Source organism: Nipponia nippon, unplaced genomic scaffold (genome assembly GCF_047370975.1).
Source record: "Nipponia nippon isolate SJK-2023a ecotype South Korea unplaced genomic scaffold, ASM4737097v1 scaffold_34, whole genome shotgun sequence".
Taxonomy (NCBI): Eukaryota; Metazoa; Chordata; class Aves; order Pelecaniformes; family Threskiornithidae; genus Nipponia; species Nipponia nippon.
In genome coordinates this window covers 3,529,897-3,593,471 of record NW_028262352.1, presented here as the reverse complement: position 1 = coordinate 3,593,471, position 63,575 = coordinate 3,529,897, and the positions used below count along the sequence as shown (strand labels likewise).

Below are 63,575 nucleotides of genomic sequence, written 5' to 3'. Positions count from 1 at the left end.
TGTTTTGGATTTGTGACCAAAACAATGTTGATAAGGCATCCATACTTTAGTTACTGCTGAACAGGGCTTACACAGCATCAAGGCATTTCTGCCTCTCACACTGCCCCGCCAGTGAGTAGGCTGGGGGTGCACAAGAAGTTGGGAGGAGACACAGCCAGGACAGTTGACTCCAACTGACCAAAGGGATGTTCCATACCATATAACATTGTGTTCAGCAATAAAAACTGTGAGGAAGAAGGAGGAAGGGGGGACATTCGTAGTTATATCATTTGTCTTCCCAAGTAACCATTACGCATGATGAAGCCCTGCTTTCCTGGAAATACCTAAACATCTGCCTGCTGATGAGAATTAGTGAAAGAATTCCTTATTTTGCTTTGCTTATACGTGCAGCTTTTGCTCCTATTAAACTTTTTCTCAACCCATGAGTTCTCTCACTTTTATTCTTCCAGTTCTCTCCCCCATCCCCCTGGCAGGGAGTGAGCGAGCAACTGTGTGGTGTTTAGCTGCCTACTGGGCTTAAACCACAGCAGTCACCTGGAGCCAGTTACTCAGGATCACATCCAGATGGCTTTTTAATATCTTCAAGGAGGGAGACTCCACAACCCCACTGGGCAACCTGTTCCAGTGCTCAGTCACCCTCATAGTGAAAAAAGTGTTTCCTCATGTTCAGATGGAACCTCCTGTGGGCTTGTGTCCATTGCCTCTTTTCCTGTTACTGGGCACCACTGAAAAGAGCCTGGCTCCCTCTTCTATGGACCCTCCCTTCAGGTAGTTGTACACATTGATGAGATCCCCCCCGAGCCTTCTCTTCTCCAAGCTAAACAATCCTAGCTCTCTAATCCTTTCCTCATAGGAAAGATGCTCCAGTCCCTTAATCACCTTCGTGGCCCTTTGTTGGACTCTCTCCAGTATGTCCACATCTCTCTTCTTGTACTGAGGAGCCCAGAACTAGACACAGGACTCCAGGTGTGGCCTCACCAGGGCTGAGTAGAGGGGAAGGATCACCTCCCTCCACCTGCTGGCAATACTTTGTCTAATGCAGCCCAGGATACCTTTTGCCCTCTCTGTGGCAAGGGCACGTTGCTGGCTCATGTTCAACCTGGTGTCCACCAGGACCCCCAGGTCCTTTTCTGCCAAGCTGCTTTCCAGCTGGGTGGCCCTCAGCATGTACTGGTGCCTGGGGTTGTTCCTCCCCAGGGGCAGGACTTTGCCTTTCCCCTTGTTGAACTTCATGAGGTTCCTGTCAGCCCATTTCTCCAGGTCCCTCTGGATGACAGTATGACTCTCTGGCGTATCGGCCACTCCTCCCATTTTGTGTAATCAGCAAGCTTGCTGATTTTCAGGTCATTAATGAAGGTGCTGAACAGGACTGGACCCAGTACAGACCCCTGGGGTACACTGCTAGTCACTGGTGTCCGACTAGACTTTGTGCCACTGATCACCACTCTCTGGGCCCAGCCATTCAGCCAGGTTTCAATCCACCTCAGTGTCTGCTTTTTCCAGCCCATACAGCTTCTTTAAGAGGATCTTATGGGAGACAGTGTCAAAGGCTTTAATGAATTCAAGGTAGACAATATCCACTGCTCTCCTCTCTTCTACCAGGCCAGTCATGTCATCACAGAAGGTTATCAAGTTGGTCAAGTATGACTTCCCCTTGGTAAAGCCATGCTGACTACTCCTGATGACTTCCTTGTCCTCCATGTGTCTGGAAATGGTTTCCAGGATCAGCTGCTCCATCACCTTCCCAGGGATGGAAGTGCATCTGACAGGCCTGTAGTTCCCTGGGTCCTCCTCCTTGCCCTTCTTGAAGATAGCAGTGACATTTGTTTTCCTGCAGTCTTTGGGCACTTCTCACAGTCACCATGTGTTGAGAATTGTTAGGATTAATAGCCTTGCTTAGCACTAGAAGCTAAGGTAGTTGAAGCCTTAGGCCGCAAGAGTTGACTGAGAGTAAACTTTTTGATAAAGCTAATGTTGCAAACACAAAAATAGCTGAAACTGGCAGATGCAAGCAGAATGAAGAAGAAAAGGACCAAGGAAACAATTCCAAGAGAATAAGGTAACTTCAGAAGCAGCCCAGCAACCAAGAAAACCAATAAGAAATCAAGAGACCACCTACCAGAATTAAGTGATTGGACTTGGGGATCGGGTGGTACAGGTATAATTGGGGTGCACGATCTGCAGTAGGGGTCCCTCCTGGGAGGCACTCAGCTTGAACTGTTCTGCATGTCAGGTAAATAAACCACTTGTTTACTCAGCGTGATATTCTGCAGAAAGTGAAAATTTTCCACTGAGCAAAACTACAAACCACCTGTGCTCTGGGAAAGGAATTTGGGAGGGAGCTAAAGGATATAAGAGTATTTGTTTAATTAACAGACCATGGAAAACTAACAGCTATATTCTTGAAGAAGAGCTCCTGGACTGATAAAAGGGAACATCTTGGCACCAAAGACTGGATGGTGGCCAGAAAAACATGAAGTCTGATAAAACTGCAGTAACTGGGTGAAAGATAAATGTGGCGAGGGGAGATCGCGACCACCGACTCAATTCAGGTCCGAAAAGACTTGCCCTCCCCCACCTGAAAGGAGCATGCGTGCTAATTTGCATAGCAAGCGAGGCTAATTTTAATATAGTAAACCAATAGTGTACGAAATTTTAATCACTAACCAATAAGTGTAAAATTAGGCAGGATTATACTAATCATGTAGTAAAATAAATATTCTGTAGTTTTGTACGAAGGCGTGCTAGCTTTGTGGAACTGCCACCTAGCACCCATCTCTGCTCAGACATGAAATAAAATACCTCTGCTCTGTGTGTTAATTGGCGTCTGCACACCGGGCGAACGACCCCGCTTTTGGGACAAGCAGATTGGTGACTCATCTTCTTTGAGGAGGAACCTAGGGCCAAGCCCTGTTGAGGTGGCATCCACATAATTCCTAACATGGACTAGGTGGCGGCTGCGTAATTCCTGCAACACCATGATCGATCACAGATTGAGAGTGGCCTCGCACTCTCTCAGCACTAGCTACTTCATAGTAGTATGGGGCTATGTTTTGGATTTGTGCTGGAAACAGTGTTGATAATACAGGGATGTTCCAGTTATTGCTGAGTAGTGCTTATACAGAGTCAAGGCCTTTTCTGCTTCTCGCACCACCCCACCAGCGAGTAGGCTGGGGGTGCACAATAAGTTGGGAGGGGACACAGCCGGGACAGCTGACCCCAACTGACCAAAGGGATATTCCATACCATATGACGTCATGCTCAGCAATAGAAAGCTGGGGGAAGAAGAATGAAGGGGGGGACATTCCGATTTATGGCGTTTGTCTTCCCAAGTAACCATTACATGTGATGGAACCCTGCTTTCCTGGAGATGGCTGAACACCTGCCTGCCGATGGGAAGGAGTGAATGAATTCCTTGTTTTGCTTTGCTTGCGTGCGGGGCTTTTGCTTTACCTATTAAACTGTCTTTATCTCAACCCATGAGTTTTCTCACTTTTACTCTTCTGATTCTCTCCTCCATCCTACCACGGGGGAGTGAGTGAGTGGCTGTGTGGTGCTTAGTTGCTGGCTGGGGTTAAATCACAACACTGTCCTTGCTTCCACCCTCTGTATGCTTCCTTTTTGTGCTTGACTTTGGCCAGCAGCTCCTTGTTCATCCATGCAGGCCTTCTGGCACTTTTTCCTGACTTCCTGTTCTTTGGGATGGAGCTCTCCTGAGCTTGGAGGAGGTGGTCCTTTAATATTAACCAGCTTTCTTGGGCCCCTCTTCCTTCTATGGCCTTATCCCATGGGACTCTTCCAAGCAGATCTTTGAAAAGGCCAGAGTCTTCTCTCTCTTAAAGTCCAGGGTTGTGAGCTTGCTTTTTACCCTGCTCCCTGCCCTCAGGATCCTGAACTCCATCTCATGTTCACTGCAGCCAAGGCTGCCTTTGACCTGTCCTGGTTTCAGCTGGGTTAGAGTTAATTTTCTTCCTAGTAGCTGGTATAGTGCTGTGTTTTGGATTTAGGATGAGAATAATGATGATAACACAACGATGTTTTAGTTGTTGCTAAGCAGTGCTTACAGTAGTCAAGGACTTTTCAGCTTCCCATGTTCTGCCAGGTGCACAAGAAGCTGGGAGGGGGCACAGCCAGGACAGCTGACCCAAACTGGCCAAAGGGCTATTCCATACCATATGATGTCATGCTCAGTATATAAACTGGGGGGAGTTGGCCAGGGGGCAGCGATCACTGCTTGGGAGACGTTCTGGGCATCAGTTGGCGGGTGGTGAGCAATTGTAGAGTGTATCACTTGCTGTGTATATTATTATTGTATTATTATATTATTATTATTACTATTATTATTGCTACTATTCTATTTTATTTGACTTCAATTATTAAACTGTTCTTATCTCAACCCACGAGTTTTCTCCCTTTTACCCTTCTGATTCTCTCCCCCATCCCACTAGGGAGGGGGGATTGAGCGAGTGGCTGTGTGGTGCTTAGTTGCCGGCTAGGGTTAAACCATGACACCTTCACATCCCCAACAAGCCCCTCCTTGTTGGTGAGTATGAGGTCCAGCAGAGCACCTCTCCTCATTGGCTCTCCTATCTCTTGCATCAGGAAATTGTCATCAACACACTCCAGGAACCTCCGCCTTGCTGTGTTGTTCTTCCAGCAGATATCAGCATGGCTCGAGTCCCTCATGAGGGCCAGGGCCTGCAAACGTGAGGCTGCCCCTAGCTGTCTATAGAGGGCCTCATCCACTCATTCCTCCTGGTCAGGTGGCCTATAGCAGACACCCACTACAGTGTCACCCTTACCCACCTTCTCTATAATCCTTACCCAGAAGCTCTCGTTTGGCTCCTCATCCATCCCCAGGCAGAGCTCCAAGCACTCCAGCTGCTCTCTCACATAAAGGGCAACTCACCCTCCTCATCTTCCCAGCCTGTCCTTCCTGAAGAGCCTGTATCCCTCCATTGCAACACTCCAGTCACAGGAGCCATCTCACCATGTCTCCATGATCCCAACAAGACTGTAGCCCTGCAGCTGCACACAGTTCTCTAACTCCTCATGTTTATTCCCCATGCTGTGTGCATTAGTGTACAGGCACTTCAGAGAGGCACCCCAGCATGTTGAGTTCCTGGAGAGTGTTTGGGGGATTTCTCCATAATGGTGCTACTATAGGCACTTCCTTGCTTACATGCAAGCTTAAGCTCTGTTTTGCTGATTTTGTGTTTCCTTTCATTCACATCATCCCAGCCCTTTGCTCAGTAATCCTGTCTGTCACTCCCTCACAGGACTGGTGGTTACTCTTTCCCTCCCTTGTCATTCATATTTTAAAGCCCTCCTTACCAAGTCAGCCATCCTGCTGGCATCCTTTGCTCCGCTCAGTGAGGTTGCATCCTATCTCTCCCAAGCATACCTTGATCCTCAGACAGGGTCCCATTGTTACATGTGGGATTCAGAAAAATGTTAATCACCAAGGACTGCTTCAAGAAGACAGCTACCAAGGACAGAGTAGAGCTAGGAAGAAAGTTAATCACCAACAACTGGCAGAAACCAAGGACAGAGGAGAGGCCTGTAAGATAAGAAGGAATGCCTGAATGAAATAGGGAGCTCAGAACAAAGATAATGGGGAGTCTGAACATAAAGCAAGAACATCCCTGGACATTGAGGAGTGTCAGCTGTGTTCTTAACAAAAGAAAACAGCCAAATCAGCATGATTGGGTGGAAAAAATCAACGAGGTCAACAAGCGGACAGCTCGAATTTGAGGATAACTACCACCGAGAACCCCCCAAAAGAATTCCCAGAATTAAACAGCGCATGCTCTGGTGGGAGGGGAAATATGTTAATGATTTCTGGGAAATAATTGTAATATTAATGACTTTTCTCAGAAAATTAATGAATATGTATGTTTAAGTTTGATAAATACCTTGCTGGCGTGACCTATGGCATGCACGCTAGGTGGAGCTATCCCCCGTGCATCCAGCGCTGCAATAAAGAATGCCTACTTTCTAAACGCCAAATTGGCGTTAGAAAGTTTTTGGGCCAGTTTGCAGTAACAGTTTTGGTGACCCAGGTGGGACTGTGCTTCTGAACCTCGACGGATCCACGGGATCGCAGGACCTCTAGCCAGCACCGAGAGATTCTCGGGGAGAACCTCCAGTCCCTGGACCAAAGAGCTCTAAGAAGGATCCTTGGGAAGGTAAAAGGCTTCCTTTAATTTTGGAGGTTGCAACCGAGTAAAGGAGATTGCCTGCCTGTCAGACGGGGTGAAAGCCTCACAGGGTCGGGCCAAGGAGGGACCTGCAGGTGGAGGAAAATCCTGCTAGACGACAAAAGTCTGTGGGGCACCTGAGTTTCAGGTAGATGATATTTTGTGCACAAACACAGATTGAGAACTCTGGGGATGCCCAGGATTAAATTTGGGTTTTAATTGGCTGTGGTAAGACTGAATTAATGAATTAATATTTTGTGAAAAGTTTGGTTTAATCTCACTAAATTTTGGATTAAGTCATTGCCCTTGTGTCTCTGTGTTAAGTTATTGTTTTGTGCTTTTGTGTCACTCCCTTGTGGTTTTGTGATGGGTAATAAACCCTCAGCAGAAGGGGGATTCTGAAAAAATCTCCCCTGGGATGTATATTGAAACATTGGAAGGATGTAGGTGGCAGCCGGGGGGGGGGGGGGGGGTACAGCTACCAAGAGGGATTTAATTAAGTATTGTAATCAATGGTAGCCACTATGTAAGCTGGATGATGGAGAAAAGTGGCCGAAAAATGGAACTTTAAGTTATAACACCTTGTTGCAATTGATGTTGTTTCTTTGGAGGGAAGGAAAATGGGATGAAGTGTTATATGCTGATATGTTTTTAACTTTGCATGATCATCCTGAGTGGCAGAAGGATTGCGGAATAGTTCCGGGGGATCCTATGGTACTGACTTTGGAGAAGGAGAATAAGAAAGTTGGAAAGGGGTTGAGAAGGTGTTGTTCATCATGTAGTATTGGGCAGAGATGTTTGAAATATGAAGAGGAAAAGGAGGAAGATTTGGATTTATTAGTGGCGCCGCGGAGGAGAGTGGAACAGAGGGAAGAATTGTTGAGGGAGAATGAAAACCGAGAAGGGGCTGGAGTGGGTGTAGGTATGGTACAAAGGAGTAAGGGAAATGAAGGATTTAGTCCGATAGCAGGGAGGACAAGGGGAGGCTAGAGATTTGGAAAAGTTACTTGATGTGGCTTGGACAGTATATAATAACAGAGAAAAAGAGAAGATCAGACGGGAAAAGAGGTATGCTCAAGTTGCTAGCTGCTTTGACCAGGCTTCCTCAGTCGGGAGAAGGTCGAATCGGATGCAGGGGCAGAGGAAGAGGAGCCTATCTTGCCTGCCATGGAACAAGGTTAGCAGAAAACCAATGTGCCATATGTAAACAGTTTGGGCATTGGAAAAAGGAGTGTCTGCAGAAATCAGGTCGGGAAGTGCTGACCAAAGCAGTGAATGTGATGAATTTGGATCAGGAATGAAGGAGACCGGGGGATTCCTTCCCAGCAGAACCCCTGATTAAAGCTGAGCTGGGGAATGAAGAAATAGAATTTCTGGTAGATACGGGAGTAACTTATTCAGTGTTAAATACACCTCTGGGAAATTTAAGCCCGGATGCTGTAACTGTTGTTGGTGCAACTGGGAAACAGGAAACTCGGCTTTTCTTTCAATCATCTTTGACTTTTAAATTGGGAAAAAGATTGATGATACATCAGTTTTTATATATGCCAGAATGTCCAAGACCCCTCATGGGAAGAGACTTGTTAAGCAAATTGGAAGCACAAATCTCTTTCCAGTATGGAGAAATTAAATTCTCAGTTCCAGAATCTAAAGCCATAGAGGCAAGAATTTTTATGTTACAGGATCCTGCATCCAATGAGGGGTAAATTTCAACGGAGATAGAGAATGCGGTAATTCCTATGGTGTGGGCGGCAGATGTTCCAGGAAGATCCAAATCAGCAGAACCAGTAAAAATCACTTTAAAACCAGGGGCCAGGCTGGTAAGATTAAAACAGTATCCACTCAAACTTGAAGCCAGACAAGGATTAGAACCTTTAATACAAAAATTTTTAAATTACAGATTGCTAGCGGAGTGTGAATCAGAATATAATACTCCAATACTACCAGTAAAGAAACCTAATGGCAAAGAATATAGATTAGTTCAGGACTTGCAGGCTATTAATCAAATTGTGCAAGATATCCATCCTGTAGTGGCTAACCCTTAAACTTTATTGACAACACTTAGAGAAAAATATAAATGGTTTACTGTGACAGATTTGAAAGATGCCTTTTTCTGCATACCTGTGGAGGCTGATAGTTAAACCATTTTTGCATTTGAATAGGAGAATCCAACTACAGACAAAAAACACAATTAACTTGGACTGTATTACCTCAGGGTTTCAAAAACAGTCCTACTATTTTTGGAAACCAATTAGCTAAAGAATTGGAACAATGGAGAAAAGAAAATATGGAAGGAGCCCTACTCCAATATGTGGATGATCTTTTAGCCACAGAGACTGAAGAAGAATGTATTCAATTAACAATCAGCATATTGAACTTCTTAGGCCTTAATGGATACCGGGTTTCGAGGGATAAAGTACAAATCGTTAAGAAAACTGTATTTTATCTTGGATTTGAGATTTCACAGGGACAGAGACAACTGGGAAATCATCAAAAAGAAGCTATATGCCAGACACCAGAGCCACGAACCGTGCGGGAATTACGAACATTTCTGGGAATGGCCGGATGGTGTCACTTGTGGATTGCCAACTATGGAATACTGGTAGGATCTCTATATGAAGCTTTAAAATTATCTGGAGGACAATTTCTTGAATGGACCCCCGAGTGTCAAACTGCCTTCAGGAATTTGAAAAAGGCCCTTATGTCCACTCCTGCTTTGGGACTGCCAGATTTAATGAAACCTTTTGAGTTATTTGTACATGAAAAGCAACACCTGGCCTTGGGGGTACTGGCTCAACAATTAGGGAACTGGAAACAGCCAGTGGGATATTTTTCTAAGCAACTGGAAACGTAAGCCAAGGCTGGCCAGGATGCTTGAGAGCTGTGGCTGCAACCGTTTTATTGATTCAAGAAGCAAGGAAATTAACCCTGGGGCAATGAATAACTGTTTATGTGCCTCATATGGTTATTGCCGTATTAGAACAAAAGGGGGGACATTGGCTCTCCCCCAGCAGAATGCTTAAGTACCAGGTGGTTCTTTTAGAACAAGATGACATAGAATTGAAGACTACCATGGCAGTGAATCTGGCTACCTTTTTGAATGCTGAAAATCCAGAAGAATCACTGGTACATGATTGTATACAAACAATAGAGTAAGTATACTCTAGCCAACCTGACCTTAAAAGTGAACCCTTGATTAACCCAGATTTAGAAGTGTTTACAGACGGAAGCAGTTACGTTATAGACGGACAGCGAAAAGCCGGATACACAGTAGTGACACTTACTCAGGTATTGGAGGCCAAGGCTTTACCTGTGAGTACATCTGCTCAGAAGGGAGAATTGATAGCCCTGACACGAGCCCTGGATTTGTCTCAAGGGAAGAAGGTAAATATCTGGACAGACTCTAAATATGCTTTTGGAGTGATCCATGCTCACGGAGCAATTTGGAAAGAAAGAGAATTATTATCCGCACAAGGTATGCCTATTAAACACTCAGAAGAGATCTTACAACTTTTAAAGAGTGTTCAGAAACCAGCTGAAGTAGCAGTAATGCATTGTAAAGCTCACCAAAGTGGACGATCCCCTGTTATTGATGGTAATAGATTAGCAGATAAAGCAGCCAAGGAGGCTGTGGAACAAGGCATCTTTGTAGTAATGCCCAAAAAGAAAATATCACTACCGGATGAAGGACCTAAATATGGATCAGCAGACAAGCAGTTAGCTGATCTTTTAAAAGCTGTTCCTAATGAAAAAGGGTGGATGATAACCCCAAATTATCAGGTTGTAGTAACTCCAGACATAATGACTGAAATAATGAAAAGGGAGCATCAGCAGACCCACTGGGGAATAGAGTCCCTAGTACAAGGATTACAGAAAGTTGCTGTAAGTGTTGGAATGATAAAAATAGCTAAATCAATTGTTGATAAAAGTGTTCGATTTGTCAAAGAAATAACCCTAGCATTATTAGAAAACCTCTCCTGGGATCTTTACCCCAGGGAAATACACCAGGAGATTACTGGCAAATTGATTTCTCAGAGTTGCCAAAACAAGCAGGCTAGCGATATCTATTAGTAATGGTTGATACTTTTTCTGGGTGGCCCGAAGTGTTTCCCTGTCACACCAACCAAGCTAAAGAAGTGACAAAAAAACTCTGTTAAAAGAAATAATTACAAGGTTTGGGGTTCCTTTAGGAATGTCATCAGATAGAGGCCCAAACTTTTACAGTGGAAGTTGTTAAGCAATTAAGTAAGGTATTAGACATTAAATGGGATTACCATATACCTTGGAGGCCTCAATCTAGTGGTAAAGTAGAAAGGATGAATCAGACATTGAAAACACAACTTAGCAAAATCTGTCAGGAAACTTCGTTGAAATGGCCTCAAGCATTACCTATAACTTTACTTTGCATTCGAGTCCAGCCTAGGTCAACGGATCATTTAAGTCCATATGAAATTTTGTTCGGTAGACCATAACAGAGTCCTAAATTTCCAAAAACCCTACATATACGAGGGAAAATTGATTTAAATCAATATGTAATTTCTTTAGGAAAAACTATTAATGCATTGCAGAAATATATTGTGATGTCACGACCTCTCAGACTGGATGCTCTGGTACACTCCATTCAACCAGGTGACTGGATCTATGTAAAGAACTGGGATTCCCAGCCTCTGACTGAGCGATGGGAAGGACCTTATCAGGTATTGTTAACAACTTACACAGCTGTTAAGATTGCAGAAAAGGAGCCTTGGATACATTATTCAAGGATCAAAAGTGCACCGTCTCCAAATTGGACTGTGCAGGAGGCAGGACCTTTGAAATTAAAACTCAGAAGAACTCAATGAATTGTTTCTGGACTGAGGTTATAGCCTTTGCAGAAGTAGATTGCCCTCAGGGCGGACTAACGATAGTACTGCTTTGTTTCTTTTTCCTTATTTTCCTTTGTTGAAATATGTATCTGAGATGTATAATTTTTTCATTTGTGGTGTGGTATTATAAGCTCACGGACTCTGTTGAGCCAGGGGAACCAAGAAGGGTCACTTAATTTGTGGAACTATAATCTCCATTTGGAAATGGTTGAGAAAACTATGAAGGTGGCTAATTCAAAAGAAAAACCTCATTTAGGTTCGAGGAGACATGGAATTGGCTGACTTCCTGGTTCCCCAATTTGAGCTCGTGGTTAAGAAAATTGTTGCTGTTATTGGTCATCATTTTGTTAGCTTTTGTCTGTATATATGTAACTATACAGTGTTCTGTACAATGTTGTCTAACCCTGATAAAAAGATTATCTTTGGAGTGAGGCTTGTCAATCATTGGAGATTTGTCTGTCATTGATGAAGATATTAAACAGCACTGGCCCCAGAACGGACCCTTGAGGGACACCACTCGTCATTGTTCTCCATCTGGACATCGAGCCATTGACCACTACCCTCTGGATGCGACCATCCAGCCAATTCCTTATGCACCGACCAGTCCACCCATCAAATCCATATCCTTCCTATTTAGAGTGGAGGATACTGTGGGGGACCATGTCAAAGGCCTTACAGAAGTCCAGACAGATGACATCCATAGCTCTTCCCTCATCCACTGATGTAGTTACTCCATCATAGAAGGCTGCTAGGTTGGTCAGGCAGGACTTGCCCTTGGTGAAGGCATGCTGGTTGTCTCGAATCACCTCCCTGTCCTCCATGTGCCTTAGCATAGCTTCTAGGAGGATCTGTTCCATGATCTTCCCAGGCACAGAGGTGAGGCTGACTGGTCGGTAGTTCCCAGGGTCCTCCTTTTTACCCTTTCTAAAAATGGGTGTGATGTTTCCCTTTTTCCAGTCCCCAGGGACTTCACCTGACTGCCATGACTTTTCAAATATCATGGAGAGTGGCTTGGCAACTACATCAGCCAATTCCCTCAGGACTCTGGGATGCATCTCATCAAGTCCCATAGACTTATGTATGTTCAGGTTCCTCAGGAAAAATTTTCTCGGAAAATTAATGAATATGTATGTTTAAGTTTGATAAATACCTTGCTGGTGTGACCTATGGCATGCACGCTAGATGGAGATATCCCCCGTGCATCCAGCACTGCAATAAAGAATACTTTCTAAATGCCAAATTGGTGTTAGAAAGTTTTTGGAACAGTTTGAGGTAACACCATGGTCATAGAAACCAAAACCCCACTGCCAATGTTAGCTGTGCAACTAATTTTTGACATGCAGTATCAGTGCCCTCCTCCTCACACCCTTTCCCCTTGCCAGGAGGTTTGAGGAGAACACCACCTGGGCCCCTGTACTCCTGACTATTGCCCCCAGAACTCTGTAGTATTTTTTAATACTCTCCAGGTTTCTCCTGGCAGTATCATCAGTGCCCACAGGGAAGAACAGCAAGGTGTAACAGTCAGAAGGTCAAACAAGCTTTGGCAGTTTCTCCACAACATCCTGGATCCTGGCCCCAGCAGGCAGCAGACACCCTGGGTCAAGTGCAGCTGATCATGCTCATTAGAAGCTGTTAGAGTTTCCTCAAGCTCACACACCTGTGGCTTCCCTTACCTGGCAGCAGTAGGCCCCTCAAGTTTCTCAGAGGGTTCCCAGGCATTCCCCAATGATCCTGGACCCTTTCCCCAGAAGGTTCAGAAGCTCCCAAAGCAGAACCCAGAGACTGCTGTGCCCAAGTTCTTAATAATTGCCTCTAGAGCCATGTAGTCACATTTGATGCTTTCCAGGTCATCCCTGGCAGTATCATTGGGGCCTATGTGGAAGAGCAGCAGGAGGTAATATGGCTAGACAAGCCTTGGCAGCCTCTACGCAATATCCCAAATGCAAGTCCCCAGCAAGCAGCAAACCTCCCTAGATGACAGGTTGGGTCAGCAGATAGGGACCTCTGCCCCAGCAGCAGGGAGTCTTCTGCTACTGTCACTTGCCACTTACCCTGTGTGGCTCAGACTCAGCTGGCATAGGTGCTCCATTTGACAGTGCTCCCAGCTTCTCATCCACTACCAATGTGGTGAACCTATTCTGTAGTTGCAAGTCTTCAGGTGGAAGAGCCTTCCTTCTGGTGCCAGAAGTCACCAGCTTCCAGCCTTAACCATCATGGGAGTTTCCACTTTCCAACCCGATAGGCACAGACTCTATCTGTCCCTCTGCTACAGTTAGAGATTCAGACTCTTGAAGCTAGAGTGTCTCAGAGAAGATCTTTTTCATCCTCTTTGATGCTGCATAGTCTGCTGACCTCATCCCACAGCTCCTTTACCTAGCAGCACAGCTCCTCAGCAACTACACACCTCTTGCAGGCTGGAAGACCATGTGCTCCAGCCTCAGTGAGAGACCCTAGGCACTCCCTGCAGCCTGTGACTTGCAGAATTGTGTTCTCCTTCTGAAGCTCTGGCTGTGTCAAAACCTACAGTGCTGCAGGGACGTGCTCCAGTAGCTGCTGAGGACCATGCCCTGTGGCACATCACCACCATAGCTGAGAATGTGTATGCTGGTATGAGCAAAGTTACTGGCTGCTGCTTTACAAAAAACTGCTGTATCTGTTCACTACAGTCTGGACCTATCCCTCACATAAACTTCTAACAATTGTCTGAGCCCCAGTGATGCACTGTGGCCTGCGGTGTCAGCTACTAGAGCGAGTGGGAGTCTCAGTGCTAGTTATTGGAATGGGTGAGGGTCTTAGCTGCCAGCTACTGGGGTGGGAACAGTGTGTGTCCCAACAAGCAGCTACTGTGAGGGACTGTCATGAGTAAGACAAGTGAGGGGCTCAGCGCCAGCCACTGGAGCAGAACTGCAGGTCACAGCCCGTGTGCCTGGTGCTGGCTTCTGGGGAGTGTCTGTATCTTCCCCAAACCTGGTGAGTGTGGGGGTGTGCATGTGTAATTTTCTAGCAAACTTCAAGCTGGACTAGCCAGCGAGTAGGCGGCCCTGGATCTGGGCAGGGCTATCAGGCAGGCAGAGGGTCCGTGTTGGTATTTGGAGGGACTAGTGAGTGTGGAGTGCCTGTGAGATGAGTGTATGAGTGTGCATGTGTTTGCTAGTGAGCATCAAGCTGGACTATCCAGCAAGTAGGGGGCCCGTGAATCAGGTAAGAGGGCCTGGGATCTGGGCAGTGGTACCAGATGGACAAAGGGGGCTGTGCTGGTACTCAGGGTATCTGTGAATGTGCATGTCCTTGTGAATCTAGAGAGTGTCATGTTCACTAGTGAACTTCTATCTCTGTCAGCCAAAGAGGAGGAGGAAGGGGACTTGGCTGTCTATGTTTATGTTTTATGTGAGTTCTATATGCAGGTGCTGTTGAAGGTAGCACCTTGTCTGTGGCAGTCTGTGTGACCAGCCATGTTAGTGTCCTGTATGTGTCTGTGTGTGTGTCTCTGGGATATGTGGTCAGCTTCACTACTGGTTGAACCTGCAAATGGGAAAGTGGCAGCTGCATCCCTCAGCCTGGTGCAGAGACCCCAGGTCCCCGAGCACACCAGGCTGGGCTCCAGTGGCCAGGCAAGGGAAAGTCCTGGGCCCGTAGCTGCTGGATGTGACAGCTGCTCTTAACATCCCTTAACAGGCTATGGGACCAAGGGAGTTCCGGTTGACTCTGGGTGTGAGAGTGCCTGTGTATCTCTAAGGGTGAGAGCACGGGGGGGGGTCAGCTATTGGAAGCGGGAAAGTCCTGGCCAGCTCTGTGTGTGTGTGTATGTGTGATAGTCTGTACCAGCAACTGGAGTGGGGCTGCGGCCTTGGGGGCTCATATGTCCAGGTGCCAGCAACTGGGGAGACTGGGATCCAGGGGCCAGCTACTGGGCAGACTGAGTGTCTGAGCCCAGTTGCTGGAAGGATCCACCTTGTACATATATATATATTCTTACTAGTGGACTTTCATCCTGCTCATCCAGAGAGGGGAGCAGGATGAGGCTGTTGGTGCTGTCTGTGTTCATGTGAGTGCTCTGAGTGTCTGTCTGTGATCTCTGTGGCCAACCATGTATATATGTAGTGTATATGTGTGCTCTGTGTGTGTGTGTGTCTGCTAGGAATGCATCTTCAGCCTTGCTACTGGTTGGACTTGGGGACATGGAGCAGCAGCAGCCTCACTTCTCTCAGGCTGTTGGATCCAGCATGACTGATATATTTTCCCATAACAGTAACAACCCTTCTTCCCACAAATATAGGGTCATTTACATTTGGGCTAAGCAGGGGGGGGGGATTGGGTCTGAGAGCTGAGTATGGTTGGAGACCAGAACACTTCATGTCCTACTGGCAGCAAAGAACATATTGATTCAGAGAAGAGGTGCACTGCTTTGAGGCAGACAGCTACACTGAGATGCTCAGTTATGGATGTCAAGGAGAAGCTTCTTGGTTGAGGTTAGAGCATATGCAGCTGTGGCTGGAGGAAGCAAGCCTAAATGAAGCCTGAAGTAGCAGAAGGAAATGGTACTGAGTTCTGAGACAGAGGGTGGACCATTGCTGAGGGACATAAGTGAGTGGTACTCTTACTGTTCAGGTGCTGGAGTGTGTGATCCTGCCCCCCACCCCCATTTCCAGAAGGGCCAGGAGGGTTTTTCCATAGGGTATAGCAGTAGATGTATTGGGTTTACATGGCAAGGTTGAGGGGGGAAGGCTGCAGGGGTGACTTCTGTGAGAAGAGACCAGGGGCTGCCCCTGTGCCAGACAGAGCCAGTTCCAAACAGCTCCAAAATGGACCCACTGCTGGACAAAGCTGAGCCAATCAGTGAAGCTAGTGGCACCTCTGTGATAACATATTTAAGAAAGGGTAAAAAACCCTGCGCAGCAGGTGTGAGAGAGAGAGGAGTGTGGAAAAAAGAGTGAGAAACAATCCTGCAGACACCAAGGTAAGTGAAGGAGGGGGAGGAGGTGCTCCAGTCACTGGAGCAGAGATTCCCCTGCAACCCATGGAGAGGACCATGGTGAAGCAGGTATTCCCTGCAGCCTGTGGAGAGGACCACATCGAAGCAGATATCCACACTGCAGCCTGTGGAGGACCCCACACTGGAGCAGGTGGATGTGCCCTGAAGGAAGCTGCAGCCTGTGGAGAGCCCATGTTGGAGCAGGCTCCTGGCAGGAACTGCAGCCCATGGAGAGGAGCCCACACAGGAGCAGGTTTTCTGGCAGGAACTGTGACTCATGCTGGAGTGGTCTTTTCCTGAAGGACTGTACCCTGTGGAAAGGACCCATGCTGGAGCAGTTCATGAAGAACTGTAACCCATGGGAAGGACTAATGCTGGAGAAAGGGAAAATTGTGAGGAGGAAGGAGCGGCAGATATGAAGTGTTATGAACTGACCACAACCCCCATTCCCCATCTCCCTTGCACTGACCAAGGGAAGGGGAGGAGGTAGAAGAGTTAGGAATGAACGAGTGAAGTTGAGCCTGGGAAAAAGGGAGTAGGGGAGGGGAAGGTGTTTTAGGTTTTGTCTTTGTTTCTCACCATCCTACTTTATTTTTAATTGGCAAAAAATTAATTAATTTTCCTCAAGTCGTGTCTGTTTTGCCCATGATGGTAACTGGTAAGAGACCTTCCTGTCTTTATCTCGACTGATTAACTTCTTAATCTTGTTTTCTTTCCCTGTCCTGTTGAGGAAGGGGAATGAGAAAGCAGATGGACGGATATCTGGCAGCAAGCCAAGGTCAACCCACCACAGTAGGTTATAGCCTTTTTCTCCCAGATGTGAATCCTCACTTGTCAGCATCTAATTAAATGTGTATTTTCACAGTGAAATAATGATAGACGGGGAACTGAGGGGAGGCCACCTGAAATCTTTTGGGAAAGGAGCAATTAGAAATGGAACAAGGGCTTTGTGCTCTCTGCCTGGCAGAGCCAGCCTTGCTTTGCATCAGTGGGTTCCTGAGGGCAGGAGGGGGAAGAAGAGAAAAACATTCACATCAGACACCTGCTTCTGGGGTCAAAACAGCAGTGACCACAATGAGGAAGCCTCCTCTGTGCTATTAAATCTGTTCTAAGAGGCAGGATGCACACAAATTTGTTAAATTTGTTCTGCAAAGGTTGAGGAAGAAGAGACAACCAAGAGAGAGAGGTGTCCAGGCTGTTAGTTCCACCTTGGTTAGTTGGCACTTGTGATTGAATGCATCCTTGAGTGGAAAGTGGATCCTTGTTTGGGAAACTGCAAAAAACATGTAGGACAGCAGTAAAGTGGCAGAAAACAAAAAGGACAGCTATACAGGGGCCTGCTTTCAGTGGGCCTTTGTGTAACAGTAGGCTACTTTAAGGTCTTGCACCTGGGAAAACATAATCCAGGAGTGCAGCTCAGACTGGGATCCACCTGGCTAGAGAGCAGCTCTGTGGAAAGGGACCTGGGGGTCCTGGTGGACAGGAAGCTCAATATGAGTGAACAAGTGTGCTGCTGCAGCCAAGAAGGCCAATAGGATGCTGGGTTGCATCAGAAAGGGCATCGCCAGCAGAGATAAAGAAGTCATTATCCCACTCTACTCGGTGTTTGTCAGGCCACACCTGGAATACTGTGTACAGTTCTGGTCCCCGTTATACAAAAAAGATGTGGACAGGCTGGAGGGGGTCCAGAGAAGGGCCACCAAGATGATCAAGGGTCTGGGAAGCCAGACCAGGACTAAATGAACTCAATGGACATTTTGTGGACATTTTGTGGACATTTGTGGACATTTTGTGGACATTTTATGGACATTTTATAGGGATATTCCATAGACTAAGGGAATGATATCTGTGTATATATCAAAGGATGGGAAGGGGGATGGTGGTTAATGAGGATGTATTGGATAGTGTGGGACCTGAGCATGATGTAAATGGTATGGAATAAGGGGTGGATACTGTCCTGGTTTCAGCTGGGATAGAGTTAATTTTCTTCACAGTAGCTAGTATGGGGCTATGTTTTGGATTTGTGCTGAAAACAGTGTCCATAACGCACAGATGTTTTAGTTATTGCTGAGCAGTGCTTACATAGAGTCAAGGCCTTTTCTGCTTCTCACACCAGTGAGATTCCAGCTGCACTGCACAAGGTGGATACTCCACTGGGGTTATGCTTTCCAAATTTATCATTTCCAGAAAATGACAGTGAGTCACATTTGCCCCATATCTCATTTTAAGAAACTGAAAGGATTAACTGGTAAGCTGTTGAGAAAGGCTTGTCATGAATTACCCGGAAAGCACCTTAGCTACATGTAGACACTGGAACAAGCTCACGTGGCTGTTCTCAAACAGCAGCCCATGAGCAAGAGTAGTCCCTACAACATCCAGGGTAAGTGGTTTGTAGGACTCTATCGATTTTAGAAAGTTCCACAGTTATCCGGGAAGGATTTTGAGGATTGAGACTAGTTCAGTGTTTTAAAGAGCTGGTTTGATGCCTATGGTCACTCATTTGCACAACTAAGTTTTAGTTCAGTTCTTCCTTATCCTCAGTACACACTCTCAGGCTGTCTGGGAAAATATTTCGGAAGTCAGTAAGAAAGTATTTGTCTACCAGACATTAAAAAAAAGCTGCACTGTGAAAGAGGGAGGTTATAACTGAAGAGAGGAATGTCCTTAACCTCCTGAGATCATGCCACCCAGTCAGCACCCGGATTTAAATCTCCATCACTTTCCCCCAAAGAGTATAACAGAGAAGAAAGAAATGGAAAGAACGGCACCCGCTCCAACAACTCTTATTTAATCTTTAAGTGCAAACACTGGCGTGCTTACCTCTACTGTGTTGCCACAGGGCAAAACTAAGATAATATGTCATCTTTGCTGTAGATTTCTTACTCATTTTAAAGTTTCTGAATTTCTAATGCAAATTTTTGGGGAATGGTTCAAGACCCTGTTGTTGGTGTTTTACCCCAAAGTGTTTATGCTACTCTGAGGTTTGTGCAGTTTTCTTGCTGGGAGTTTCTTTAGTGGGTCATCCCTGTCCCCAAGCATGCTAAACAAGAACCCTAAAGAAATTGCCATTGCCATCTATAACCTCCTTAGAGCTGAGAGTCAAAACTGCAAGGCCCACCCAAGCTCCCAAGCATTTAGAGGCACATTCACTGTTAGGCTCCAATAGTTTTAAACCACTCTTAACCAGCACAGAATAGCAAGAGAATGTTGACCCTACAGTATATTAACTAGTGCTTCTGCTCTTCATCCTGCAAGTCAGTTTACCATTTAACTGCAATTTTTGGTTTTAAATCTACAGATAAAATCGTAGAGAGGAATGCTCCCATCCATACACACTTTCTCTGTCCTGTATTCAGGAATGTGGATTCAGAAGGCTGCAGAGCAGAGAAACATCCTTCCCCCTCCATCCACCTGGACAATGAAGATGAGAACTGAAACAGGGGAGGAAGAGGAGTCCTGGAGCTGTGGAGGCTGCCAGCTGCAGCCTGAGGGAGCGGGTGGAGAGGCATTAGGGTTAGAGAAAAGCAGTGAGTGGGAGTCGCCAAAGGAGAGGTGGCATAGAGAAGGGATGGAAAAGGGGTGGAGGGGAAAGACAATGAGTTACTCTTTATAACTATATAAAGATTAAGACAAAATGCAAAGCACCATCATCTAGCTCTTTACCTATAAGTACAGCAATGCAGGAATGATACTATTGCATTATAGATCATAGCTGAAGTGTAGCAACAAACTTGTTTTTGAGATAGGCTTTATCCAAGGCCCCTCATGCAGCCTGACGAAAACAGGCTGCTGAGAAGATGGCATGGTTGCAGCTAATAACCTATTTCATTTTCTTTTCAGTTGTGCCCATAAAGCAGCATAGCTCAAGACTGTGTGGAAGACTGAGTCTCTTGTTCTGCCTGAGAGCAATCAGAGGCAGCAAGCCCTATGGAAAATTACCAGCAGTGAGACTGGTCTTCTAGCTCTAGAGAGAACAAAACCCCTGCCTATTAAAAACAAAAAGCAAACAAACAAAAAACCTACACTGAGCAAAGGATGGTGGTTTAGACACTGCCTCACTTGCCACAGATATTTCAGTATTCAGCGCTCTCTTGATTGTTTTGCAATTCTGTGACTATAAGTACACAGGAACACTCAGATCCAATCAGACTGAGAGTCCATATAGCACAATAGTATCACTCTGAGTAGCACACTCCGGGTGCATCAGCAGATTAGTAAGAGATGCACTGAAGTAGGAAGAGCTGGTATGATTTTGGCCACTCTAATTGTCTCCTCCTGCCCTCCTGGTTTGGGTTATTTTAACCCCTGAAAATTGAGCTTTTAGATTTCTTCCAAAACTTTATATCATTAAAAGGATATATGCATTAGCCACAAAAGTAAAATTCTGGGATTTCTTTTTTTGTCGTTTTTTTTTTTTTTTTTTTTTTTTTAAAAAAAGGAAGTGTATCCAAAGAGCTACAATTGGCATTTGTAACTTGGACTATTAAGAATCAGGGCCTCAGGCCTGCCTGACCTTGCATATAACAGGTTGATGTTAGGAAACAGCTTCCATTTGACAGCCTCCCTGAGCTTAGGTGCTGATCAGTTAGCACCTGCCATTTGAACACTGGCAAGCGGTGCAATTGTCAGATGCACCAGAGGGACTACATCAAAGTAAATAAAACTGAAGGGGGGGGAGCGCTGCAAAAGCATCAAAGGGCCCTTGCTTGATTTAACTTAGGAGACAGGCAGTGCCTAGGAACAAACCTTGTGATGTAATGAACTACTACCTTAGTGTACTTTAATATTTAGAAGCCCTGCAAGGATAGGTTCATGTCTGTCCCACTCCTGGAAGGGCTGTAGTGACAGCGGAAGGGAACATCTCTGAGATGTAAGAAAGTAGAACACTATGCTGCAGATTAACATTCAACACCAGCTTTTACTCCACAGCCTCTGTACAATACAACGTAATCAGTCTAAATCATCTTCTCACTTGGGATTTCTGATTCTGAAGGTGCCCACGATGAGACGCTCACAATGAGACATTCACAGCAAAACATTCACAGCCAGAAGAACCAAAAGTTCAGATATACAGCACAACTACATCTGCTCCTATAGCTGTCCTGGTTTCAGCTGATATAGAGTTAATTTTCTTCCTAGTAGCTGGTATAGTGCTGTGTTTTGGATTTAGTATAATGTTGATAACACACTGATGGTTTAGTTCTTACTAAGCAGTGCTTACACTAGTCAGTCAAGGACTTTTCAGCTTCCCCTGCTCTGCCAGGTGCACAAGAAGCTGGGAGGGGGCACAGCCAGGACAGCTGACCCAGACTGGCCAAAGGGCTATGCCATACCATATGACATCATGCTCAGCATATAAAGCTGGGGGAAGAAGAAGGAAGGGGGGGACGTTTGGAGTGATGGTGTTTGTCTTCCCAAGTAACCGTTATGCATGATGGAGCCCTGCTTTCCTGGAGATGGCTGCACACCTGCCTGCCAATGGGAAGTAGTGAATGAATTCCATGTTTTGCTTTGCTTGTGTGCGCGGCTTTTGCTTTACCTATTAAACTGTCTTTATCTCAACCCATGAGTTTTCTCACTTTTACTCATCTGATTCTCTCCCCCATCCCACCGGGGGGGGGGGGGGGGGGAGTGAGCGAGCAGCTGTGTGTGTGGTGCTTAGTTGCAGGCTGGGGTTAAACCACGACAATAGCACACATTAGTATCACTGATTTTTCCATGTAACTAGGCTCTGTAGCTCAAATTTGATACCTAAAATTAAAAGCAAAGCCCTCAAGCATCTATTAAAGCATTAAAATACTGTCATTACCTAGTTATTCTACCTCCCCTCTGTATTAAACTTGGAAAGCACTAATACTATGGCAAGGGTACTACAGAGTCCCCCAGAAGGAAATCCATATTTATTTTATTCAGCAGAGGTCTGACTAGTATGTATAAAATACAGCCTGCAGCCATGTACAACATGGAATAAAAAGCATTAAATACCTCCCCATACACTGAGGAAGGCAGGGATCCTATTTAGGATTCACAGTAACACCCCCCCAAAATAAAACCCCAACCCAAAACCCGACCCAATCCAAAACAGGTGATATAGTCATATATGGAAAGTGCACAAGCCTGAATTATAGTGCGCTCACAGCTTCCATGTTTTTTTTTTGGGGGGGGGGGTATTTGGGGGGGCGGGGCTGTCACCTTATCTTCATCCTTCTTGACCTTTCAGTCTTAATTTCACATTTTAAATCAGGGGAAAAAGAAATCAATCAGCCTACCTTTTCTTTAGTGTCAGCAAACCTATGCGCCTCTTGAAGAACTAGTCAAGACACCTCTTGAAGAAGTAGCCAGCTTTTGTTTGACAATAGCATCCTCCCGACATTCTTCTCAGGGTTGGCATTCAATTATCCTTCCTAACTCAGAAGAATTTGTCAGAAAGTCAGGGTTGTCTTACTAGAAAAGTAGTTTGCAAATAGAACTTTTGAAGTGTTTTTTAGCATGTGACAATGTTTTTTATTTATTGAGTAACTCTCCTTTGGGACTATTATGAAATGTGTAGTTATGGCCAGAAGAATGATCAATGTGACAAAAATTAGAGTTGCCTTATTCAACAATTTGTTCCAGATGTGACTTCAGAACAGTTTAAGTGGCAAAATGAATTTTTTAATCATCAGTTGTTCTGCTGAAACAAAAAAAAGCCAAGATACATACAACTGGAATCCAGTCCAAGTGCTGTCAACTCCAAGCAGATTCACTTACAAAGAGCCTGAATTCTGATATCACTATAGAAGGATTGGACATTTTTTTTTCTTCCACCTTTTGTTTCTTTATGAAAGGTCACTTTGAGTTGTGACTGCACTAGCAGGTAGGAAAGTTGTTCAAAAGAGTAGCTTTTTTTCCCCCCTCGGAGAGGATTCTTCTTTCTTTGCACTTCAAAGTGGTGATAAAGCTGAAAGAAACATATAAAAAAACCGAAACATCTTAAAACAAGAGCCCAGAACAACTGTACTAGGAATGTCAACAAACTATACTTAGGTTTTCAAACAAAATAAAAATGTTTCAATTTAAACCAGATCTTTTTAATTTCTTGTAGAAATAATGAAAAAAATATGAATATAAAACAATTGTAATTTTCCTTCATATATATATATCAAGTAGTACTCATAGCCAAGTATTGTACATGAAATAGATTTCCTTATAAACTCTTCATAGAATCCTAGAATATCTCCAGTTGAAAGGGACCCATAAGGATCACCAAGTCCAACTCCCTGCTACTCGCAGGACTACATAAAACTAAACCATATGACTAAGAGCATCGTCCAGACGCTCCTTGAACTCTGACAGGCTTGGTGCCATGACCACTTCCCTGGGGAGCCTGTTCCAGTGACCGACCACCCTCTCAGTGAAGAACCTTTTCCTAATGTCCAATCTGAACTTCCCCTGACGCAGCTTCATTCCATTTCCTCATGTCCTATCGCTGGTCACCAGAGAGAGGAGATCAGCACCTCCTCCTCCGCTGCCCCTCTTGAGGAAGTTGTAGACTGCAATGAGGTCACCCCTCAGCCTTCTCTTCTCCAAGCTGAACAGGCCAAGTGACCTCAGCTGTTCCTAAGTCTTGCCCTTGAGACCTTTCACCCACTTGACTTCTGACACTTTGGGATTGCCTGATCCTGCATTCTTAAGAGATGGGTCTTAAAAAGTGACCAGCATTCATAGACCCCAATACCTTCAAAAGCAGATTCCCGGGGACCTTACTAACTAGCTCCTTCAGCAGCCCAAAGTCTGCTCTCCCCATATCCAGGGTCAAAGTTTTGCTGGCAGTTTTTCTCCTATCGCCAACTATTTGAAACTCAACTACTTCATGGTCACTGTGACCAAGACAGCTACCAATCACCACTTTGCCCATGAAACCCTCTCTGTTTACAAACAACAAATCTAGGAGGGCACTTTTCCTAGCCGGCTCCCTTAGTACTTGCACCAAGAAGTTATCATCTTCAACGTGCTTCAGGAATTTCCTGGACCTGTTTGTGTCTGCTGTATGATATTCCCAGCTGACGTCTGGGAAGTTAAAATCCCCCATAAGGACAAGGGCAGCTGATCTAGAGATATCCCTTAATTCCCTATAGAATAATTCATTGGTGTCATCATCCTGGCTGAGTGGTCGATAGTAGAATCCCACAATTTCTGCTTTATTTGCTTTCCCTTTAATCCTTACCCAGAGGCTCTCAACCGTGTCATCGCCAACTGCAAGTGCCATACAATCCAACCCCCTCTTACATACAGCACCACCCCCCACCTCACCTGCCCTGCTGTCGTGGTTTAACCCCAGCCAGCAACTAAGCACCACGCAGCCGCTCGCTCACTCCCTGCCAGTGGGATGGGGGAGAGAATCAGAAGGGTAAAAGGGAGAAAACTCGTGGGTTGAGATGAGAACAGTTTAATAATTGAAGTAAAATAAAATAGAACAGTTAAATAGGCAAAGCAAAAACCGTGCACGCAAACAAAGCAAAACAAGGAATTCATTCACTACTTCCCATTGGCAGGCAGGTGTTCAGCCATCCCCAGGAAAGCAGGGCTCCATCACATGTAATGGTTACTTGGGAAGACAAACGCCATCACGCCCAATGTCCCCCCCTTCCTTCTTCTTCCCCCAGCTTATATACTGAGCATGACGTCACATAGTATGGAATAGCCCTTTGGCCAGTCTGGGTCAGCACCCCCCCCCTTCCCCCCCCCCCCCCGCCCCGGCTGTGCCCCTTCCCAGCTTCTTGTGCACCCAGCAGAGCAGGGGAAGCTGAAAAGTCCTTGACCAGTGTGAGCGCCACTTAGCACCTATTTAGCAACACTAAGCACTACTTAGCAAGAACCAAAGCATCAGTGTATCATCGACATTGTTCTCATCCTAAACCCAAAACACAGCCCCATACCGGCTACCAAGACTTAACTCTAAAGTTAACTCTAAAAAAAACTCTATCCCAGCTGAAACCAGGACACCTGCCTATCCCTCCTGAAGAGCCTATAACCATCCATCAGGGCTCACCAGTCACAGGACTCATCCCACCAGGATTCGCTTATGCCAATGATGTCATAGCTCTGGGACTGAGCCAAAGCTTCTAGCTCCTCTTGTTTATTCTTCATGCTGCGCACATTAGCGTAGAGACATGATTGAATAAGGCAATGCTCTTTTACAGTGTGGCAAAATCTATGGAATTTAAGTTATAATTGTGATATAGGGAGGAAATTCAAGTTTGCCCTATAGTTGCAATTATGGTACAGCTGAATATCAGAGCTGTGCTTGTGTGTATACGTGGTGGGCCTAGTCATTAATTCCTGGGTGGTCCAGGAACTCCCCAGCTTGTCTGTGCCTAGATAAGACAATGGATTGATTTGAGACAAGGTGATTGTGAATCTGCATAGAAGTTCAGTCAACAAATCAACTAATAGCTACAGGATCACTCTCTGGGTGGGTGGGATTCTGGACAGCCCAGGTGGTTCCCCCAGGCAGCTCCTGCTGTGCATAGGACAAATGATAGGCACTACTTCTATGCTTCAGTGTGTTGATTAACACCCTAGGTGGAGAATTTGGCAGTCTGAGTGATTCCCCCCAGTTAGTTCCTGCTGTAGAGAAAGGAATTGACTGAACTGTACGTAAATAAGATAATTTTAAATAGCCATTTGTATTGGGGTTGACATGGCAAGGTTTTGGTGGTGGGGTCTGCAGAGGTAGCCTCTGTGCCAGATATAGCCAGTTCCAGCCAGCTCAGCAATGGACTGTAGTGATCCTGACTGAAAGACCATGGTACATTGAGGAGTTAGTGATCCACATAACAGTTAACCCAAGTACACCCAGACCTGTGCTGTGCTGCACTACACGTACATGGCCTTCAGGCCTGTGTTGTGCTGCACATAGTCCTTCGCCACAGGATAAACTCAGCCACCTCATTGCAACACAGGAGCCTGCAGGCAGCTCCCACTCAGTACCATCGATTATGTCACATGCATGACCTTGCCTTTATCTAACAGTGCAGCAAGAAGTTCTCGTGAACATAATTTCTGTTTGACTGTAGATATGATATAGAGCTGTTTCCTTGTAAGAAAATCCCATAATAGCTTGAAAGACCAAAAGGGAAGAATCTCTGCTATGGACAGTGACTGCATGGTATGCTGCATGTTGGTTGGAGTCCTGTTCAATGCTACACTGCTCAGGGCTCCCAACATGTAAAGGGGCATACGATTATCTATGCTATTCTCTCCTTACAGTGTTAAACCTAATAAATAGTATTTTAAATTATACCTTACAGAATCTTACGGGGATTGTAATGGACCAGCATGTCCTGGTGCAAAACATGGACTCACCGCAGGCCAAAGGAAAGCCAGTCAGAGAAGCTGATGATGCCTCTGTGAAAACAAATTTAAGAAAGGGTAAAAAACGCTGCACAGGCAGTGAGGAGTGAGGAAAAAAAAAGTGAGAGAAACAATCCTGAAGACACCAAGGTCAGAGAAGAAGGAGGGGGAGGAGGTGCTTCAGGCACTGTAGCAGATATTTCCCTGCAGCCCATGGAGAGGGCCATGCTGGAGCAGATATCCACACTGCAGCCCATGGAGGACCCCATGCCAGAGCAGGTGGATATGCTCTGAAGGAAGATGCAGCCCATGGAGAGCCCACATAGGAGCAGGCTCTCCTGACAGGAACTGTGGCCTGTGAAGAAGACCCACACTGGAGATTTTCTTGAAAGACTGCAGCCCATGGGATGGACCTACACTGGGGCAGGGGAAAAGTGTGAGGAGGAAGGAGCAGCAGAGATGAAGTGTTATGAACTGATGGCAACCCCCCATTTCCCATCCCCCCTGTGCTGCTGGGAGTGGTGGCAGGGAGGAGGCAGAGGAGTCAGGATTCGGAATGAAGGAGTGAAGTTGAGCCTGGGAAAAAAAGGGGGGGTGGGGGGAAGGTGTTTTAGTTTTTGGCTTTGTTTCTCACCATCCTATTTTTAATTGGCAATAAATTGAATTAAGTAATGCTATGTGGCATGAGCTCAACCTCAGTTCCTGCTTTGCAAATTTGTCCTCATGCTTTGTCTTTCAGCAGGGCTTTCAGTTGAAGTGTTTGACTTATGCAACCCAATGAAAAACTGCAAATATCTTGTCACCAGCATTCCCAGCTCCTGTTTAAGTTTCATTGTAACTGGTGGACTACTTAAAGCTCCAACTTAAAGAAGTATGTGATTATTTGGGGGAGGATGTTAAAAAAACAAACAACCTATATGCTTCTGGAGAAAACTTTGGAATATGATATGGCTTTAAACACTGAAATCTGAAAGCATAAGAATTGTCCAGAATGTAAATCTTATTTATTAATCTCATTATTTTGAAAAATTCAACTCATCTTTACAGTCTGGGGAATGTTGGTACTGTTAGGAATTGGACATCCATTTTCTGGACTTAAAATGTGAGCGTGTCTTGGAGATGATGTGAGCTGTTTCTGAAGTCTAGACCTGTGGATGGGGGAGTATTTGGGTCCTAGAGAATCTAGGAAGTTGGTGGGTTGCATGTGTGAGTTTAATGTTGGGAGATTGTTCTGGTGCCTTTTTGTGCTGTGAATAGAGGACTAGAGAGTCCTGTGTGTGGAGGTTGTTGGTGGAGAAAACCTGTTGGTGGGTTGTGCAGGGTTTATTCCTGTGTAAATAAGGGTGTTGGTGGGCTGTGGCAGTGAGATCTTTCCTTCTATATCGCAATATTGTATATTGCACCCTCAGTAAGTTTGCAGACGACACCGAGTTGGGCGGAAGTGTTGATCTGCCTGAAGGTAAGAAGGTCCTACAGAGGGACCTGGACAGGCTGGATCGATGGGCCCAGGCCAACTGCATGAGGTTCAACAAGGCTAAGTGCCTGGTCCTGCACTTGGGTCACAACAACCCCAGGCAATGCTACAGGCTTGGGGAAGAGTGGCTGGAGAGCTGCCTGTCAGAAAAAGGACCTGGGGGTGTTGGTTGACAGCTGGCTGAACACCAGCCAGCAGTGTGCCCAGGTGGCCAAGAGGGCCAATGGCATCCTGGCCTGTATGAGGAATAGTGTGGCCAGCAGGACCAGGGAGGTGATAGTGCCCCTGTACTCGGCCCTGGTGAGGCCGCACCTCGAGTACTGTGTTGACTTTTTGGCCCCTCACTCCAAGAAAGACACTGAGGTGCTGGAGAGTGTCCAAAGAAGGGCAATGAAGTTGGTGAAGGGTCTAGAGCACAAGTCTTACGAGGAGCAGCTGAGGGAGCTGGGGTTGTTTAGCCTGGAGAAGAGGAGGCTGAGGGGAAACCTTATTGCTCTCTACAACTACCTGAAAGGAGGTTGTGGCAAGGTGGGGGGTCGGTCTCTTCTCCCAAGTAACAAGCGACAGGACAAGAGGAAATGGGCTCAAGTTGTGCCAGGGGAGATTTAGATTGGATATTAGGAAAAATTTCTTCACAGAGAGAGTGGTTAGGCATTGGAACATACTGCCCAGGGAGGTGGTACAATCACAGCCCCTGGAAGCATTCAAAAAACATGTGGATGTGGTGCTTAGGGACATGGTTTAGAGGTGGACCAGGCAGTTAGGTTAACAGGTTGGACTTGATGATCTCAGAGGTCCTTTCCAACTGTAGCATTCGTTACATATCAAGGTTATACCGGCGGATCTCCAGCCGACCCGGGCTGGGGAAGAAACAGTCAGCACACACAGTGTGGGTGTTCAGCTTCAATGTTTATTGCGCAGTAGTTTACCTTTATACCCCCAGCAGTAGGCGTGTCATGTTATAAGGGGCGGAGACAAGGGAGGGTTGACCCTTAACTCTTTCCGTACAGCGCGTGATCTTCCGGTCGCCAGCCCTTATCTTTACTACATTTCCCCCTCCCTTAGCTCCAGTAGCTCTGGATCTCGCTGGGAAAGCTGCGCGTAAAATAATCGATATGTGGTAAGACTTCTTAATATACGACTCCTAGAATGCATAATTAAGCGTAACAGACAGGGTAATAGCACAACAAGGTCAAGAACAAGTAACAAGACTATGAGCCCGGTTATTAAAAGTTTGGGCGTTATTAACATTCCAGTTTTGTAAGCCTGGGATAGTGGAGCTCTGGTTTGACTTGTGGCAGCAACTGTCCTCCTTATCGCTAGTGAAGTAGGGGGTGAACAATAGACAGGTAGAGGCTTGTCCAATAGCCGGCATATACAGAGACGCATCCGTTATGTTCATGGATTTTGCCCAATCCAGCCAGTAGTTCGTCACGGCTCCCTCATTGCTCCCCCACACCATCAGGATGCATAGGGAAATGGTAACCTGTCAAGATAAGACTCAATAAATTGATTAATGTTTATACGGTCGAATATTTCGACTGGGTACCCATTCTAGCGTCCCTTTCTCGGTTTGCACACACACATACCCACGTCCCAGGCAACGGAGGGAATACGGGCCATTCCATTGACAGGTTTGCAGGTCCCGTACTTGAACCAAAGGGTAAGGCCCTTCGTTCTCATCGAGCCGGAAATGTGCCTGGGTTGCAGTCTGGGTTTTATAGGTGTTCCCTCAAATGGTATGATTTAAGGTAATTAGTGCCGTCGTCAACAGACACTGTGCCCGAAATAAGGGAGGGCGAACCCCTGTTCCTGGGCTTATCTTTTCCCCCTCCCTAAGTCGGTCGAGTAACCCTTTTAATGTGCGATGCGCGCGTTCCACAATGCTTTGGCCCGTACTGTTGTAGGGAATGCCATGACTCAACTGAATATCCCAGCGCGCGCAAAAGTCCTTTGTCTTCTTGCTGACATATGCCGCTCCATTATCTGTTTTAATTTTTTGTGGGATGCCAAGTTGCGCCATACAGTCCTGCCAATGTAAAATAACTGAGAGAGCATTTTGTTTAGCATGCATAGTCGCTAAAATAACTCCACTGCAGGTATCAACTGTGACATGCAGATACTTACGTGGATTAAAGGGTTCATAAATCATAACATCAGACTGCCATATTTGGTTGGGCTGCAACCCTCGAGGGTTTACCCCTGCCTCCCAGAGGGGACCTTTGGAACACACAGGATAAGCAACAATCACAGAGCGAGCATCTTGCAAAGTAATACCAGTTCGCTTTCCCACTGCCCCAGGGGTAAGGGGTCCCTCTGGTAGCTCAGGTATCACTGGCAGTGCCGGGGGAGCCCTACCACCCCCCCTACATGTCATCAGCCGTGACACCGGTTCTCCTTGTTCCTCAGATCTTTTTCTGCGCTCTGCTCTCTGTGTGTCCAGCACCCGTCGATCACTGGGATGCAACGGGGCGTCCTCAGAAGGTGATGGTGTCTTGCCCTCCTTTTCTCCTTCCCGCCATCTTCCTTCACGTAGTTCGCAATACCGCTGGGATCCCACATTGGCCCCCGGGACCCAATCCAGCAACCTATCAATCAGCTCCCTTTCCACACATTGTTGCAACTCGCCCCAGGGGTACTGAGGAGGTGTCGGATCTGCCGGTGCAGAAGGTGCCGAAGGTTCCGTGGGTGGCTGCTCTAGACTCCCCACTCGTAACGGGAACACCTTTCCCGACTCCTTTGTTCCCGCTGCGCCATAGCCTCCCTGCGCCTCCCCTTCCTCCGTTGGCTCAGTCCCCAGTAACGACGGCCCCGTCTGTGCCCCACAGGCCACCCCTTCAACTCGAGTTCACACTGGAGTTCCAGCCTGTCCAGTACAGCAGTACAGAAAAACAGCAGAGATGCCCTGGCCATCTGCCAGCCCAGGCACATGGCCATTGCTGTTATCAAAACGTTCCCAGGCACAGCGGAGTAAGATGATAAGCAGTTCAGCAGTACAGCAAGCAGAGAAAGCAAAAAGCAGCCACTAACGAGCATTAGACTCTAATATACAGTAAGGCAAGCAAGCCCCGTGGCAAGCACAGAAACCTGCCGATTAATAGCTAAACAGCAATACCTGCTATAACTTCGATCTAGCACGTTCCAATTAAATCTGTCGTTGTCTCGAACCCTTTGTACCCTATATTGGGCGCCAAAAAAAACTGTCGTGGTTTAACCTCAGCTAGCAACTAAGCACCACGCAGCCGCTTGCTCACTCCCCCCCGGTGGGATGGGGGAGAGAATCGGAAGAGTAAAAGTGAGAAAACTCATGGGTTGAGATAAAGACAGTTTAACGGGTAAAGCAAAAGCCGCGTGCGCAAGCAAAGCAAAGCAAGGAATTCATTCACTACTTCCCATAGGCAAGCAGGTGTTCAGCCATCCCCAGGAAAGCAGGGCTCCATCATGTGTAACGGTTACTTGGGAAGACAAACGCCATCACTCCAAACGTCCCCCCCTTCCTTCTTCTTCCCCCAGCTTTATATTGCTGAGCATGATGGTATGGCATAGCCCTTTGGCCAGTCTGGGTCAGCCCCCCCGGCTGTGCTCCCTCCCAGCCAGCCTGTGTCCCCTCCGAGACTAAACCCGTTGGCTTTTCGTTGCCAGGAACTTCATGCCCCATCAGCGCGCTACGTGCGGCAAGCCAGCACCGCTTTGCCACAAACCCCTTCTTGAGCACCCTTTCTACTGTTCCCCAGGCACGAAGCTGGTCACTGGCTCCTCCAACATTGCTTATGATCACTTCTGTCAGCTCATTGCATATTTTCCCCCAATTTGGGGTGTCCAAAAACTTCTGTGGGAGCGCCAAGCACTCCCCGGCATAGCATCCATTGGATGCGGTCGCCCGTGGGCCTTTTCCTTATCGCCCCATCCTCGCCCACCTCCGTCGCTACCGACTTTAGTACCTTTACGAGTTCTGCGAGCTCCATCGCTGCTGCCTGCAGCCGATCACGTCGGGGTCACCACTATGTAGCGTTCGTTACATATCAAGGTTATACCAGCGGATCTCCAGCCGACCCGGGCTGGGGAAGGAACAGTCAGCACACACAGTGTAGGTGTTCAGCTTCAATGTTTACTGCGCTGGGGAAGGAACAGTCAGCACACGCAGTGTAGGTGTTCAGCTTCAATGTTTACTGCGCAGTAGTTTACCTTTATACCCCCAGCAGTAGGCGTGTCATGTTATAAGGGGCGGAGACAAGGGAGGGTCGACCCTTAACTCTTTCTGTACATCGCGTGATCTTCCGGTCGCCAGCCCTTATCTTTACTACAAAGGGGTAAAAAATGCTGCACAGCAGCTGTGAGGGAGAGGAGTGAGAAAAATGTGAGAGAAATAACCCTGCAGACACCAAGGCCAGAGAAGAAGGAGGGGGAGGAGGTGCTCCAGGTGCTGGAGTAGAGATTACCCTGCAGCCTGTGGAGGACCCCACACTGGAGCCGGCTCCTGGCAGGAACTGTGGCCCATGGGGGTCCCCCACTGGAGCATGAGTAGAAAGGAGTGGCAGAGATGAAGCGTTATGAACTGACTGCAACCCCCATTCTCCATCCCCCTGCGCTGCTCAGGACAGCGGGGGGGGGGGGGGGGGAGGAGGTAGAACTGGGAAAAAGGGGGGATGGGAGAAAAGTGGTTTTAGTTTTGTTCTTATTTCTCACTATCCTACTCTGTTATTAACTGGCAATAAATTAAATTAATTTCCCCAAGTCAAGTCTGTTTTGCCTGTGATGGTAATTGCTGAGTAATCTCCCTGTCCTTATCTCAACCCACGAGCTTTTTCCATCGTATTTTCTCCCCCTGTCCTGTTGAGGAGGGGGAGTGAGAGAGCAGCTTCATGGGCACCTGGCAGCTAGCCACGGTCAACCCACCACAGTACTTTGTAGGGTTTTTTAATAATTGTTTTCTCTTTTCCTCTCTAAACAAAACATCTCAACTCAAATGGGAATCGCCTCATGCTTGGCTTAGAACTTCCTATTTCAAATGTTACTTTAAAGAGAATGATAACTTAAGAGTATTTTGAATGATAAATCAATATGCACTTTGCAGATAAAAAAAGCACGTTGGGAAGCACATCAGATTGTTTCCAAGGTCTAGATCAGTCAGTATCTCTAGTCTAATCAAACTGTCATCTTCATAATGTACCATTTTGCTGCTAGCTTCTTCTTGTCTTTCTAAATAGTTACAAGTATATCTGGCATTGCTTCTTCTAATATAGCATTTTAAGGCATTTCACTGTTATGGCTTAGCTGTCTTTAAAAATGCTGATGTATCCCAATTCTTTGACCCTTCTGTGAGCAAAGGACAACATGTAGCTTGAGTTGTGTATGGCTCAAGCCCACAAGATGCAGGCTAAACTGAAATCTGATGGTGAGAACCCATGAACCTTCAAAATTTCATTGCCTGTCAGAGATTCATCTTGTGCTGGAACTTGTATGTCAGGACCTCTGCATGTGTAGTGAATATGTTCTCTTGTTTTAACAGCTGCATGTTGACAGTATGGGTCAGGCCTTCTGGAGAAACCTCTTATTGTGGCTTGCATCTTATTTTGAAGTTGAAGTGACTGGAAAAAGTTGCCTCTGTACCTCTACTTCCTGCTAATAGATTCCAGTGTCCTTTAAACAACTACTGAGTTTTCTGGTGTGCTTCTTGCAAGTTCTGTAAAACTGTCACCAGGTTTATTTGCTGCTTAGGTGTAATTAGGGAATTCTACTAGATGTATATTTTTCTGTAGTAAAGATAAGGGCTGGCGACCGGAAGATCACGTGCTGTACGGAAAGAGTTAAGGGTCGACCCTCCCTTGTCTCCGCCCCTTATAACATGACACACCTACTGCTGGGGGTATAAAGCCCGGGTCGGCTGGAGATCTGGCGGGATAACCTTGATGTGTAGTGTTTGCTACATTTTTCCTTTACCAAAAAATATCTGATTTTTATTTCCCATTCATTACATGGATGTTTGTCTAGATGTGTGTATTATCTTTGCTATCCTCTGTTTCTCTGACAAAAATGGCTTTAATTAGGCTACCTATTTTGTAGCATATTTTTTTTCTTTATTCTGTAGTTATTTTGCATCTTATTATATTTTGTCCTACCTGAGTTCTTACTGGTTGATGCCTCGTTTGGCATTGCTTGACTACACTATAGTGGGGGGGAAAATATCCAATGTTCTCCAGAGGAGAAATTATTTCTTTATTTCAGTTTTTACCATATCTTTAGCTTCTCATCATGGTTAATGCTTGGATTCACTCCTTGGTAATCCATGCACACCCATAGTTTTGGCTGAATAACTAGAGTTATATTTAAATTTTGTGCCTGGGTGTTTGCCGTTTTAGGTATACTTTTAGCCTTCCTAACTATTTTTACCTATTAAAAATTATGCTTTCCATTGCCTTCAGAAGGGTTCACTTCCTATTTGGCTAGTGGTTCAAACAACAGTTTAAGCCATCTCCTAAATATTTCTGAAGAATGGCCATAAATAGCTGTTCTCCTGTGCTATAGAAATGTGTGTAGTTCATACAGTTTTTTAAATTGGAGATCTCATTTGCTATATTGAAACTGCTAAATATGTGGCTGCTCTTCAGTTGCATGGAAACCTAGCTATAAAATAAGGTTTAGAAAAGAAGTAATCGAGTTCCCTGGTATAGGTTCTGATCTGCCTGATATACTGTGTAAACAAATCATGTTTTCATTCTTCTGTGACAGCTAGTTACTAGGTTAATGAAATGTCAAACACCATAAAACAAATTTGGGTTCTGTATCTTTTACTACTTATCCCTAAGACCTAGAAGTCTTCAGTTACTCTTATATATCACACAGTGTAGATTTTACAGTGCTTGAGAGAAAATGCACTTCAATAGTTTATAATGGAATAATTTTTCAATGCTGATATCTTTCACATTAGTTTGAAAGTTTAGCTTCTGATATACTCTTTATATGTTTATATGTTCTTTATGCTTAGTTTACCACTTAGTCTATTTACCTTAATCCTTTTCTATGTTTAACAAACTTGGGGTTCAGGCTACCATCTTGTCATATTCCTGTCTGAAGCTTTGCATACTGTGAAAAATGTTTCACTATTCAAATTCTGAAATGTATTCCAAAACAAACAGTTAAAAAAAGTATTTGTGAGCCATGCCTACTCAGTCAGTTTACTGGAGAGCAAGGTTATCTGGTAACAGAGTGTAATCTGCGGTATGGGAACCAAATGTAACAGACTGTAAACCAGTTTAATCTCCTGTTTTAATTAAATCTAATGCTGTCATGCTACCAGTGCAATTTTTATTTCAATATATATGTATAAGCAGGAGGTTTCTTTATCATATTTAAAACTGCCCACATAAGGGTTTTTTGGGGGATCAGAATGTATCTGCTTCCTGGGTAACTTGTCCTCTCTTGTATTTTTTTATTTTTGTATTGGGTTTGCACAGCGAGGTTTTGGTAGCGGGGGGGGGCTACAGGGGTGGCTTCTGTGAGAAAATGCTGGAAGCTGCCCCTATGTCCGATGGAGCCAATGCCAGCCAGCTCCAAGACGGACCCGCTGCTGGCCAAGGCTGAGCCAATCAGCAATGGTGGTAGCACCTCTGCGATAACATATTTAAGAAAGGGGGGGGGGGGGGGGGGGAAATGCACAACTGCAGCCAGAGAGAGGAGTGAGAATATGTGAGAGGAACAACTATGCAGACACCAAGGTCAGTGAAGAAGGAGGGGGAGGAGGTGTTCCAGGCACCAGAGCAGAGATTCCCCTGCAGCCCCTGCAGAAGACCATGGTGAGGCAGGCTGTCCCCCTGCAGCCCATGGAGGTTAACGGTGGAGCAGATATCCACCTGCAGCCTGTGGAGGACCCCACGCTGGAGCAGGTGATATGCCCAAAGGAGGCTCTGACCCTGTGGGAAGCCCATGCTGGAGCAGGCTCCTGGCAGGACCTGTGGACCCATGAGAGAGGAGCCCATGCTGGAGCAGGTTTGCTGGCAGGACTTGTGATCCCGTGGGGGACCCACGCTGGAGCAGTCTGTTCCTGAAGGACTGCGCCCCGTGGAAGGGGCCCACACTGGAGCAGTTTGTGAAGACCTGTAGCCCGTGGGAAGGACCCACATTGGAGAAGTTCATGGAGAACTGTCTCCCGTGGGAGGGACCACATGCTGGAGCAGGGGAAGAGTGTGAGGAGGAAGGAGTGGCAGAAACAACGTGTGATTAACTGACCGCAATCCCCATTCCCCGTCCCCCTGCGCTGCTCTGGGGGAGGAGGCAGAGAAATTGGGAGTAAAGTTAAGCCCTGGAAGAAGGGAGGGGTAGGGAGAAGGTGTGTTAAGATTTGATTTTATTTCTCATTATCCTACTCTGATTTGATTGGTAATAATTTAAACTAATTTCCCGAAGTCGAGTCTGTTTTGCCCGTGACGGTAATTGGTGAGTGATCTCTCCATGTCCTCATCTCGACCCATGAGCCTTTTGTTATGTTTTCTCTCCTCTGTCCAGCTGAGGAGGGGGAGTGATAGAGTGGCTTTGGTGGGCACCTGGCATCCAGCCAGGGTCAACCCACCACAATTTTAAACAAAAGGAATGAAAAATGTTGTATATATTCTGAGGATAAACAGGACATAAATCTAAGTATTCAGTTGCAATTAGGGGGAGGGAAAGTTTAGGAAACTTGAATCTTAATCCTTGGCTGTATATTTATGAGAATTATATGTTTGAGAGGTAAAGGTTACTTAGTTTCCTAGCACAGTCTGAAGTGACTTTTTAATTTTTTTTTAAATTTTTGTTACTCTTCTTTTTGAGATTCCATAGGCAGAAAGATAATATGTATTTAAAAGATACCAGTATATTTGTTATTTAAAGCATGCATTTTGTAGTCTGATTCTGTTTACTCTAGAGGTGATGGGCAATGTTGCAAAAAAAAAAAAAAGCGCTATTTAATTTTTAAATTCTGAATGCCTTTCTTTTAATGGTGGTTGTAGCATCCTTTAATTTGAAAGTGGGGTGGGAAAACTCTGTATTTCACATTTCTTAGTACAACAGGGTGTAGCTCTACTGATGGGACAAGAAGTTTAGTTTGTAATGTTTTCTTTATTAATTTGATTTTTAATGTTTAAGAAACCTGGTTTATTTTACTTTTCAGCTCCCTTTTTCAGATACGGATTCAAAATCATGCTCTAACCGTAAGGAGATGTGAGGCTGACACTTAGTGTGGTTAACCCAAATTTGTCAAATCAGACCTATTCCTTTTGATTTTGCACTTTGCCAATTACAGGAGGATCATCTCTCTTCACTTTCAGATGTCTTAATTACTAGCTTGACTGAAATTACTTAGATGAGTAAAATAGGATTTGGTCTTAAACCTGCATCCCTTGATGTATTGGATATAAGTGGCAAGGGGGGTGGGCTGCAGGGGTGTGGCCTCTGTGGGAAGAGGTCAGGGACTGCCCTGTGGTGGACATAGCTGGCTTGGCAATGGACCCACCACAGGCCAAAGCTGAGCCCATCAGCAAAGTTTGTGGCACCTCTGTGAAAACATATTTAAGAAAGGGCAGAAAACACTGGACAGAGAGAGGAGGAGGGAACAAAAAGAGTGAGAAATAACAGAGGCAACACCAAGGTCAGAGAAAGGAGGAGGTGCTCCATGATGCTGGAGCAGATATTCCCTGCAGCCACTCTGAAACCCTGACATGTAAAATAGTGTAGATTTCAATTATTTCACCATTCATTTTTATCATCTTTTAAAAGTGTAGTACTCATTCAAAATATATGCATAAGTATACAAGAGCCTGAAGCTATCTACATAAGCATATCTTTAAGGTGAATTATAGTTACTCATTTATTCCAAAACTACTTTTACATCATCAGTACATCTGAGTTGCTATGTAATGTGTGGGTGATTTTTTTTTTTTTTTACAGATACCAAAGATGATGACTAGAAAGATTAAGCTTTGGGACATTAATGCCCATATAACCTGTCATTTATGCAATGGATACCTGATTGATGCCACCACTGTAACAGAATGCTTACATACTTGTAAGTAGGAATATAATGCTGTGAGTAAGCTAAAATCGGTTTTTTACTTGATGTGCTAGATGTTTTAACAGTTTTAGTTGAAGTTTAAAGTTTTACTGTGTATCAGCCAGAATAATGCAAGCTTTGCTATGCACTTATATTTTTTCAGCAAAAATATATTGTTTTGTGAGACAAATAAGGAAAACAAACTTGAAACCATATATAGTAAATAGTAATGTATATGTTTAGGAATGTAGCTTTTCCAAAGCCAAAATTGCTGTTGACTGAAACAGCTCTGGACCCAAAACTGTACTGATCAAAGATGTACTTATTTTTTCATTTTGCCTTAAGAGTCTAAAAATTAATTAGAAAAAGTTAACTTTTATTGAAAAGCAAGTTTAGCTTCATTAGCAAGAGCACAGCATAACACTGTAATACATACTAGGTATGGGATTCATAAAAAAAAGCTATGCTTTATCCTTTACAGATTATTTTTGAACCAATTCATAGAGTGTCAATAAGAAGTGACACTGCTATTGATGATATTCTGTTCCAGGCAGGATCCTGTTCAGGTAAGCATAAACATACTTTGCTTTTCTTAGGAGACCCCTGGTAATTCACACAGTGATTTTTGTAATTATATAGGCAATACTTCTTCCCTTGAATCCCCACTGAATGGGTGTGATTTTAGTATCATACTTCTGGGTTACTGCAGAAGAATTTTTGTTTTTTTTAAAAAGATGTGAAACATAAGAAAGTCCTGACAAATTTGGACTAGTAAAGATCTTATGGCTCTTCTTAAAAGCTGTATGGCCATCTCATTTAAAATCCAACATGGTAATTGTTAAAGGATGTTAAGAGCAGCTGCCTCCTCCAGCAGCTCCAGCCCAGGACTCCTCCCACCTGGCCGCTGGAGCCCAGTCTGGTGCCCCGGTGCCCTAGGGTCTCTGCCCAGGCTGAGGGACACGGCTGCTGCTTTCCTGTTTGCAGGTTCAACTAGTAGCAAAACTGAGCACGCATCCCAGAGACAGACAGACACACACACAGAGGACACTGACACGGCCAGTTACACAGACTGCCACAGACAAGGTGCTACCTTCAACAGCACCAACATATAGGACTCACATAAAACATAAAGTATAGACAGCCAAGTCCCCTTCCTCCTCTTTGGCTGGTAGAGACAGAAGGTCACTAGTGAAGGCACACACACAGCACTCTAGATTCACAAGCACATGCACATTCGCGGATCCCTTGAGTACTGGCACACCCCCTCTGTCTGCCCTGTACACCTGCCCGGATCCTGGGCCCTCTTACCTGCTTCATGGGTCCCTTACTCAACGGCTAGTCCAGCTTGATGCTTGCTAGCAAACACGCACTCACTCACATGCTTATCCCACATGAACTCCACATTCAGAAGTCCCCCTGGGCATACCAGCACAGACCCTTGTCTGCCTCATACCCCAGCCTGGACCTGAGGCCCCCCTACTTGCCGGCTAGTCCAGCTTGAAGTTTGCTAGCGAATACACACGCACCACCACCACCGCCCCCACCACTCCCCCCATGCACACCAGGTTTGGGGAAGATACAGACACTCAGCACATGCCAAATGCTGGCACCAGGCACACGGGCTGTGACCCGTGGTCTCGCTCCAGCCGCCAGCACTGAGCTTCTGAGTCATGCCAGTCCTCTCCAGTAGCTGGTTTTTCAGGACACACACCATACCCGCCCCAGTGGCCAGAGGCAGAGACCACTACTCGCTCCAGTAGCTGACACCACAGGCCAGGGGTGTCCAGTGGCTGGCACCAAATTTCACTCACATACAAGTCTCACCAGTACCTGGCACTTAGTCCTTGCATCACACATACACACATGATCAAGAGTGTGATTACACAGAGAGATAGTTAAGATTTAATGAGAAAATATAAGAAGATCAGACAGACTGCAGTCATCAGGCACAGGGCTCAGACAGACAAGCATAGTGACCAGCCCCTTTTATACCTTTTTCTGTCTCCTCCATCTTTGTTCTGCTCTGCTCCTCCCTTTCCCTGCACATCTCTTCATGGGTTTAAATAGTTCTATAGATTCCCTCACCCCTCCCAGTCCAGCGTCCCTGATCTCCCCTGGTTTACAGTCTCATCACTTGCAAAGTTAAAGTTGGTCTTCCTGGAAGTGGCACCTGTAGTTTCTTGATAACTCATCAATTAGTGCAACTGTCAAGGTTTATTTCTTGTCTTTGTCTCTGCGTTTGTTTTGTCAGGTCTGTGTCTCTCTGTTTTTATTTCCAGTTTCCCCTTTTTCCCTTAGATTCCCAACCCTGATCAGATAACCTTGCTGGAATAAACATTCTCACACTCACTCATGCCCTCATCAATTAGTGTGACTGACCAGGTGTGGTTCTTATCACTGCCTCCTTTATCATTTGTTGGTCAGGTTTGTGTTCCTATATGTTCTTGTTTATGGCTTCCTCCTTTTCTTATTATCCCTTTTTGCATTAAAATGGTCCTTGACCAGATACCCCTTCCACATACCCTTACAGTAACTGCATTTTTAATTTAAAGTGATAAAAATGCAATTAACTACAGTATTTTCCTCTTTCTTATATTCTAGAAATGGAAGAAATTAATTTCTTATCAGGCTATCCTGACAACTTAAATGAAACTGAGTATTAAACACATTCTGCTGAAAGGAATGAAGTACATAAGCAGTTTGCAGTACCTTCTATTTCAAAATATGTTTTAAGCAAATACTGGACCAATCTGAATGTTCACCAATGTATAGAAAGAACTCAGAGCACTCTCGTTCCTCACCTTTGCAATGAAGCTGTTGACTCAGGGCTTCTTAGACTCCCCCCCCCCCCCCCATTTTGCATGAGGTATCAGGTTTCATATAAAGACTTCTCATTTTGCACAGATGTAATACTTTTTCTTTTTTTAAAATCTTTCTGGCATATAGATAGAAGAGGAAAGTAAAGGTGCACAATTAAAATTCAATATTGCGTTATCTTAAATCTGTATTCAGTGAATGCTTTGTATTTGGTACAGAATAGATTTTTTTAAATGAAGTTATAAATATTTTGAAATAATAAAGAAAAAAGTATTAGCTGTTAGTAATATCCTACAGGTTAAAAGCAATTATTCATGATGACTAATCTCTCTGGGAAACTAACATTTTGCTAACAATTTTTTGTGTTCTTTTACTGTAATGAATATATTTTTCATCCTTGCCAATAATCAAATCACTTTTAATGTTCCAGTATAATTCAATGTAAGCCACTGCCATTTTGAACTATATGAAATGGGTTTGCATACATTTGAAGCCATACGTCTTCTGGCATACAGATCTTGTCTTTTAAATAAATCAGATTCTTATACTTTATCCAACCACAAATGCTTTCCATTTATTTTAATAAGAAACTGAATTCACACAACTTGTTATTTTTGTAAAGAATTTATGTGTTTGTATGTAAGTTTTTTTTTTTTAAATTATTCTAACTTCCTAATAAAATGTAACTTCGAAAATTATCTTATTGTTCTGCTTTAGTTATTGGCATAACAAGAAACCACTGAGCCTAATGTAACAGTATTCAAAATACTGAATTCAAGCTAAGAAAAATTAAACGCATGGGTCACATCATCTAAGACAGCTAGCACAGAGCAGCCCAAAGTCAATCTCATCTGCTACAGGAAGCTTCTGTTTTGAGCCATACAAATGATTCTTACAGCCACCATATCCAAGCTGCTTTTGCAAGATCTAAGCCCTGAAAAATAGAAATAGCTTTTGCTCCTTTCAGCACAAAATATATATGGGCTTTTTGGACCACCGGCACCTGGGACACATTATATCAGACTTCAGATTATTCTACTATAGTTTAGATTTCCCCCAACCAAAACATGTTGTATTGAGCTGTACAGAGCATTTGAGACAAAAGCTGAAGATGTAGCCTCTTGCATCTCTAATAATCTTTTATTATTTTGGTGACACAACCAATTAAAGAGGTTGTTCAAGTAAATAAGCAAACATGTATGTTGTTATGCAATTTATTAGACCACACAGATTGAAGCACAGGGTATTATTTCCTAGTGACTCAGGAAGAGACAAAAGGAACTAACATCTTAACTACCTACAATCCTGGTGGCAGCTGGTTACCAACACATAATTCTTACTATTACATTCTGAAAATGAAAACAACCAGTAACAATGGACTGTTTCATAAGAGTTAATACAGTTTCACAGTTGTTCTAGAGAGTTTATGTTTTGGTATCAACATTCGGATCTGTAATGGGTTAGCCTTGGCTAACAGCCAAACACCCACCCAGCTGCTCTCTCACTCACCCTTCTCAACAGGATGGGGGGGAGGGAAATAGGATAAGAAAACCTGTGGGTCAAGATAAAGACAGGGAGATTGTTTACTAATTACTGTTGTGGGCAAAACAGACTTGACTTAGGGAAAATTAATTTAACTTATTGCCAATTAAAATAGATTTGGGTAGTGAGAAACAAAAAGACCAACATTAAAACAACACCTTGCCTCCCCCCTTTCCCAGGCTCAGCTTCACTCCAAACTTCTCTACCACCATCCCCCCACACCCTGTGAGTGGTGTGGGACAGGGGGGATGGTGGGGTTATGGTCCGCACATAGCGGTTTCTCTCTGCTGCTCCTTCCCTCTCACATTTTACCTCTTCCAGTGTGGAATCTCCACAGGCTGCAGTTCCTGTCCAGAAAAAAATGCTCCGGCGTGGGTTCTTCATGGGCCACAGTTCCATTGGGAAATATCCATCTGCTCTGGCATGGGTCCTCCATGGGCTGCAGGGAATATCTGCTCCGCCGTGGGGCACCTATTCCAACGACGACCTTGGTGTTCCCTCTGCTATTTCTCACTTTTTGTTCCCTCATCCTCTGCCTGTTTGGCATTTCCTGTTCTTTCTTAAATATGTTTTCACAGAGGTGCCACAAACTTTGCCAACTGGCTCAGCTTTGGCCTGCAGTGGGTCTGCTGCCAAGTCAGCTGGAACTAGCTGTGTCCAGCACAGGGTGGCCACAGACCTCTTCCCACAGAGGCCCCCCCCAAAACCTTGCCACATACACCCAATACAAGATCAAATTATGTAAGCAAATGTTTTGCATCGGGAGGTGCTGGTCCATGATGATCCCAGTAAGAAAGGCACTCAGACTCTGTAAGGCATCATTAACAATGCTATTTATTAGAGCTAACACTATAAGGAGACAATAGCATAGATAGTCTTATATCCCTTTAGATGCTGGAAACCCCGAGTGGTGTAGCATCAAACAGGACTCCAACCCATGCATAGCATGCCATGCAGACCCCCATCAGTAGAAGAGGTTCCCCTATTTTGGTCATTCAAGCTATTATAGCATTTTTCTTACAAGAAAGCAATTCTATTCATCATTTCTCCTGTCAAACAGAAGCAATGTTTGCATGAGAACCTTTTGCTACACCTTTCGATAAAGGCAGGACACACAGGTCGCTTAGTCATCGATACTAAGTGGGAGCTGCCTGCAGGCTCCTCTGTTACAATGAGCTGGCTAAATTTATCCTGTATCCAGGAATTTATGCAGGACAACACAGGCCTGAAGGCCACGCTGTATATGCAGCATAGGCCTGGGCCCACTCAGGTTAACTGTACTGTGGATCACAAACTCCTCGATGTACAGTTTTCTTCTGGTCAGGACCACTACAGCGGAAAAGAATTGAAAGTGAACTGGTTAAAGTCACCAGGGCTTGTGATTCTGCATACTTCTGATGGGACTTTTCTATAAATGAAATCAAGCACAAAGTCTAACTATTGGACTCATATCAGCAACACTGTTATGCAACTCTGCTTCGTTACATCAAAGTAATCAGATTTATACTGATATGAATGAGAACATAATCAATTACTTTATTCTGCTCTCAGTTATTCTTTAGAGACTTCGCTGATATAATGATTTTGTTGGTATCACTGAGGGTAATATTTATCTGTAGATTATGAAGTGCTATCCTTACTGCAACTAAAAAGCCCAAGTTCTTCCTTCACCAGGAAACAACAGCACCTTTCTGTCTGATTCTGCCTCTGCAGGAATTAAAGAATGGAAGGAGAATTTGTAAGATGACTTTAAATTAGTTCCACACCTGCTGAATTTCAGTCTACAGAACAGGCAAATTGCCAGACTAGTGAAAGAAGGGCTGCAAAACATCTGAAAAACAAGAACAAATGCATTAAGATTCCTCTACTGGCAAACCTCAATTCTACGGTGAGGTAAAAAATCATTCTATCAGCTCTGCCCATGGAAACTCCCTATGCAACTAATTTCTGCCCTGGATCCATTTTTATTATTTGTTCCTCTCCTGCTGCTGGAATAGCTGTAAAGGGGCCACAGCAGGGCAAAGAACAGTTCTGAGACTGTGTTGTACTATGTATGTTTAATGTCTGAAAATGTCTTCAAAAGCCGTAAATATGAGAGAACCCACAAGTAATTGCTCTGAGCCCAGTATAGTACATCTATGAAAAAGAAACGTTCGAAAACAACTATAACATCCCAAACAGTAAAGGGCTTCATTTGACTGCTACAAATGTAGCTTAATGCTCAGTGTCTCAGTGACACTGGTGGCAATCCTGTAGTCCAGGTGCCAAAATCTCACAGATCTCTAGGATCTTTTCAAAAGAACATCTATCCTTCCTGTGGACTTCCAGATCTCTTAAGTAACACATGTAAAAAATATTTTTTCCATTATTTTATCAAAAATTAAGAAAAATTAAACAAACCCAGGCAAATACTGCAGTCTAGAAACAAGAGGACTTAATTTGACCCAAACCTAAGCCTTTCCCTATTAAGGGGTGAGGGTATTTAGAAGACACCCACTTCGGAAGAACTGACTTCAGAGTGGCTGCTGCATGCCCAGAACTGAACACACTGCCCGTGCCCCAACTGCTTGGTCATGCTGCCATCTCATGGGAAAGCCACTAACATCACCCTCATGCAATACATTACGTTTATTAGGAGCCTGGAAAAGGCAATTAGCGGTAGCACTCGATGACAGCTAAGGATACCTCGGTTAGCATGGTGGTACCAACAACCCTGAGGCCTGCCAAGCCTCATCCCACTCCTCTGAGCAAAGGCTGCTGAGAAGAACCAGGGCCCTTATTGCCACCTTGCCTCCTCCATCTGCCTCCCACGTTTCAGCAACCTAACAGCAGACCCCGATACCACTCACACCTCTTCTGAGAGGCAGCTGTTAAGAGGCCGCCTCAGGGACGGCTTCTTCCCGCACACACAGACCAGAGAAGAAAAACACACCCAAATAACACCATTACAACCCAACACCACAACCAGAAGCACTTCCATTCAGTACAGTGCACCGGTCCCGACATGCACTGCGTCCCCTCTGCAATGCACGCTAGGAAACATATTCCTCCTGTCGCAGTGCCCACCGGGAGATGTAGTCTCGTAAGGCAGAAAGGGATTTCTTCCGTTGGCTACACTTTATGTTTGTTAGGCCAGACGGCTGCCTGAACCTGTCCTGAACAGGCAACTCCCGTTACAACTAGGGGAGCACGAAGCATCTTAGCACCACTAGCCATCTTGTTTTCTGAAACCAAAAGTAATGCAAAAAAAACCCCTCCGCTTCTCTTCTAAAGGAACTCCTCTTTACCGCCTCGACTCTGCTCCAGCCAATAGACACCAGCGTGGCACTCTACGAGCCAATGGCCAGCTTCATCGTAGCTTGGTCACGCCCCTTCAGCCAATGCATGCGTCTTTCACCACAGGATGAATGCCCTGTCTCTGTTTTCTTGCCTGTTCATGGGAGGGGAGGGGAAGTGGGGTGGGTATGTAAGCAAGCGGGTTCCTTTACAGATGCACGGCGTAAGGAGGAGGTTGGGGTGAAGATGGCAGGTAGGTGGAATCTGGGTGCTTGTCAGCTCGGTAGGAGCAGCACTTAGCAGACAGTGAAGGCTACTGAGCTGTGCACTCGTTTTGTTAAGAGTTCTGTAATAAGGATCTTCATAGAGAATTTTCAGTGAGTAGGTGGCAGGTGTTTTGTACTTCAGGTGGTGATGGCTGAGTGGCTGGTGTTGGCTGTGGGAGGTCTTTGAGTGTTATGCAGTTTCTCTGTTGGAGTCATGCCAGAGGTTGCTGGCTAGTATGAGTATTCTAGGTTTTTCTCCCCTAGTCCTTTGTTTTAAAGTGGATACAAGGTTTGGGAACTGGCTGTTAAGTCAGAAGAGCTAAATTTCAAGTACCAGGTTTGCAAGACAGGGAAGTACTTGCTGCAGCTATTACCAACTATAGTGTAATGAGCAGAGTATCCCTCAGTTAATGGAGGGACTTAAGGTCTTGGATCTCAAGATGAGCTAGGGCTGGGGGAAAGAGCTGTGTAAAACTTTTTTTAATGCTGAACCTATGCTCAATAGGAGGAGAGGACCTACTGTGTGGTTTATGGGATTCTATAGGTTCTTTGTGTAGTACTACTACTCTGACAGGTAGTAACTTTTTTTCCCCTAAGGTGCATTAAGGATTTAACTGCCACCTTCTCTTCTAGAAGTACTTAAGATAGGTTATTGTCTTATCACTTACTGTCTCTTGTTTCTTTTTTGGTGTCAGTGCTTCAGTTTCTGTGTCTGGTATGGTGTGGGAACAGAACAGTAAATGGTGAAATTCATTATAAATGTGGGGGCATTACTAATCATGCTAATGTTATTTAGCTTGTCTTGAATTTGTATACTAGTGCTTGGTCTTTTCCTGTAGTTCCTATTGCACTAGGCCTGCTGCATGCACCCAATGAAAGATAATGTCTAATATAAGTAAAATGTAAAAAAAACCCCAAATACCCCCCCCCAACCAAACAAAAAAACCCTGACTTTACTGATAATAGGCTAATGCTTTAAGTTGTTGCAACTAGGAAAAGGTACTGCACAATATCCAGTCTATAAATATGGAGTACTGCAGAATCCACAGACTTCTTGAGACTTGAGTGGAATCTCCTTCTGTGGCTGCAATGCAGGAGTCAACTGGAATCAAATATAACAGACTTAGCTGAACTCATTTTTCTTAAGCTGTAAAATAATATGAAGTCCTAGTTAAGTCACTAGAAATTGTCTGGATTTAACATTTCATTCTTTATAATCTTGTTGTGAAGTTGTTGTAAATAACATGGTAAGTAGGGTTTTATTCCACGTTGTTTTAACGTAGTGTTAGTTTTCATTCTGAGGATCTCTTATAATATTTGAGGGTTGAGTCTGGATTTGATAGAAGTATGTCTGTAATATGTAAATATAATTGTAAGGTGGCTTTAAGGAAGTGGGGTTTTTGTTTGTTTTTTAACCTTATAAACAATATGTTACATTACCATATGTTCTGGAAAGCACAATAATTTTATTTTGTATCTGTGAAGTACATCCAGGATCCAAATTGAAGATGACTGTAGGTGTTAGTGGAACAGCAAAGTTGAGCATTGCTTGTGCTATCTGCCTGGGATTGACTGGAAAACCTTTTATCGTGTAAGCTGATAAGGTGAATACGAAGTTTTTTAAAATTTTGATGTTTAATCTGAGTTTTATTGAGGGCTCAGCCCATCAGAGGGGAACAAAAGACTGTCTTCATTGGTTTGGTGGTGGGTGTGTTTTGTTTGGTGGCTTTTGGTTTTGTTTTTTTTTTTAATAAAAATTAAGGTGTCTGAAGTGTAGAATAACCCTGGTCCAGAGAAAAAGGCTTTTACCAAAGGGATGGGCTTATTTAACTGTTTGTTGTCTTGACTGAATTGTAAGATGTGTGAATTCTCCTAGAACCTTACTAGACTAGGTGTTATGCTGGAAGATTTCCAGGCTTCTGTAGTGGGGTAAGAAAATGCCTCCTATTACATAAATAACATTCAAATAAGAATGCCAACTAAATTTAAGGAAAAATTATAATGAAGTCTACCATAAATTTCCAGATCTACAAGATCTATAGAAATAATGTCATTGGTGTTTCTGAGAATTTATCTAAAAGCCTGGAGCCATTAAACTTAGATTTAAATGCAAGTTGGATGATTTGGGGATAAGTGTTCCTATTATCTTCAATGGGACTATCATTTTTACTCACAAGAGATAATGTGCTGGCATAATAGTAGGAAGCTTGTTTGCATTGTCAGATGTTTTAGTTTTTCCTTGTGCTTTGTTGGATATTTTGGTTAGATGGAATATGTTTCAGTAGAACTTTGAAACACTAAATCTGGGTACTTAAATGATCTTATATATTCTCCAGTTACAGCTCAGTCTTGAGCAAATGTAAATATGGAAATTATCTGCATGGCAGTACTATATGTTAGTAGTATTTATTGGCCTTTAATAGTGTTATATATATATATAGAGAGAGAGAGAGAGTTAACATTTGGACGTGTTTTTCATTTGTATTGCCTGTTTCCTGAATTCATGGAAACTCCTTCATCTCTGTGGATTTGTTGATTATAATTTGTTCACTTTTGGAGGTTGAAATTGATCAGAAATTGTTAACATGTATAGGAAGCTCTAATACTGCTAATTAATGAAGAAGTTAATAGTGCCTTCCTTTAGTTATTGTTAATAGAAATCCAAAATAAATTTTTAACTGCCAGTTTTCAATAAAAATATACCACTACAGAAACCATATTCCACGAATACATATTTTCATAAGAGAGGCTTTTAAGTAACTGTTGTTTTGCAGTGATTTCTATAATTCATTTTGTAGGTTTGTCTCTCTGCAAAGCGGGGCCGCTTGAAAGGTGTAGTTGAAATTGAACTGTAAGTAGTAAAATTATATTTCCTCATACATTTTAATAAGATTATTTCCCCACACAGTCATGGGGGGGAAATACCTAATGTGCAGAGAGCTTTCTTTAAGCAGGTGCTGCCTCCCCCCCCCGCCCCCAATTTTAAGCTTAAAAACTTATCTGTTGTGGGTTAACCCTGGTAGGTAGCTGAATGCCACCCCACCCCCCCAGGTGGGATGACGGAGACAACTTGTGGGTTGAGATAAAGATAGCTTAATAAGTGAAGGAAAGAGGAAGGGGGGGGGGGGCAGCAGCAGGAAACACTGAAACAAGTGATGCAAAGGCAATCACCCCTTCCCACAAGTAGACCAATGCTCAACCAGTCTCTGAGCAAATGGCTACCTACCCAACCCCCCATCTCTTCTATTTCTATTGCTGAATATGATATTATATGGCATGGAATATCCCTTCGGCCAGTTGGGGTCAGCTGTCCTGGTTGTATCCCCTCCCAAATTCTTGCCCACCCCCAGCCTACTTGCTGGTAGGGGCAGAGGTAGAAACAAAAAAAAAAATAGATCGAATTCCAACTAATGTAATAATCTAGGTAAACTTTCACACGACAGAGCAACTGAAATATCATTTGGACTGATCTGTGAAAATATACCAGTAAATTACATTTACTTATGATTACAGGGTAATATTACATGCTTCCTATAAGTATTTTGTCCTCTCAACTAAAGAGTGACTATACTAATAGATTTCTTAAATGGGTGTGTTTTGCAAGAGAGTTTAACCTGAAGCTGCAGTAGCACAAGTTATTTTGATAAGCCATAACCTGATCTGTTTGCCTAAACTAAATAGGACACAGAGCTAATCAACTGATTCAGATCCTGAGTTAATTTTTATAAAAACTGTCTACCCTGACCAAATTGTATGAAAAGGAAATTGTGTTAATAAAAAAAGTACACGGCCTCCAAAATGTTACTAAGCCCTGTCCTTTACCTTTAACAGTATGCTGACTGAGTAGGCACTAGACAAATTTCCAAACCGAAGTGGTGACCAAAGTTTCGAGAGTGTATGACTAACTCATTACTCATTTGTTATTGATGCATCTTAACCAGACTAAATCTTTGAAGGTGTATCAAATTAGAGAACTAAATTGATAACCAATACATCTTTGCTGTTCTTCAAAAGCAGAAAAATGAGGAGGAAAAAAAGTATTTTTTCATACTGTATGGAATGTGTGTGTATATATAGCTTATTGATGGAGTTATGTACACTACTTTTTAATGTTAAAGGCATAGTGGTGCTGTGCACCTTCTGCATATCACTTACTAAATTTCATATATAAAAATGTATATAAACTCTTCACATTTCTAACAAATTTAAAATGGTTCCATTCATACATTCAGCACAAGTTTGTTTATAAGAATAACTTCCTCTGAGTTAAGATTTGCAGATATTCTTGAGACTTTCTATGTGACATAGGAAACATGGCAAGATTAATTCATTATTGAAGTAGTGGGCATTATCTGAAGCATTGAATCTGCTACTACTGTCCAGTTGTTTAATATAAAACACTTAGATGTCTTAGTTCTTCATGCAGTAACTCTAATATTTTTGTTGACATTCAGTGATCTTTGTTATTCTCAAAAGTGTAAACACCCTCTTTATTCATTGGGTTGTACTGGGTCTGTCTGGGATGGAGTTAACTTTCTTCATAGCAGCCCCTATGGTGCTGTGTTTTGTATTTTTGGCTAAACCGGTGTTGATAGCAATAGTCAAAACACTGGTGTGTTGATGCTATGGAAGCACTGCTTGAGGCTTCCTCTCTTTCCTGCTCTGCCCTGCCCCCCCCCCAAGCTACTAGGCTGAGGGTGGGTAAGGAGTTGGGAGGGGACACAGCCAGGACAGCTGACCCAAATTGATCAAAGGGATATTCCATGCCATATCATGCTCCCCAATAAAAGTTTGGGGAAAGGAGGAGGAAGGGGGAAAGTTTGTGATTATGGCATTTGTTGTCTTAAGCAACTGTTACATGTGCTGAGGCCCTGCTTTCCAGGAAGCAACTGGACATCTACCTGCCGATGGGAAGTAGTGAATTAATTCCTCTTTTTGCTTTACTTGTGTGTGCAGCTTTTGCTTTCCCTGTTAAACTGTCTTTATTTTGATTTGTGAGTCTTTTGGCTTGTGGGTGTTTGGCTCTTGGCTGGGGTCAACCCACCACACTGGTCTAAGACACCTCACAATGATATTATCACGTGAGGTTCAAGTGGTAAATAATACATCAGTATGCTTTATCAACAGAAAGTAATCAACCTTGAAAACAGCAGAAGAACAGATTGCAGCCTGAAATAGCCAAGTAGGCAATTTGTGCCAGTTTCTTCCTTAGGTATGGAAGAATTTTGAAAGATGGTGGATGCAACTGGAGCACTGTATTTTGAAAGGGTTTTGTAGTTTCTTATTGCCGCATCTTGTTGCAACATGGAGAAGGCTGAGGTACTCAGCAACTCTTTTGCCTTGGTCTTTACTGGTGAGTGCTCTAGCCGTGCTGCCCAATTCACAGAATCCAAAGGCAGGGACTGGGAGAATGAAGTACTGCCCACCATAGGAATAGATCAGGTTTGAGACCATCTAAAGAACCTGAAGGTGCACAAGTCCATGGGACCTCATGAGATGCATCAACAGTCCTGAGGGAACTGGCAGATGAAGTTGTTAAGCTGCTGTCCATCATGTTTGAAAAGTTGTGGCAGACTGGTGAAGTTCCCAGTGACCGGAAAAGGGGAAACATAACCCCCATTTTTAAAAAGGGGGGGGGGGGGGGGAGGAAGACCCAGGGAACTACAGGCCAGTCAGCCTCACCTCTGTGTCCGGCAAGATCATGGAGCAGATCTTCCTGGGAACTATGCTAAGGCATATGGAAAACAAGGAGGTGATTGGTGACAGCCAACATGGCTTCACTAAGGGCAAATCGTGCCTGACAAATTTGGTGGCCTTCTATGATAGGGTTACAGCATTGGTGGATAAGGGAAGAATGACTGTCATAATCTACCTGGACTTGTGCAAAGCATTTGACACTGTCCCGCACGACATCCTTCTCTCTGAATTGGAGAGACATGGATTCGACAGATGGACCACTCGGTGGATAAGGAATTGACTGGATGGTCATACTCAGAGTTGTAGTCAATGGCTTGATGTCTAGGTGGAGACCAGTGACGAGTGGTTTCCCTCAGGGGTCTGTATTGGGACCAGTATTATATAACATCTTTGTTGGAGACATAGACAGTGGGATTGAGTGCACTCTCAGCAAACTTGCGGATGACACCAAGCTGAGTGGTGCGGTTGATAGTCTAGAGGGAAAGGATGGCATCCAGAGGGACCTTGACAGGCTGGAGAGGTGGGCTCATGTGAACCTCATGAAGTTCAGCAAGGCCAAGTGCAAGGTCTTGCACCTGGGTTGGGGCAATCCCAAACATGGATACAGGCTGGACGATGAGTGGATAGAGAGCAGCTCTGAGGAGAAGGACTTGGGGGTACTGGTGGATGAAAAACTGGACGTAAGCTGGCAATGTGCTCTCGCAGCCTGGAAAGCCAACCGTATCCTGGGCTGCATCAATAGAAGTGTGGCCAGCAGGTCGAGGAAGGTGATTCTGCCCCTCTACTCTGCTCTTGTGAGACCCCACCTGGAGTCCTGTGTCCAGCTCTTGAGTCCCCAACGCAAGAAAGATGGGGACCTGTTGGAGTGGGTCCAGAGGATGGCCATAAAGGTGATCGGGGGCTGGAACACCTCTCCTATGAAGAAAGGCTGAGAGAGTTGGGGTTGTTCAGCCTAGAGAAGGCAAGGCTCTGGGGAGACTTTATATTAGCCTTCCAGTACTTAAAGGGGGCCTACAGGAAAGATGGGTAGCGACTCTTTATCAGGGAGTGTAGCCATTACCTCTCATCCTATTGCTATAAACTGAAAGAGGGTAGATTAGCTTAGATATTGGGAAGAAATTCTTTACTGTGAGGATGGTGAGGCACTGGAGCAGGTTGCCCAGAGAAGTTGTGGATGCCCCCTTCCTGGAAGTGTTCAAGGCCAGGTTGGATGAGAATTTGAGCAACCTGATCTAGTGATCCCCCCCATGGCAGGGGGGTTGGAACTAGATGATCTTTAAGGTCCCTTCCAACCCAAACCATTCTATGATCTTGCAGCACTTGGGAAATTTATTATGATCATTCAACATCATATGAGAGGGAGGAGGTAGTCATACTGGCATGATGGTGGAAGAAGGAAGGAACTGTGTGACCTTTAAGGCTTGCTAATTAGATAGCTTTGTATGTGCTGTCAGTTGAGACTGACAAGGAAAGCTGTTGATGTTCCCTATGTGTTTGTTTGGGTAGCAACACTAGCAGTGGTATCTTGCCATCCCACTAGTTCTGCTGTTGAGGTGTTCTTATACGCATTTCCCTACAGGTTTACTGTTTGAAGTCTTCAGGTCTCCTAGTGCCTTCCCTGTGCATTTACCTCCATGGCTTCTGCAGTCCTGCATCCCTGACTTTTCCAGTCAGTCTCTGCGTGTACTTTATGTACTTTTCACTGGTTACATCCAGTCAATTCCTCAGGATTGGATCCTGTAGTCGGTAAGCAAAGGGGAAGAGTTGTTCAGGCTTCTTTCTCTGAAAAGGAGACAGTCCTACTAAATGGCTGTGCAGCTATAACAGGGACTGATACCAGAGCCTTTTTGGTAACTTCTGTGGCTCAACAGTTTCTCGAGCATAGAGCAGGACTTAAAGGTGTTCAGGATCAAATTATGTAAAATTATCATGATGGAAAGTAGCCCCTAAAGGAGGGAGAAGACTAAAGAATGCCACATGCTGCTTCTGTAGCTGAATCCATGCTCAGACAGATTAGGGGTTTTGTGAGAATATCTAAGTTGTCTCATAATTGCACCTTAACAAAAAGTTATGGTGGGGTCCTTTCCAGTTCATATGGATCATCAGGGATGATAGTAAAACAAAACCTTGTTAGAGTTTAGACAAGCATCTACTTACTGTTCTGTTCAAGGAGAAAAACATTCAAGAAAAAATTATGAAAAAAGTTAAAATTTAGAAAATGAATACTTGTTTCCACAGTATTTTCTTATGTATTCACAATATTTGTTTAGAGTAGAACTTTCTGCAGACTCTACCAACATAACTCTTGCATTTAAAACAGCTTTTCTTTAGTACATATATATCAGTTCAGTGGATATTACTGTGTTATAGGTCTAGTAAATTTGCTATCTGTTAATTTGCTACAGGCAATGGGAAGCACACCTTTCACTCCAATCATGTCTTGAGCTGTTCCCTTGCCTTGGATGCTGCTGTCCTGATATCGTTACCTGATAGGCATATTCTTAACTTCCATGTTACATAACTTTTGAGTTAATCATAGCATTTATACTAGATAGATGTGGCATCAACAGCCTGAGAACCAACATTAGTAATACAGTGGAATAAAATCTTTCATTTTCTGAACTAGAATATCTTGTTCAGAAACATGATAGCCAATTGAAAAACAGCCAACCAATCCTCACCCTTAACAGCTACCCTCAAAAGCTGCCAACAAAGCCAAACAGCCCTGGACAAGAACAGCTAAGGTTTAAGCTTAAGTTATGCCAGAACAGCTCCAACAAAACCACATAGGGAATCCCTACAAATGTTTGGGGGGGGGGGGGGGGGGTGACGACTGTTTTAGGAGATACTCTGCTTAACTTTCAGAGCTATGATTATCTGACATGGAACTGTAAGTCAGGTGATCTTGATGAGAAATAGGTTGCTTTATTTAAATTCAATATTGCTGTATTGCATTATTTTAATACTACATTTTTATAATTTTTTTATTTTGTAGGATAAAGTTTAAGAATTTGCAAAACTGAGTAAGATTAAGTTGCTTGAAACCACTGAAGAATCTATTGGTCCTCCAGAAATGTACTAATTTCACTGTGAACTGAAAAACTTCAGGGGGAAAAAAAAAAAGAGAACTGGAGATAAACCTGCATGTTATAGAGACATAGAGAAGTGACTGTAGGGAGAATAGCATAATAAAATTTAATGTGAGATCTTATAGAAGAGGTAGATGGTATTTTATTTACAAAGTCTGTAAGTGGGTTGGCTTTACCCACTCATGCTCATTTTCTCTCAGATTTCATTTACTCACACACTCATGCTTGCAAGCACTAAGCCATATCTATGCAAGTGGACTGGATAAAGGGTACAAGGGATGCCCGTTGTCAAGTCCTCATCACTTCTCTGGGATTTTTGACTGTCAATAACTGTTTTCTGGACAGATCTTTTGTGCCCTTTAGGAGTAATCAACTGTTATGGGGTGATCCTTTGCCTCAGTCTTGCTGACTTCAACTTTCATAAATTTTGGACAAGATTGTTGCCTGTTACCTGTTTTTCCTTGTTTGGAATATAACAGATGGGCTAACAGGAAAAGGACTGGTGCATGCAATGTGCTGCAACCTTGTTGCCATCCTCCTGGCATAAGGATGCAGGGTCTTTCCCTGAAAGTCACCTGTGCTGTGATCTTACCAGAGAACAGGCTTTTTGATCTTGACAGAAATAATGTGTTTCTCAGTGTTACTGCTGGGAGCAGTTTTGGGAACAGTGTCTGTCTTTATCTATACAGGCCATTCTTGTAATCTTTTCTTCTGCTATTTCTTGTGCTTATGCACACACATGCATTTCTGTTCATATATGCTGCATTCATCTAACAACCTTAATATTTCTGTTACAAGTCTCTGAGATCTTTCATAAGCATTTTTACTACTTGTATTTAGCAGAATCAATTATGGTTGTTTAGAAGCTTCTAGATTAATGGAGGCTTGACCTGTAAGGAATAACTTAATTGGAAAATGTTTAAGCTCTTTTAAAAGGTTTTCTTCAGATTAAGGCTGCTGTTTAAGTTAGTTTTGTTTTCACAGAAAGTATGTGGTTAGGTACTTGAAAGAGCTGGACAACTATTCCTAGTTGGATTGTTCACCTCTAATTATTGCTGTACTAGAATGTCCTCTGTAGTGTTAAATTTCTACTTCGTTATTGTACAGGTGAGGTATGGACTATTTCTGAAAAGTGTTTTCATGGAGATAATGTAAAATATAAAAATATATTCTTATAGAAATTGTGCAAAGACAAAACTAACTCTGGAGAAAATGAGACAGACGATTGAACGATACAAACAAGATGTTGAGAGATACCATGAATGCAAGTGCTACCTAGACTTAATTGAGATACTTGAGAGGAAAAGGCCTTGGGTGGTAGGTTTTTATTTTCTTTTCATTATTTTTCTTACCTAAACCATTTTTCCTAAAACTGCAATATTAGAAATATGCCAAAAATTTCTTTAAAAGACTTTTGATCAGAGTGGCTTGAATTGCTTGGTGCAAACAGGACAGGTCTTGAAATACTGTTCTTGGCCTTTGATCAGAAGTCATCTTGCATACGTAGCTATACTTAAGAAGTTACTGCCCATTTAGCAAAGCCAGCAAAATGGGCCAAAAGCAGTACTCCTTTTATTTGTTGCAGACAGAAATGGCTTAATTTGAACTGTCTCTAGCTAGTCCCACTTCGTTCTTCCAACTGTAACTTTTACAGGTGTTCTGCATCGGAGGGAACGGTGCAGTGCAGGCTTCTTTGCAGATCTCAATAAGAAAGGCCTGACAAAAAATATCTTAAAATAGCTGTTTTAATAAGATAGAATAAAAAGAGGAATATAGATAGCGAGTAAATCTTACAACCCCTCAGATGCTGGGAACTCTGCTTTCATGCAGCTTCAGATGGACCCTGGATGGATTTTCCCACAGCATGCTGTGCAGATCCTATCTGTGGAGAGGTTCCTCTTTCCTTCTATACTGTGGTGCCTTTTATTTTGTGTAATAAAGCCATGTATCTTCTCCTGACAGGTTGGAATGATAACATCCACCAGTGCACAGCGCAGGCTGGCACGGGACATTCCAGCAGATTCCCTTACAGCAGCTACTCATGCTAACCTATGGGCTTCTCAAGTACAAGTAAAACCTGTGGGTTGAGATAAAAACAGTTTAATAGGACAGCAGAGGAAGAAAAAATAATGAGAAAAGAATATACAAAACAAGCGATGCACAATGCAATTGCTCACCACCCATTGACTGATGCCCAGCCCGTCCCCGAGCAGTGATTGCTGCCCCCTGGCCATCTCCCCCCAGTTTATATACTGAGCATGATGACATATGGTATGGAATAGCCCTTTGGCCAGTCTGGGTCAGCTGTCCTAGCTATGCTCCCTCCCAGCTTCTTGTGCACCTGGCAGAGCATGGGAAGCTGAAAAGTCCTTGACCAGTATAAACACCGCTTAGCAACAACTAAAACATCAGTGTGTTATCAACATTGTTCTCATCCTAAATCCAAACCACAGCACTAGACCAGCTACTGGGAAGAAAATTAACTCTATCCCAGCTGAAATCAGGACAGCTGTCTGAGTTCATACTGGACTTCTGTGTGTTCTTTCAAGCATCTTCCAAAGAAGAGACAAAGTTGAAATACTGGAAACTGTGTTGAAATAAGATATAGTGAAGATCTCTGACCTTGACTCAGTATTGTGGTGTGGTGGGTTGACCTTGGCTGGTTGACAGATAACCCACCCCCCACACCTAGTTGCTTTCTCACTCCCCCTCCTCAACAGGACAGGGGGAGAAAATAAGATGGACAAGCTCGTGGCTTGAGATTCTGTTTCTTCACTGAAAGGGTTATGAAGCACTGGAACAGGCTGCCCAGGGAAGTGGTTGAGTCCCCATCCCTGGAGGTATTTAAAAGATGGATAGACATGGTGCTGAGGGACATGGTTTAGTGGTGGACTTGGCAGTGATAGGTTAATGGTTGGACTTGATGATCTTAAGGGTCTTTTCCAACCTTAACGATTCTATGATTCTAAAGGCAGTTTAATGAGAAAAGCAAAGGCCATGTGTGGAAGCAAAGCAAAAAGAGGATATTTATTACCTACTTCCCATCAGCAGGTTATGCCCAGCTACTTCCTGGGAAGTAGGGCCTCAATACACATAGCAGTTGTTTTGGAAGACAAATGCCTTAACTACAAATGCCCTCTCCTCCCCCTTTTCCTCAGCTTTTATTGCTGAGCATGACATCATATGGTATGGAATATTTCTTTAGTCAGTTTAGGTCAGCTGTCCTAGCTGTGCCCCTCCCAAGCTCTTGCCCACCCACAGCCTACTGGCCTTTGTGGGGTGATTTGGAGAGAAAGCCTTGATGCTGTGGGAGCACTGCTCAGCAGTAGCCAAAACACTGGCGTGTTATCAACATGGTTCTAGCCACAAATGCAAAACACAGCATTATATGGGCTGCTATGAGGGAAGTTAACTTCATCCCAGCCAGAACCCAGTACATGTGGTCAGAGGCTACCACTCAAAACTTCATCTTGCAGGTCCCCTAGGTCTGCAGCTGGGACCCTGTGCTCTGTGTCCTTAAGAGTGTAGATTCCTTTTTATTTATATGCCAATCATAAGAAAATTGGTGAACCTGCCTTCAGTGCCTTGTACTTCCAGGCTTGAAGCTATTCTTCACGTGCTCAAGAATATATTGATGATTTTGAAGCCTTCTTGGCCATCCCTGAGGCTGACCCTTTTAAAAAACAACTGTGTTTGTCAAAGTTGTCAAACCAGATTGTGGGGCTCACTGAAGCCTGTTACAAGACTTTTAAAATAGAACCTCTTTCTGTTATCATACCTTGTCCAAGTTACACTAAGGTACTAGAGTACATCTGCCAAGTGATTATTGTGCTAGTAGAGGGGTGTCCAGAACTTATGCGATACTTGGTTGTTTCTGTGAAAAGACTGCTCCTATGTTCCTGAGTGTCATAGCTTCTGCCATGTAGTTCACATCCAGTCACTCATCTTGTACTGCCAATGAGAGAGGGGATATCTTATGTGTTTTTCTTGCCCTTTTTCAGTCTCTCTTTTTGAGTTATGAAATCTACCTGTTGTATTCTCCCTGAGAAAGAATTGAGATGGCTTTGTGTGCTTTGCGTATTCTCACACTTCACATGTGAATATATGATGTAGGGTAAGAGAACATGCTTTTTTGATGTACAAGCATAAATTGTTTGCTCACAGGTGATATGTAGACAAATAGACCCAACCCACATGGGAGATGTAGGCTCAAGATGAACCAGAAAGTACTTTAGAAGAGCGGAGCAGAGCAGTTTTACCTTTTCTTTCATGGTTTACGTTCTCGTATTGTAATTAAATGCCCTTCTTGGAGGAGAGAAAACGGCATAACCAGTCCTTCCTTGATGAGATTAGGAAGCTATGCAATTGTATTGGGTTTACATGGCAAGGTTTTGGTAGTGGGCGGGTGGGTGGGGGGGGGTGTGGTGTGTGTCTGCAGGGGTGGCCTCTGTGAGAAGAGATCAGGGCTGCCTCCATGTCTGACAGAGCCAGTTTTAGCCAGATCCAAAACTGCTGGCCAAAGTGAAGCTGGTGGTGCCTCTGTGATAACATATTTAAGAAAGGGTAAAAAAACACTGTGCAGCAGCTGGGAGAGAAAGGAGTGAGAAAGTGCAAGAGAAACAACCCTGCAGACACCAAGGTCAGTGAAGAAGGAGAGGGAGGAGGTGCTCCAGGCGCAGGAGCAGAGATTCCCTTGCAGCCTGTGGAAAAGACCATGGTGAAGAAGGTTCACTATAAGTTTTTAAATAAATGGAAATCCAAAGTCAAGCTTCCCCACATGGTGCATGAAGAATCTTTGAATTAAGTCTTTAGCCCCTTCTTAGAAGTTTCCTCTCCTATATTCCCCTGTGAGTAATGTATGTGTTGCACTCTGGCGTCTGTCTATTGTTTTCTACTTAAAGATGCCCTTTCATGTGTTGAGGGTTAACTGGAAATTCATTATTAGGAAACAGGATGTACTTAATAGACAGGTAGATTGTAGGAGTGTAGTCCGATGGATGGTGTTCATATATTAAAAGTTTAAATGTAAGCAGGATGCCCTTTGAAATGTCAGTAATAATTGATTTTGGATTCTTTGATGTAAACCAACCAAGGACACTATGGAAACAATGGACAACATACCTGCCCTTTCTATGAACTATCCTCATTATAATACTAAAAATCACACCCCCTACTGTGGGACCCTCCTCTGATTAAGGGGACCCCCACTCTCTGAGCATGCTCTGTAAAGATGTACTTATCTTGTTACCAAATTAGGAATGTATATTAACATATACCAATCAGGTAGCAAAAAGGCTATGTAATGGATTACGTATGTTATGGTTGTACTGTATAAAAAGGGCCGTTGGTAGAAATCTCGTGTGCTTGATTTGTGGGAAACCACCGAGCACCCAGGCTTGCGCAAACCTGAAATAAATAATCAATGTCTCTCCTGAGTGTGTGATTATTGGCCTATTGCACACCGGGCAAAGAATCTGCTTTTCGGACAGCACATAGGGAAAACTCAGTATATCTTAGCTGAATTATGTATTATCTCAAATGAAGTATATTTTGAAATAATACATTTCAAGTGTCCCCTTTCCTTCTAACTTATTCTTAAACTTTGGCTGTGATAATTTTTTTTTTTCTTCTGTAGCAGTTCTGCATTAAGAGAGTCTTGCCCCAAAGCTGACCTTGAAGTGCTAAGATGAGCTTTATCTCCCAAACAACTTTGAGCCTTTAGAATATCTGAATAAATATCTGGTTAAGATTTGAAGAAAACCTCACTTATTCCATCCAAGAGAAGATCACATATGTTCCTTTTGTGAGGTCTTAGCACTGGGATATTGCGGAGAGAGCAGCATATTTGTTGTGGGGGTGTCTGTGTATGTTTGTTTTTAAACGCTTAGATGGAAAGACCAAAAAAGCATGTGTTTTTGAACAAGCCAAATTAGCAACAACAGATTTCTGGGGGTTTTATTTTGCCATGACAGTTTAAGTGAGAACCTTAGTATTATTTTACCGACTTCTGGTATTTAATTCATTTAATGAGCCTAAGAAGCAAATCTGTGTTTGACCCACATTGAACATTAGGGAGGACTATTAGCTCCATCTGCTCATTAGATAATTGTCACAGTTGCCTGTTTATGATTGTTTGAAAGAGCCTTGCTAAATTCTCTTGCTTTGTTAGCTTGTTAACTTTTAGGTTCATTTGTTGCAAATGTCTTTAAATAATTGATGTTAATACTCAGTATGCACATAGCAGCATTTACTACTTAAGCCAAGTTTTAAGAAAATGCAAATTCTGGTTTTCTATGTATAAATTTCCAAACTTTTAATTAAATACTGTCAACAAACATATGTTCAAACACCAGTTCATGAGAAAACATTGGCTACAGGTAACTATATTTTCTTAAACTAGCTTCTCATTTTGCACATGTGCTGGTTTTGGCTGGGACAGAGTTAATTTTCTTCATAGTAGCTAGTATAGGGTTATGTTTTGGATTTGTGCTGAAAACACTGTTGAGAACAGAGGGATGTTTTAGTTACTGCTGAGCAGTGCTTACACAGAGTCAAGGCCTTTTCTGTTCCTCGCACTGCCCCGCCAGCGAGTAGGCTGGGGGTGCACAAGAAGTTGGGAGGGGACACAGCCAGGACAGCTGACCCCAACTGACCAAAGGGATATTCCATATCATATGACGTCATGCTCAGCAATAAAACTAGGGAGGAGTTTGGCGGGGGGGGGGGGGGGGGGCGATTGCTTGGGGACTGGCTGGGCATCGGTTGGTTGGTGGTGAGAAATTGTTTTCATTTGCATCATTTGTCTTTCTTGGGTTTTATTTCTCTCTTTGTTATTTTCCTCTTCCTTACAACTTAGGTGGTTTTTTTTTCCAATTATTAAACTGTTTTTATCTCAACCCATGAGTTTTCTCACTTTACCCTTCTGATTCTCTCACCCATCCCACTGGGAGGGGAGGGTGAGTGAGCAGCGATGCGGTGCTTAGTTGCCGGCTGGGGTTAAACCACGACAGCACAAAACCAATTGTACCACTGATGAGCACAACAGAATACAAATTGCTTATGAATACAGAATTTAAGTGAATTCTGTCATCTGGTAAATGCCTTCCAATAAGTTGTAATCTGAGCCCCACGCTAGTATAGAACTTTCCCGAAGTGCCCAGATAGAGCTCTTTCCAAGTTAGTTCTTATGCTTTTGGCTGAAACAAATTTAAAGTTCTGTCTAGGCTAGGATTTTTCCTGGTAGCATCTCTGTTGGAAACAGTAATTCTTTCTACTTAGATTTACTTTTATATCTAGGTGGCTTTCATTGAGGCACCTTTAGAAAGTGAACAGGAATCTTTAGCATTGCCATGCACTTTAGAATACATAGGAGGGAGTGGGAATCAACACTTGTGTATTTTTTTTATTTATTTATTTACATATATTTAGCATGTGGATATGACAATCAAGTGGCAAAGCTGAATGAAAATTGATTTACCTTGCTGTTAACCCGTTAGTGCATTTATTCTAGCATGTGCTTCACAGCCACATCAGATGTCTATTGTTTTCCAGTCTTTCTTTTGAATGTTGAAGTTTTCCTCTGCCCAAATGCAGGTGCTCTTTGTACCCTGAAGAGTTTTACTTGCCTCGGGTTTGGATCATGCATATTCAATGTTGAATCTATTTCAGATTTTTGGTGCCTAGAGATGAACACAAGATCTTACTTCATGCAGCTTTGCAAGGCTTGAAGTGGGAGCTTTATGTACAATTGAAAGCTGAGGTTCCCCACTTAAGAGGATTCAGAATTTACTTTGGCTCTAGAAATGATAGAGGCATGAGTATAAAATTGATGTTTCTTTTATGGAGGAAAAAAAAAAAATAATCACATGGGTGTGTTGCCTTTCCCTGGATCCTTTGCATTCATTATCATGAGGTCAAACTCATACATTTCAAATGAAACCAATTGGCTTTTAAAACTCTGGGATACAAAATAGACTCCAGTTTCAATTTAGAAGCTTCTAAAATGTTCCTTTAAAAATGTGGTTTTTTGAATGTAATACAGGTCATATATAGATATGTAATGGAATATAAGCATTGCCTTGTACAGTTTTATTATGTCATTCTGAACTGACATAAATATCTTGGCTGTGACTAAAAGGGCCATCCTCCACTTCTGGCTATATTATCTGTATAGCTTTAATGCCAGTCCTTCATGCCACTGTGTAAAACTTGCCTCCTTTTCTAGCATTAACTTTGTAGAAGTGGAGAGGGGGAAAAAAATCTAAAAAAGGTGCTGCTTTTTTTTTTTTAAACCTTTCTGAAAATATCAACACAGTATAGGAAAATATCTTTCCCGGTGTGTTTGGGAAGTTTGTGAAATGCTTAACTGTATTGCACAATTTTTCCTAGTGCTCTGTGGAGGGAAGGGAAAACAGAACTTTTGAGTTGATTTATGCTTTACAGAACAGCAACCCTAATTCTTCAGTGAACATAAGAACTCTGCTGGTGATCACTCATGATAGCATCTGTTACCACTGCTTCTGTTGTACTTAGTAAATAAAGATAAGTTAAATTGCCAGAAAGTAATGTGAGCTGTTTATCAATGATTGTGTCCCATATTTTAAAATGTAGAAAAAACACTTATCCAAATATATAGTTTCCAAATGATGAACACTTCAAGGTTTTTTTTGCTACTGCAGGGCTCCCATATTTAACTAAAATACACAAAAATTTAAAAATGGGGTGATAAAGCAAGCTCTCCAAAGCATAGGATTATAATTAAACTTCCCAAACTGTCAGAAGTTCTGAAGCAAAATATTGTGCAGATGGATTTTAGCTTAGGGTTTTGTGCCTCCTAGAAAAAGTGAAAACAGTGCATTCGTATGGTGTAACTGTCCATTAAAAAGATGAATTGCATGTGTAATCACTGAGTAAATGTGTAGTTAAAAAATCTTTTGTATTAAAAGCTCCCAGTCTCTTGGTACATGATCCTTTCCAGTTCAGAGTTGTTGGCAGCTCCCACCTATCTGCAGCTCAGTG

At 43.8% G+C, this 63,575-nt stretch overlaps 3 long non-coding RNA genes across 4 annotated transcripts; 2 read left to right on the top strand and 1 right to left on the bottom strand.

Annotated features, from left to right (window-relative positions):
• The first annotated feature begins 5,956 nt into the window (after positions 1-5,956).
• On the top strand, positions 5,957-41,295 carry LOC148054110 (uncharacterized). The gene is made up of 4 exons (XR_015707668.1): positions 5,957-6,188; positions 37,768-37,885; positions 38,352-38,436; positions 40,472-41,295. It is a non-coding gene; the product is annotated as an uncharacterized LOC148054110 (long non-coding RNA).
• On the bottom strand, positions 28,737-32,099 carry LOC148054111 (uncharacterized). Of its 2 annotated transcripts, none has more exons than XR_015707659.1 (2): positions 29,974-32,099; positions 28,737-29,892 (listed from the first exon to the last, which is right to left on the bottom strand). It is a non-coding gene; the product is annotated as an uncharacterized LOC148054111 (long non-coding RNA). The 2 variants fall into 2 exon arrangements; XR_015707660.1 differs by having other exon boundaries at positions 28,737-29,875.
• A 5,959-nt stretch (positions 41,296-47,254) lies between the features above and the next one.
• LOC148054109 (uncharacterized) lies at positions 47,255-54,772 on the top strand. The gene is made up of 4 exons (XR_015707669.1): positions 47,255-47,375; positions 48,570-48,622; positions 53,048-53,214; positions 54,464-54,772. It is a non-coding gene; the product is annotated as an uncharacterized LOC148054109 (long non-coding RNA).
• Positions 54,773-63,575: the final 8,803 nt, after the last annotated feature.